The sequence below is a fragment of the Sarcophilus harrisii genome, chromosome 3, assembly GCF_902635505.1.
Source record: "Sarcophilus harrisii chromosome 3, mSarHar1.11, whole genome shotgun sequence".
In the NCBI taxonomy this organism is placed as follows: Eukaryota; Metazoa; Chordata; class Mammalia; order Dasyuromorphia; family Dasyuridae; genus Sarcophilus; species Sarcophilus harrisii.
In genome coordinates this window covers 552,936,542-553,008,630 of record NC_045428.1, presented here as the reverse complement: position 1 = coordinate 553,008,630, position 72,089 = coordinate 552,936,542, and the positions used below count along the sequence as shown (strand labels likewise).

The 72,089-nt window shown below is 38.4% G+C and overlaps 1 pseudogene; it reads right to left on the bottom strand.

Moving 5' to 3' along the window:
• Positions 1-13,567: 13,567 nt before the first annotated feature.
• On the bottom strand, positions 13,568-39,663 carry LOC100922463 (annotated as a pseudogene).
• Positions 39,664-72,089: the final 32,426 nt, after the last annotated feature.

The window sequence follows — 72,089 nt, the reverse complement described above, 5'->3', positions numbered from 1 at the left end:
TCTGATGCCGTATCATGTTATCTTCCATAACTCGAGCTTAATAGCTATAAAATTGAATACTGTCTTCTAGCGCTTTCATTAGTAATGTTGCTCTTGTTTCTCCAACTAGATTTTTCAAGGGCCAAGTCTTAGCTTTTCTTATGTGCCTGGAGGTTCCAGGGCAGAGCTAGACTCCTAATGGGTGCTCAATAAATATAGGCTCTATTTGAACTATTTAGAAATCTATGGGAGGCAGAACCTTCAGGCAGAGAAAGTTCTAGAGACCAAGATGGAAGAGCTGCCTTGGAATCATAGTGCTGGTGAGTAGATCCAAATGGTGAGGGAATGATCTTCAGCAAGTTTCTGAGCTGAGGTGTCTTCACTAGTGAAAATCAGAAATGTAATAATACCTTCCTTTATAAGGTGCTTTTTGAGGATCAAAGGAGCTAGTTTGTAGAAAATACTTTGTAACCCTTTAAGAGCTACATAAATGCAAGGTACACTCCTGGTTTTTCTTTGAGTCTTCTTGTACCAATTAAGTTCAATTTTCTCCTTCTTTGCCTTTGAGCAGTCTGGCTTCCATGCCTAGAATGTAATTTATTTTTTCACTTCTGTCTCCTGGAGAGACCCTCACATTCTTCAAGATGCAGCTCAGATTAAGCTGATTTCAGAAAAGTTAGAAAGACCTATATGAACTGATGCTGAGTGAAGTGAGCAGAAACAAGAGAACACTCTACAAAGTAACAACACAATTCTGTGCCGATCAACTGTGATAGACTCATCTCATCTATGATCCAAGACAATTCCAATAGACTTGGGATAGAAATGCCATCAGCATTCAGAGAGAGAACTATGGAGACTGAGTGTGGATCAAAGGATAGTATTTTCACTTTTTGTTTGTTTGCTTGTGTTTTCTTTCTCATGGATTTTCCCTTTTGGTCTGATTTTTCTTGTACCATGTGACAAACATGGAAATATGTTTAAAAGTATTGTAGATGTATAACTTAGATCAGATTGCTTGCTGTCTTGGGGAGGAGGAGAGGAGGAAGAGAGGAAACTTTTGGAATCTTACAAAAAGGAACATCGAAAACTATCTTTATATGTATTTGGTAAAATAAAATACTATTGAGAAAAAGATACAGCTCCTATGCTGTCTCCTATAAGAAGTTTTCTTGCTCCAGCTGTTTGCAAATATTCTTCATCTCCAAAGAAAGGATAGTCTGCATCTCTTTATTATATGTTTTAGCTTTTTATCAATAGCTTTGTTATTTCTTGCAGCAGAATAAAAACTCCTTGAGGGCGGGAATTCTTTGTCTACTTGGAAGCTAGCATAGTGTTCCAAATGCAGTAGGAACTTAAGAACTCTTGCTGAATTGAATTGTATTGAATTGCCCTGCCTGTCTCACAAGGATCCATGAGGATCAAAAGAAATAATAGATGGGAAGTACCATAGAAATGATGGCTGTTTTTCTTATTACTGTGCTCAAAGGGGCAAACTATATCAGTCAAAGTCCATTTAGATGCCACTTTAGACTCGTTTAAAAAACCCAAAACCAAAACACTATTATTTTTAGTGGCTTATATTGGCATATATTTTAATGTTTCATGAATGAAAAAAAATTTCCTGGGGCTCTTGTACATGCAGAGAATAAAGTGAGGAAATAAATGATGACAATTTAGCTGGCCACCTAGAGTTATAGTTATTTAGCCTCTAAGACCATTGGATTGGAGAACAGCAGAGGTCCAAGAGAGCCTCCTCCTCCTCCATGAAGGAATGTCCTGACTCATGGAACTGCTGATGGTGATCTAGCCTTTCCTTAGACAGTGCTTGGCCTTTGGGGAAATATATATTTTTAAAACTGATTTTCAGGGGCAGCTAGGTAGCACAGTGGATGGAGATCTGGAGTCAATAGAACTGAATTCAAATGAGACTTCGGACTTTTAACACTTGCTAGTTGTGGCCCTGGGCAAATTACTTAAACCTGATTGCCTCACCAAAAAAGAAAAAAAAGTAAAAAGACTGATTCTCTTTATGCTGCTCAGGCTGACAGTTCAGGGGTCACTTACCTGTACTGTCTCACTCTGATTGACATGGGAACTTAATCCTCCTCTGGTTTTGATGTGGATGGCTTGAGGTATCTCTCACCTCCTTTCCAGGGTGACCTGGTGGCTTGCTGCCATCTTAATATTATGCTTGCTAGTGAACATCTAATTAACTTAGCTTACTATAGCACAGAACACTTGAGCTCAAGACATCTGCTTGCCTTGGCTTCCAGGTACATGGTATTAAACGGGTCTACACCTCTATTGCTTGAAGCATTTTCACAAACATTAGCTTTCTTATTCCAAGGATCAACAACCTCAATGTTGATGAGAGAGAGTAGGTGTTATTCTTTCCATGTTATAGATTAGGATACAGAAGCAAAAGGACAACAGGGAATGACTGACAAGCAGCAGGATATGGTGGAAAGAGCATTGGATTTGAAATCAGAGGACCTGGACTGAAATCCTGACTTTGTCATCTCTTGGGTGAACTTGGAGAGGTGACTTTGCCTCTCTTTTTCTCACTTGCAAAATAAAGAGGTTAGATGAGGCAACTTCTCCAGTATCATCTATTTCTAAATCTGGGATGCTATGGTCTAAGGTCCTAGACTCTACAACTAGAAACCTGGTCTGTTGCTTCCTACTGGAGTACTGATTCCATTTCACTTGGCTGCCCCAATTTCCCCCAAAGCTTCTTTCCCTACCCCCAGAGCAATGCCAAAGCAAAGGCATGCTGATCTTTTTGGGGGGAGCACCCTTCTTCTACATATCACTGACAAGATTTCTCATGTACCTCTAGTGCATGAGTCCTACCACTATTACCACTACTGCCAACACTGCCACCAGTACAGGAGAGCTATAGATGGAGAAGGAAGAATGCTGCTAATATAAATTCTCTTTTCTCATGCCCCTAACTGGAAAGAGAGGGGATGCTAAGTTCTTGCACATGGTTAATAGCTACCCAGGGAACAGTCTCCCCCAAGGATTCCTTTTTATATGGGGCAGGAAAGTTATAGTAACATTATATATTTGGAACTGGCAGATACTTTGGAGAAAAAGTTCAATCACCAAACTTTATAGGTGAGAAAATTGAACCCTAGGGAGATTAAGTAGTAATAATAATTGTTAGAATTTATATGGCACTTTAAAGTTCACAAAACATTTTACATATATTATCTCATTTAAGTTTCACAACCATCCTGTAAAGTAGGCATTATTATTACAAATGAGGAAACTGAGGCAGTCAAACATTAGTGTTACACAGCTAATAAAGTATCTGAAATAAAATTTGAAGCCAGATCTTCTCAGCTCCCAAGTCCAGACATCTATGTATTCATCACACTCCTTTTTTTTGTGATTGTTTTTTTTTAAGCATTTGGAGGAAACTTTGAAAAAACTTCGCCATCTATCTAGCTTTCCTCCCCAAACTAGCCATTAGGCAATGTGCAGACAACAGCTGGGTAATTGACTGAATATTTTCTGTCTCTTTTCAGATGTTTAGTGCCACACTGATTTAGCCTCTGTGCTGGGTTGGTAAACAGCTGCTAGAGTTCTGTGCTGTCAGGGAATCCCCTCAGAAATTGCCCCAATTCTTCCCCTTTTACTCTGGGTTCCAAGTTGCATTCATGTTCAGAAAAGTTTGCAGAGGGTCAGGAATAGCTCCTGCTCTGAAAGAGTGGACAGGAGCTTCCCTATTTGGTATTACTGTTATGCTTAGAAATTGGCAGGAATAACAGCTGCCATTTACATATGGCTTTAACATTTTCAAAACATTTTATACATGTGATTACATTTGAGCCTCAGAGCCACCTTGTGAAGTAAGAATTACAGGTGTTATTTTCCCGTGTGTGTGTGTGTGTGTGTGTGTGTGTGTAAATTGGAATATTCCCCATAGAACTGGGTATGTGCATTGTGTGCACCGGTTCCATGGGGAGGGTGATGTTCTCTGGCCTTTTGCCAAAGGGCATGTACGACATGTCTCTTCATATGGAAACAGCATGGTACCTGGCAGATAGTAGGCATTTGGTAAATATTTATTGACTGATTGGCTATGGAGCCAAAGTTCACATGCTCAGGATTCCATGAGTAGTGTTCCAATTCATTCCTGATTTTGATACATATGGGTGGAGAAACTGAAAGTCAGGGAGCTTAAGTGATCTGTCCCTGGGCAAGGGTGAGATTTGAAACCGGTTCTCACAATTCTTGACCCATCATTCTCTAATCATGACATCATGTTGCCTTTAACAAAAAAAAAAAAAATCAGCTAGATGGCTCAGTGGATAGAGAACTGGCTCTGAAGTCAGGAGGACCTGAGTTCAAATCCAGCCTCACACACTTAATAGTTACTAGCTGTGTGACCCTGGGCAAGTCACTTAACCCCAATTGCCTCAGCAAAAAAGAAATCAGCATCAGTGACTTGACTGTCAGAAACAAAGTCAGGTTAGTTTGGTGTGGAAAAGAACACAGACTTGGAGTGCCAAGCCAATGATGGATTATATCCAAAGGAAGGTAACAGGATGGTGAGAAGACTTGAAACTGTGTTATAGGATGATTAGTTACTGGAATTAGGATTATTTAGCCATGGGTAAGCTAGGTGGTACACTAGATGGAGTGCTCTGCTGCAGTCAGGATGCTTCCTTTCCCCAAGTTCTTATCTGGCCTCAAACAATAATAATTATGTGATCCTAGGATATTCACTTAATCCTAGTTGACTCAGTTTCCCCATCTGTAAAATAAGCTAAACAAGGAAATGGCAAATCATTCCAGTATGTTTGCCAAGAAAATCCCAAATGGGTCATGAGGAATTAGACATGATTGAACAACAACAAAAAGTCAGATATGAAGATATTTTGAGGGAAATTGGCGTTCTGGCTTTGAATACTCAAAAGTCTCTTTGGGAAGAAGAATTAGATTTTTTGGGGGATGGTCTCTGTGTTAAAATGATATCTTTCTAGGCTGTTCCTGAGTACTCTCCTCTTTCTTTTCTTCTAATCAGTATAGTAAGTTATAGTCAATAGAAAGGGTAATAGGAGGAAATAAGAGAAAAGGGCAACCTGGAAGTCATGTACACATCATTTGAAAGACCCAAAGAGAAAATTTACAAATTTTATCACATATTAACCCAAATCCACATCCTGGTAGCATGTGCTGAATCAGTAGAATCTCTCTAGGTAGGCACTGCTGTCAGGATTCTGGTTCTAAGAGGTGTAAGTTCCAAATGTGTTCCAGAGATTCACAGTTCTAAACCAGCAGGACATCAAATGGTACAGATAACTTTGAGATGATGTAGATATGTTGAACACAAAATTTTACCAATAATTTTAAGATGATTTAGACCTATTAATGAATTCAAATGAACATTTGGATATATTAATGGGGTTCCAAGATAGCACAGTTTGGATTTGGTCTGTTTTCCCCCTAAACTCCATGAAAATGAGACTTTAAAATCCTGCCCCTTCCTCACCCAGTATTCTTACATCTCCATTGGGCCCATGCTGCCAAGTGCTCCCAATTCTTTTTTTGTTTGTTTGTTTATTTTGCTTTTTGCTGAGACAATTGGGGTTAAGTGACTTGCCCAGGATCACACAGCTAGAAAATGTTAAGTGTCTGAGTCCAGGTCCTCTTAACTTCAGGGTTGGTGCTCTATCCACTGTGCTACCTAGCTGCCCCTGCTCCCAATTCTGATCCATGTTTGCATGAGCAAAACTCTGTCTCTCTCCCATTCTCATCCACTTCCCCATGTCACTTGCTTTCCCCACCCCCTTTCCTGTTTTCAGTACTGCCATTTATATCCCTCCCCACTTTTTGATCGTCTCTTTTTTTAATACTGTGTGCCCTGATGCCCTTTGTGTTTGTTAGAGAGAGATTACTGCTTTCCATTGCCAATAGACATCTTTTCAGGCAAAAGAATTGAGTGTGCCTGTCCCCATTTAATAATTTCATAAATTAGTTATCAATTCAGACTGCCTTGGGGCTTAGTAGCTCTACTCTTTTGGAGATTTTCAATTCAATTTAAGAAACATTTGTCATGGGGCAGCTGGTTGGTGCAGTGGATAGAGCACTAGCCCTGAAGTCAGGAGGACTGGAGTTCAAATCTGGTCTCAGACACTTAATATTTTCTGGCTGTGTGATCCTGGGTAAGTCACTTAACCCCAATTGCCTCAGCAAAAAAAGCAAAAAAAAAAAAAAAAAAAAGTAAATAAGAAACATTTGTCACATGCCCACTGTATCCCAGGCACTGGGGATAGAAAGACTAACTGAAACAATACCTGACCTCGGGGAGCTTACCTTCTGTTGAGCCGGGTAGACTGGATGAGTCATTGGTTGGATATTTGTAGAGGAGATTTTGGTACTGGTTAGAGTTGATGCCCTCTGAGACCCCTTCACATCTCTTGGAGTCTTTGGTTCATTTCTCCTCTGGAGAAAGCAACAGAAGGGAATGGAAAGTGAACTGGGTTTGGACTCTGAAGGCTTGGGTTTGAATGTCAACATAGCACCCATAAGATGTCACCTCACTGGGCCTCATCTGTAAAATGAGGGACATGTGGGGTGGGCAAAGTAAGCTGTAAGGTTTCTTCTAGCCAGAAATCTATGATTCAGTGAAAGCTGCAGTCAGGAAATCCTGCTTCAAGTCAGAGACAAGCACCGGAGAGCCGAGTCCTGCACCTCCTTAATTACTTCTTTCCTTGCAGGCCAGCTCATTTGCTTTCTGGGGCAGATCTTTCTGGGATGTTGTCTCCCACTGTTTTATGTCATCCTGCTTGGCTGAGGTCAGGAGAAATCTGATGAATAAGAAGTGAGCTGCTGCTTTGGAGTTGGAGGAGAAAGGGGATAGGACCCATTTGTGGTTGTTGCAAGGTTGTGAGCTTAGTGAAGGGTGTCCTGGTGTTCTGGAGCTTCCTATGCTCCCTGGTCCCTCTAGCAATTCTTTATGGCCCAGTCCTGGTACTCAATCCTTTCTGCCTAATCATGTACTAGCCACTTAAACACTAGCATGACTTGGATTCTTAGAACTGAGAACAGAGAATGTCCGAGCTGGAAGGACAGAGGTGGGAGAGGACTTAGATCAGAGAATATCAGAGCTTGGAGGGGACTTAGAACACAGAATAGGCTGGGAGGACCTTTTGAACGGAGTTTCAGAGCTGGGAAGGTCTTTAGAAATAGAGAATGTCAGAGCTGGAAGGACTTTAGAGCACAGAATATCAGAACTGGAAAGGGCCTTAGAACTGAAAGAGTGTCTTAGCTGGAAAGGGACTTCGAAAGGAAAAGTCAGAGCTGGGAAGGGACTTGGAACAGAGAATGTCAGAGTTGGAAGAATCTTACAACAGGGAATGTCAGAGCTAGGAGGGGCCTTAATACACAGAATATAAAAGACCTTGATATAAAGGATATTTGCAATGTAAGAGCCTTAGAAAAGAGGATATTAAAACTAGAAGGAATCTTAGAACAGAGACTGTCTGAATTGGGAAGGATTTTAGACTTAGAAAGAATCATGGAGCACAAAATGGTATAGCTGGAAGGATCTTAGGACAGAATATCAGAGTTAGGAGGGCCCTTAGGATATAGTCAGAACTAGAAAAGACTTTAGAACAAAGAATGCCAGAGGAAAAACTTAGCACAAAAAAGGTCAGAGCTGGGAGGGGCTTTAGAATATAGGATTTTATAGAAAATAGAATAGAATTGCAAAACAATTTAGAATGTTAGAGCTATAAGAGATATCAGGGCACAGCATCTCAGAACTGAACATAGAATATGTTAGAATATAGAATGTCAGAGAAGGACGACAACTTAGAACATAGAATATTAGAGCTACAAGAAACTTCAGGATCATCTAATTTGACCCCTCCTTTTAAGAGATTTGACTTGAAATGACTTGCACAGGGTCACATAGCAAGTTAGTGTTGGAGTTCTTTCCCTGGGGTTTCAGTTCCAGTCTTTCTTTCCTTTATAATTCCCTTCCTGAGGAAGGGAAATCTTCAGTTCTCTGCCCATTTTTCTGTGTTCCTGGGTGATGTCATTTAGGTTCTAGGGAAATGTCCATTTTGAGCTTCTTTCCATTGTAGCCAGCATACATACATTGCATAGATTGTAATAACCGTACACAACAATTTCTATTGATGGCAAAGGAAGGGTCATTTCATCTGCAGGAGCAGAGGTTGTGAACAAATATTTTAGGACAGCTCTTTGTGTAAACACATCTGGCCCCAAGAGCAGAAGAAAGGAAAAAGAAATCTTGGGTAAATGCAGATGAATTCCCGACAAGTTTTCTTCTTTATAGAGGGCACATGCATGGAATGCTGAGTGAGTCTTTGCTAGCCAGACTTGAGGAGAATTAATTTCTCTACTCCTGGGCTTACATTTCAGGATCTTGTGAAGCAAGCCGGGAGACAGATAAACAGAGCAGTGGCGGGCATGGGGGAGGGATTAAGGCGGTGTCAAATCTGTGGGTTCTTTCTCCAGATCTTCCTACTCTCCTGTGCTGCCCAACTGACCAGTTTCCTTTCCTCTCCTCTCCTCTCCTCTCCTCTCCTCTCCTCTCCTCTCCTCTCCTCTCCTCTCCTCTCTTTTCTTCTCTTCACTCTCTCTTTTTCTCTTTTCTTCCCTTCCCTCTGCCCAGATAGGGTATCATACCCTTACCTGTGGGTACTCTTCTCAAAGGAATACAAATTTTGATCACTTATGAGAATCTCATAAGAAATCTTGGAGTTAATGGGCTAGATTTCATTAAGCTCATTGACTGGTCAACATTAGGTCCCAGGCCAAATCTCACTTGGTCATTGTTTGGCCTTGATAATCCAGTTACCTCATTTCATACCTAGCCTTAATCACTTTTAAAAATGTTAGATTTGGGGCAGCTAATTGGTGCCGTGGAGAGAGTACCCAGCTCCGAAGTCAGGAGAACCTGAGTTCAAATCTGGCCTCAGATACTTAACACTTCCTAGCTGTGTGAGTCTGGGCAAGGTCACTTAACCCTAATTGCCTCACAAACAAAATAAAACAAAACACATACACACTCAAAACATGTTAGCTTAAAAAGGACAAGGTCTCCCACTGCATCCAGGGCCATCTGCAGTCCTCCTGATCTATATCTGGCCATTGGACCCAGATGGCTCTGAAGCAGAAAGTAAGGCAGGTGACCTTGAACGACCCTCCCTCACTTAAATCCAATTCACTTGCATGTCATGGCATGTACTTTTTGAGAATGAAGGACAAACAACAACATGCTTTTCCTATGGTTCCAAAAGGAGATTGGGGAAGGCTACCTGGGGAACTCTTGAGTGCCCAACTTTTTTGGATTAATTAGAGATGGTAGTCAATTAAGTGACTTTCTGCAGAGCCATACTAAACTTGAGGAGTGAAGGAGAGAGATTGGGCTGAGAATTAATTCAACTCAGTTCAATAAGTTTAGTATCATGGAATATCTGAATGAAGATCTAGCTCAGTATAACTGCCTTCTTTTTACAAATGACTAAACTGAGACCCAGAGAAGGAAAGTGAGTCACTTATGATCTCTTTTGACATTGTTTTATTGTTTCTTCATGTCTCAAGGAGTCATTCATTTACATTTGCTTAATTCTAATTTTTAAGGAATTATTTTCTTCAGTAAACTTTTGTGTCTTTTCCTGCATTTGGTCAATTCTCCTTTTTTAAGGGTTTTTTTTTTCTTCAGTGCCTCTTTTATCATTAGGCCAATTTTTTTTTTTAAAGGCATTTTCTTTAATATTTTTTCTGCCTCTTACCAAGTTGCTAATTTTCTTTTCATAATTTTCTGACATTGCTTTCATTTCTTTTCTCAATATTCTTTCTATTATTCTTATCTATTTTTTTTTAACTCTTTTAGGAATTCTTGTTAGGCTTAAGTCCAATTAGCATTTGTCTTTGAGGGTTTGTTTGTAGATGTTTTTACATTGTTTCTTCCAAATTAATGTCTTGGTCTTCCCTTACACTGAAGTAGCTTTTTATGGTCAAACTTTTTAAAGTTTTTGGTTGTTGTTTGCTCATTTTTCCAGTCTCTTTTTTTGACTTTGAACTTTATGTTAAAATTGGGCTCTGCTCACTTGGGGGTGGGAAGGCACTATCTCAAGCTTCAGGCTTTTTTGTGCTGTTATTTTCAGAGGTATCTCTGAGGGTTTGAAAATTTTTGGTGCTTCCAAGTATGATCCAGGGAAAGGTATACTTATTGCTCTCCTGGTTAGCGCTCTGGTCTTTACCCAGGGCTCCTGCTCCCCTGCAGCCATAAGTGATAGTGCTCCCCTTGGCACTGGAAGTGAGGTCAGACCTTCTCTCTTATGAGTGAACACAAGCACTCTTCTCCACATGGAGCTGTGAACCAGAACTATGTATAGACAATAGAGTTATCACTGAACTCCAGCTAAATCAGTGCCAGCAGAGGCACCTATAGTTGCTTTCTGACCAGTTGTCCAACCTCCCTCTTTCCAGTTTATGTACAGAATGTCCCCATAGCTGCCACTATCATTGTGGCCTCCAAGGCTCATAGCCCACAGCTGGTGTTGCTGTTGAGCTTTGGGTCAGCCTCCATCCTGGTGGCATAGACCTTTTCTGCTGATCTCCTAAATTATCTTAGGCTGGAAAAAATCTTACTCCAAACTTGTTGGCTTTGCCACTCCAAATTCAATTTGAGGAATTACTTTAAAGTTATTGGGAGGGGAATTCTGGGAGAGTTCAGCTGGATGGCTGCTTGTACTCCACCATCTTGACTCTGTCACCTAGATAGATGATTTCTAAAGTTGTTTCTAGCTTTGATGTTCTGTATTTTGAAGTCCCACTGAACCAGAGCTTCTTTGTGTCATGACCACCTTGGATAATCTGATGAGGGATTCAGAGATCCCTCCTCAGAATCATGTTTTTAAATGCATAAATGCATAAAATAAAATCTACAGGGTTATAGAGAAAGCCAACTATATAGGATCTTCCAAAAATTTTAGTACATTTTTTAAGTTCTAGTGATACGGCCATCAAAATATTTAATTAAAAAAAGTTTTCGGACCCAGATTACAATCAGATATTTTGTGTTCCGATTTCTTCCATCACTGACATTATTCTAATATTTTATGTTTTAAGGTGCCTCCCAGTTCTAGCATTCTGTGTTCTGGTGCTGCTTCCAGCTCTGACATTTCATGACTCGGTGAGCATAGTGAGTTTGGCTTTCCTCTCAGTAGTAAGCCTCTCAGTAGTAAGGCTCTCTTTGTTCAGATCTTCACATTACCCAACTCATCAAGCGGTTCAGCAAAATATGGCCAATTTTGGTCTCTTACGGTCTGATCGGCCCCTCTATCTGTGCAGTCTCGCCAAAGTCATATGTCATTGGGGACTCAGTATTTTCGAGTGCAATTTCTCTGGCAGGAAAACTGCAGCCAATCAATCCTATTCAGTGGCAGGAGTGGCGGGGATATTAGTGTAAGTGCAGCCCATCTCAAAATCACATTCTCTGTGCTCCTCAACTTCTGGCATTTAGACAAGGGGGAGGAAGTTGTTGACCTAGTGACAATGGAAAGACAAAATGAAGATTCATAGGTGCAGAAAATGTTGCAGCTGAAAGGGACCTGGAAACTATATAATCTAACTTTTTCATTTTACAACAGGAGAAACTGAGGTCCAGAGAGGAGAGGTAACTTGTCAGAGTTGATGGGTGAGTAATTCAGGGCTAAGACATTAGTGTCTTTGGAGAAGAATAAGGAATAATGGCTCAAAGAAAGAAACATGATGAAATCATTTCTTTCTCTTATATCTCCTCACTTGCTCAGTTCCAGGATTTTAAACTCTCTCTCTGGACTCTCCTGAATCAGAGAGCAACTTTCAAGTAAAGCATTTTTATAAATTTCTTCTATTTACAGGACACTGTTTTCAGAAAGGAGCAAACAAACAAAAATGAAAATGTTGCCTTCCCTCAAGGAGCTTACATTGTGAGCAAAGAGTATATGCACAAATCATAGACTCTTAAATATAGGGTTAGAATGGAATTTAAAGGTCATTTACTCCAACATCCTCAGGCTTTGAGAGGTTAAATGATTTGCCCAAGATTCTACAGGTAGCAGGTAGCAGGGCTGGAATTTGAACTTGAGACCTTTGGCTTGGAATCCAGAGCCCTCCCTACTACATCTCTCCAATAAAAGTCCCTAAGTCTCAGGAAGAAGAGACACAGAAGTTGTAGAACTCGCTAATCCAAGCACAATGTTGATCTTCATATAAAAGCTTTTAGAGAATATTTTCTCTAAGAGCCCAAGATGTGGGCACTTCTGCTTCCCCAATTAACTCAACTAGAAGAGAGACTATCGCTCCATGAATCTCCACATTTGGAATCAGTGTTTTTCAAATGGATGTTAAACATCACATTTATCAAAAACTGCTTATCAGTCATATGCCCCAAATTTAAGGTTCAGGTAAAACATTAAGCCTCCAAGGTCCCAATATTGATTCTGCCAGATTATCCCTTTCCTCCCAACAGGGCCCAGTTGGAGACTGTAGAGCTTTAAGTTTTGCAAAGTGATTTCCATAATTTTATCTCATTTGGGCTTCATGAGAACCATATGAGGGAGGTGCTATTGTTATCTCCATTTTGTAGATGGGGAAACCAATGCTAGGTGAAGTTAAATAATTTCTCTGGAGTCACACTGCTAATAAGTATCTGAGGAAGGATTTGAAATCAGGGCTTCCTGATCCCAAGTCCCCATATATTAGATTATATCCCCATACTACTTATCTGATCTAACAGAGTAGCTGAGAATTAGAAGGATGAAATTATTTAAAGTCACATAGTCCTAATTAAAATTTTATTTCTTTCAGGGAATAGCCTTCCTCTGCCAATTATGTCCTATTTATCTTTTATTTAGTTTGCTTTGTATATATTTCCATGTTGCTTCTCTCCTTAGATTGTGAACTTTTTTAGGGCAGGGCCTGTCTTTTGCAGCTTTTTGTATTTCTAGTGGCTAATACATAGTAGACACTTAAGAATTATTGATTAATAATTATTTATTTGTAATTACCAATTTGATTAAATTGGTCCCATTCTCTGTCCCATCCTTACATGCTCATCATAGTCACTTCCAGTCTAATGTACTACTAGGTTAATTATCCCAAACTCTTCTCATGGTCCTTCATCTATGTATGTTCTTCTCCATGTCCTCTCCTACCCAAAATGTATTATCCCCTCCTCCTATCTGGTCTGCCAGCTCTCTCAGAATGGCCTTACTCCTGGACTTCTCTTAGCTTAGAACATCTCCCTTCCTATAGCTCTTCCTGAAAATTCTCCCCCTACAAGTCCTTAGCCTGCCCTCCCTAATCTCCCTTCCTCTGTGACCCTCAGGAGCATCGTCCCCAAGACTTCCTAAGCCCTTTGCCACCCCGTGCTTGCTGCCCTGGCCACCAGATCATCTCCATTACTGGTGTTTTGTTTTGTTTGGCTTCAAGGGGCAGAACTTAGTCCAAAAGGCAGAACTGGCCACAAAAGTCATTTTATGTGAATTTTGACTGGCTGTAAGGAAAACCTTATTAGCAGAACCACCATCCATAAGTGGACTGGAAGGCTTCAGGAGGGAATGGATTGTGAGCTTACAGCAAAGGCTGGGGGACTATTGGATCTGTTACAGAGGGTATTTTCATTCACGTAGGAGTTGGAGCGGAGAGCCCCTGAGTTCCCTTCCCATTCTGGCATTCTGGTATTCTGTTCCTGTTCCTGGATCTCGGGCAGCCTGTCAAGATCTGGAGGCTCTGACAGCAGAGCATCTGACTTCCGTCCTTCTCCCAGAAAAGCCAGATCATCTTGCTGTCCCCAGGGCATCCCTGTTGTTCTCTATAGACATCCAAACACCGTCCCACAGCTTGGCACTGGCTGCTGCGTGGTAGGAAGGGCTTTAAAATTCAAGGAAGAGAGTAAGAGTTCATCAAGCATTCCCATTAAGACCAGTTTTCTTCTCTGCTATGGTTGTTTCCCTGCCAAGGAAAAGTGGATTGGAAAGACAGTGCTAATGTAATTTGCCAGTCTGAATAGAGATCAGACAGTAAAGAATGGTAATGAAGCCATGGGAACAAATCATTCACATCCTCTGCAACACAGGCCTCTTTACATCATGATTGCTTTCTCCACATTTGGAACTGATTAAGGCAGAATGATAGCAGTTAATTATCTTTTCTTTCTTGCTTGCAAAAGGCGTGCTTCCCTGGCTGGGCTGCAGGCACTGCGGGTGTTTGTAAATGGCCAAATTAAATTAAGGAAAGGGAAGATCAGGAACATTCGGTTACTCCCAGAGTAACCTGGGGAGAGAACGGAGAGAATGTGGCTACGGCATCAGATTACGCAGGGAGTGTGGTCATTTGATGCAGTGGAACTAAGTAGTCATTCATGGAGAACTTAAAATGGGGATGAGGCAAACGGAGCTGATGCCAGAGGCAAGAAAACCTGGGTTCAGGTCTGAGCTCTGCATGTGATGGATGTGTGACTGTGGGGAAGTCCTTTTGCCTGAGATCAAGGTTGTAGGTCTTATCTATACTGAAAGAAGGAGTTTCTTCACTATAGGGTAATCACAAATTCAATCCAAGGAACAAAACTGAGTAAGAGGCAGATTAATGTACTGGGTCATACCCTGAGCCGGGAACCAGGAAGATCTAAATTCCAGTTCGTCTTGTGAGTTATAATTGTTGGTAAGTGTGGGGAAAACCATTTGCCTTTTACGTATCTTAGACCACTCTTGGACTTATCAGTTGAGTCATAACTAGATTTTGATTGGCTTTTACATAGGGAGATCCTTAAGATGATGAGATTACAGACTTGCCTTCTATTCATTTATATGTGAGACACATTGACCTTATATAGAATATTTCTCAATGAATATGTGCTCATCAGTGTTACATAGGCAGGTTGTTCTTTCCTGTGTAGTGAGAGTTATGCTGGTTACTATACAAGGAATTATAGCTTTTTATTTTCAAAATATATACATGGACAATTTTTGACATTCACCCCTACAAATCCTTCTATACTAATTTTTTCCTCCCTTCCTCCCCAAGTTGGTAAGGGATTCAATATGTTAAATATATGCAATTCCTCTATACATATTTCCACAAATATCATGCTGCACAAGAAAAATCAGATTTAAAAGGGAAAATTGAGAAAGAAAACAAAATGCAAATAAACAACAACAAAAAGAGTGAAAATACTATATTGTGGTCCACATTCAGTTCCACTGTCCTCTCTGTGGTTGCAGATGGCTTTCTTCATCACAAGACCATTGGAACTGGTCTGAATCACTTCACTGTTGATGAGAGTCATGTCCATCAGAAATGATCATTATATAATCTTGCTGTTGCCATATACAATGATGTCCTGGTTCTGCTCATTTCATTTAGCATCAGTCTCTCCAGGCTTCTCTGAAATCATCCTGCTGCTCATTTCTTATAGAACAATAATGTTCCATAACATTCATATACCATAACTTGTTTAGCCATTTTTCACCTGATGGGCACCCACTCAGTTTCCAGTTTCTTGCCACTACAAAAAGGGCTGCCACAAATATTTTTTGCACATGTGGGTCTCTTTCCCTCCTTCACGATATCTTTGGGGTATAAGCCCAGTAGAAACACTGCTGGATCAAAGGGTATGTACAGTTTGAGAACCTTTTGAGCATAATTCCAAATTGCTCTCCAGAATGGTTGAATCAGTTCACAACTTCACCTACAATGTAGTAGTGTTTCAATTTTCCCACATCCCCACCAACATTTGTACATTGTCTTTTCCTGTCATCTTAGCCAATCTGAGAGGTGTGTAGTAGGACTACAGAGTTGTCTTAATTTGCATCTCTCTGATCAAAAATGATTTAGAGCATCTTTTCATATGACTAGAAATTTTTTTTTAATTTGGGAAGTGTACTTATTGACCTAACTTGGTGAACATGGTTATTACTGAGTAATAAATACTCCGTAATAAGAAAGCATTGATCAGTCATTTCATAGATGCTTTGTGACTCCTTGTTGAGTTTTTTTGAGGGAAGATGCTAAAGTGATTTGCCATTTTCTTCTCCAGTTCATTTTACAGATGAGGAAAACAAGGCAAACAGGCTTAAGGGACTTGTCTAAGAGTCACAAAGCCAGTAAGTATCTGAGTTTAGATTTGAAATCAGGAAGATAGGTCTTCCTGACTTAAGGTCCAGTTCTCTATCTACTGTACTGCTTAGTGCTGTAAATAAATAATAAGCACAAAATGCTAAGCACAAATGCTAATCTTAGTATCATGTACTAGCTAAGGGAGGAGAGCAATGTGTTAACTGATGTTCTTTTATGCTTTTAGTGAATGGGACATACAGTCTTATACTCGGACAATTGTAAAGAATCTCAATCATCTCATCAAATTTCTACACAAAGGGAGTCCCCACCATAATATACTTAGTCTTTTTTTGGGGGGAGGGTAGGCAATTTGGGTTAAGTGACATGCCTAGGGTCATATAACAAGGAAGTGTTAAATGTCTGAGGCCATATTTAAATTCAGGTCCTTCTGATTCCAGGACTGATGCTCTGTCCACTGTGCCATCTAGCTGCCCCACCCCATAATCTATTTGACAAGTGATGGTCCACTCTCTTCCTGACCACTCCTTAAGAAGTCTCATTCCTCTTTGGGACAGACCCAATTATTAGAAAGGTTTTCCCAACATCAAACTTTAATTTGTCTCTTGGCAACTGCTCTACCTGCAGTTCTTGCTTTTGCTTTTGGGGGCCAAAAAGACCAAGACTAATCCCTTCTCCACATGACATCCCAACAAGCACTCAAATATAGCTATCAAGTTCAGCCCCCTGCTCTCTAAGTGAAATGTTCCTAGTTCCTTCAATTCATCTCCAAGTGGCAGGCACTCAAGGCCCTTCATCCTTGGCTTCTGCTGGTTGTTTTCAAGGCTTCTCAGAATTCTTCTTAACCTGTAAAACCCAAATGAAGTCGATCTGATAGGGACATAATGCTGAGAGTCTTAGTGCATTAGACTCTGGCATCTCCTGAATAGAAAGACAGAGATACAAAGAAGGCCTTGGAATGAACAAACCTGAAAATTCTCTGGCTATATAAAGAGCCTTAAGTCATTCCTTTGATGTTCCAGATTCAGGCTATTTAGAGTAGCAGTACAAACTCTGATCCCTGAGTTCTGGACGAAGGATAGAAGAGGGTTTCATTAATACAGACTATGTGAGGGCTGAGAATGTGCATTGTTGAATCAGGGTACATAAGGTAAGAGTTGAGGTGCAGCCCATGTTCAGTCCAGCATTTTGGGAGTTACTAAAGGAGAAGCTTTGCTCCTGGATTTCAGGAGCATAGGGAGAGTTCACTGGGGCTAGTCAAAATCTCAGCATTCTCATGGAACTTTATGTCATGATATAGAATCTCCATTGGGTTCTGAAGCCCTTACATCTAGTGTTGTCAACATTTGGAGAGCAGAGAGGAGACATATTGGCAGAATCAATCAAATCAATGTACCAAGTATTTATTGAGGGCCTACTATGGTTCAGGTACTGTGCTTAATACTGTGGATATCAAGATAAACATTTAATGTCCTCAGGAGGCTTGCATTCTATCAAGGAAACTATATATTAAGAATATATTCAATGTTATCAAAATAAAGAAATCCAAGGGATGACAGGAATAGGAAAGGCAGAAGTCAGGCAAAGCACCATGTTGGTATCATAAAAAGAGTATTGAAGGAAATAAGAGATGTGGTATCCAGGCACTGGGGAAAAGGGATGCAAAGGCATGAAAGTGGGAGATGTCATGGGTGAGGAAGGAGAAGCTCCGTTTGTCTGGAAGCATCCATGCAGAGGGATGGATTCTAAGTTTGGAAAGGGAAGTGTGAGATGTATCCCACAAAATGTATTGCACAAAGATCCCAGGAATGTATCTTTCATAAAGGGATCTATGTATGTAGAATGAGTATGTAGAATGAGTTGGGTCAGACTGTGAAGGGTGTTAGAAATGAGTCATAGGAGTTTCTATTTGATCATAGAAGTCATTGGAGCTTATTGAGCAGGGGAGTGATGTGGTCAGAGCTACACTTTAGGAAAATCTGCTTTGGTAGTTGGTGGAGAGTGGATTGCAGTGGAGACAGCCTTGAGACAGGTCTCTGAGAAAGAGACTATCTTAGGTGACTTGGTCTTGAGCAGAGAAAGAAGCCAAGTGACCCAGTGTCTGGAAAACTTGTCTGTGGTATTGGACTGAGGAAAGCATATTCACCAGTATACACCGGAAGCCTGTGCACTGGTATCCTGTGAGGGGGTGTTTGCTTACCAGTGAGCAATGGTTCTGTTTATCCGGATGCTGCCTGGTGAGTGTGCCCATTGAAGCCCACGGGGACGATACTCCCCTGTGCATTTTGGGAGTATACTCATTAATGTAAAATGGTAATGGCGAGTGTGTTCATTAGCATCTGCAGGCCCATGCTCATTGATCTCTAGAGGAGGATTGTGCTTCTCATCAGGAAAACAAAAAAGCACAGAATCCACAATGCTGGCTATTTTGCTTTCCTCTGGGCCCAGATACTGAGGGATCCTAAACCTGCTTGAGATTCCAGGGGAGAAGGGGGGGAGCATCTGTTATCTCCAAAGGCTCTTCGTGACCTGGGACTTTAGATCCAGAGAGCTGAGGGATCACTTTGTGGGGCCCAGAAAGCAATTTGTAAGCAACAAAAGGATGCGTTCGAGAGAGAGATGAGCAGGCTGAGCAAGTGGGGATTGGGGCTGAGGAAAGAAAGGGAAAGGAACCACAGTGAATGGAGAGCAATTTCCAAAGCAAACCAGTTCTGCAGAGAAATTGGGCTTCAGTCTGGGGCCAATGATCTCCATTCAAGTGAAGGAATGATTAGAGATGTATGTGGGTTTTGACGGCCTGGCAAAATTGCTGTCCAAAGCGGGATGCCCGAGGCTGACAATGAGACTCCTACATGATCAACCTCCTGCTTCTTTCCCACTCCTGGAGCAGAGTTGAGGAGGCCTAAGAAAACCATGTGGGAGTGAACATGGCAGATTCCCTTGACGAAAGTCCTTCCAGCTCGGGGACTCTGATGCTTTAATAGCCACTTAGATTCCCGAATTTAGGTCTGTTGGTATTTTGGAAGGTCATTTAGTCCATCTCCCTGCCTGAGGCAGGCTCAGTGTGCCCAACCTTGATCTTTCCCTGCACTTTTTATGTAGCCCCTTCAACTTCTCTCCTTTCTTCTCCTCCCTCTCTGCCCAGTACTTAGGACAGCGCTGTGCACAGAACTGGTGTTTAATAAATGCTCGTTGAATTAAATAGATTTAAAGGGCCTGTTTCTCCCTGGCTACCCACACCTTCTTGTCACACTGAGATATTGCTTTTATGGGATGGGTTGGGCCTGAGCTTGTTTTGTAAAAATGGATTTTTTATAGATATGAAAATTGGCAATTGGCCCTGGGAGTTTCACAGAAAATAATATTCTATTCTGTGTGATTAATGATGAGAGCAAACACAGGACAGTATTGCTTCTTCCCCGCCTCCCCCCATTAAGGCATCAGGATCCCCATACTTGATAGAAACACCAATCACCAGCAGATACCGAGTCTTCTTCCTTGACTCTGGCTTGAGAGGCTTTGCTATGTGGGTGGGGGGCTTAACAGACTTTGGGGGAGCCTTTCCTGATTCCTCCTCCTCCCCCTTCCTCATGCTCAATGCTTTCCCCTTTCCTCAACACTCATCTATCTTGTATGCAACATGGAAAATATGAGAATTTGTTTTGCTTAACTATGCATCTTTTTACCAGGGTATTATTTGTCTCTTTTTCTTTTCCCTCTTAAACGGGGCAGGATGGGGTTGGAAGAAAACAAAACAAATACATCTTAATTAAAAAATAAAATGAAAGAAAAATACTTCGTGTCTAGTTATTTACACGCTCTCTTCCCCATTAGAATGACAGTTTCTGGAGAACATGGATGCTGTTTTCGGTCATCCCATCATGTAGCAAGGTGTTAGGCACCATAGTCAATGCTTAATGAATGTTTATTGACTGACCAACTGATGGCTAAGTTCAAATCTTACCCCATGACTTTGGGGCAAGACTCTTTGAGTAGAATCTCTTTGAGAATCAGGTTCCACATTGGTAAAATGTAAATGAATGAATTCTTATCAAATGAAGAATTCTTCAGGTGGGAAAGATAATGGAGATTGTAATTCCCATTTTATAGGTGTGGAAATTGAATGTCCAAGAGGGGAATTGGAACATAGTATATGTCTGTTATGTGTACAAAAACAAACATACTTGTACACACGTACACACATATGACACACAATACACCCACATTTACATACCCCTGTACATATACACATACACATACAGACACATGTGTGTGCATGCATACATGTATGCATATATACACATATGTGTATGTATGTAAAACCAGTGTCATTGGCTGCTAGATATAGACAGGACCTTAGTTATTATTTGTTCCAGTTAATTTTCTTATTTGCTAGAGGAGGGAATGAGGCCCTGGAACTGCCGAATGATTCCCAAGGCCATGGTAAGTTAACAATAGATCTGGAACTTGAATCCAAGTTTTTGACTCCTGCTTTGGTATTCTTTCCATTACATCACTGCCTGCAATGTGTCACCTTGACTGATGACAAATGGAAAGACTAGACAAAAAAAGGAAAAGGGGTCCACAGCCTAACCATAGTAATAATAGCATTTAATGTTTGTAAAACAGTTTACACATATTCTCTTATTTGCTTTTTGAAAAATAAACTTTGTGAGGTAGGTACTGTTATTATTCTCATTTTACAAATCAGGAAACTGAGGCTGGGAAAATTCAAATGACTTGCCCACGATCACCCAGCGAGGAAGTATCTGAAGCAGGATTTGAACTCATGCACATTCCGACTTCAGGGCCCTGTCCATTGTACTACCACACCAAATGTGACTAAGAATACTGTTATTCTTTGTGCATGAATGCACAAGTCTCAAGCCCACTCAGCTTTCTGGAGCAACTTCTTGTTTCAAAGTTGTCTTGTAAATTTGAATATTTTGTTGTTGTCAAGTTGTTTAATTGGGTTCAACTCTTTGTGACCCTCTGGTCCATAGCACACAAATGCCATTCATAGGATTTTCTTGGCAAAGGTTCTGGAGTGTTTTCTCATTTCTTTTTCCAGTTCATTTGACAGGTGAAGGAACTGAGGAATATAAGATTAAGTGATTTGTCCATAGTCATGCTAGTAAAAGGGTGAGACTGGATTTGAACTCTGGTTTTCCTGACTTCAAGCCCAGTGCTCCATCCATTTAATCACCTAGCTGCCAAATTTAAATGTACTTTTATTGTAAAACTGATGAAACAATTACTAACCTTGTGACCTCAAGTAAGAACCCTATAACTCTGTGAGCTATAGTCTCTTCATTTCTAACATGGCAAAATAGCAACGTCATCCATACCCTTCCTAGGAGCTTTAGGATTGGTGTAAGGACCAAATGAGACAATATATAAATATATAGCTAAGTATAAGTAATTATAGAATTATTTAATGTAAATATACATTCTATTTTACCTTATACCTATTGATAATATTTTGTTTATCTTATATTACTAATAATTATTAGTATATAATATTTTATATTTACATTGTTAAATATAATGCTATATTATATACACATAATATAGTAATGATAGCAGGTGTTCATTTAAATCTAGCACAATCTTGTGAAGTAAGTACTATATTGATAATTCCCATTTAAGAATCAGATGAGTAAACTGAGGCTCAGAGAAGATAATTGACTTGCCATTGAATTATATAACTAGAATGAATCACAGACAGAATTTGAACCTTGGTCTTGCTGACTTCACACTGCTTCTTAGCTAAAGAACTTTGTAACTATAGACTCATGAATATTGAGTTCTGTTCCCAGTGAAAGTTTCCGGGCCAAGTGCCAATTTCCACATGGACCAAAAAAAAAAAATCCACTTCTCAGTCCCAGCCCAGCCTATCCAAGCCATATTTCAGCATGACAAGAAGGTGTGAGTGACTAGGGACACAGACTACTGCCCTTTCCCTTCTTAATGAGTAGGGCTTTATGAGTTACTATGGCTGACATCAGCTGGTGATTCGAAACAGGTGAGAAGCTCCTTAGTATTTTCCAGGCTGGACTTGGTTAGTAGGCACATAATCTCCTAGTTAGGTCTTTCCAGCATGTTTCATCTGTTCCCACATCAGGTGATCACAGAATACAGACCAGGAAGGGATGTCAGAGGTCATTGAATCCAAACTTCTCATTTCCCAGGTAAAGAAATAGAAGGTCAGAGAAATAAAGTGATTTGCTTGAGGTCACACTAGTAGAAATCAGTGGCAGAGTGGACTTTGGATGAGAGCCTTCTGACTGTAGATTTGAAAGTAATTAAAAATCTGAAATGCACTCCCCAAATAAAGATCAATAATAACTCCCAGAAGCTACAGTTGGTTCTGAAAGACTAGGCTGGGCTGATTGGTGATGGAAGTGTCAATCTCACACATTGCCTCTGGAACTCTAGGTTTGATTGACAGATATACAATCTCTCACAGTGCTGTATCCAATGAATCTTTTCTCCTCTGTGTCTGCTATTTCAGATGAGCTGTCTGCATTTGGTACAGAAGGCTGATTCCCTCCTTCCAGGTTAGACTCCAGGTTTCCCCTAGGGATTGCTTGAGGGTATTGACTTTTGTATAGCAACAAACTTGTTGACACTTAAATCTCTGGACTTTCCTCCTAGAAGGATGACTCACAACTCATAGTCTCAGAAAGTTGTTGGAGGCCTGGAGAGGTTAACATTTTGGGTAAGGGGCAGATGTGGGTCTTCAATCTAAACAAACTTCCTGACCCCAAGTCTAGCTCAATATCCACTAAATTCTATTCTTTGGATATTTCAGAAATTGCTTCAAAATACTCCATGTTCTTCTACTTTTTCCCTTTAATAATTTATTCACTTAATATTCTTTCACTCAGTTAAAATTTTCCACCCAAATGAAGTTATGGTAACTATGAGGAGTTTAAACTTGTCCAAACAATAAAAGAAACTGAGCAGAGTTCCGAGCCAATGGTACTTTATTAAAGGTTCCAAGGTTCCCTTTAATGAAGTGGATGTTAGATCTTCCTCAAAATCTGAGATGCTCTTAGTCCCTAGGACTTTATTTTTATAAGATTTGATGCCCAAATATGGAAAAAGATGCATGGTAAGATATAGAATCTCATTGGTTGATGGGCCTTGCTCTTGAGGGTCAAAAAGACACAGATTGGATGAAACGTGGGGCATCTCCACTGGCTAAGTAGTCATGAGGTGGTCACTTGTTCATGTTGGACAAGACAGAGTGTTCTGAAGTACAAAAATAAGATGGGGGAATTTCCATGTAATTGAGTCCACCATGCTGGGCTTGTTCACCATGACAAAGTACAAAAGAATGGAGGACCTTAAGCAAGTGAACTTTGAATCTTCAGTTCATAGCTTTGGATCAAATATGCAGAACTTATAATCACCATCCTTATGGAATCATGTCAAACTGATTAATACTAATTGGAATAAAGTTGGGGTCCTGATGAGTCATATCTTACAGCCATAGTAGCTACTATATGGGATTCCTTGGTCATTCTTCCTAATTTCTTAAGGTCATTTTCCACCTAATTTTTTAATTTCCACTTCTGATTCGACACTTTCTTCCCTTCTTAACTTCTGCCTTTATTTTGAAGAGTTTGGGAGTTAATATTGATGAAGCTGTTTATTCAAGTACCATAACTTCTCATATTTTCAGCTTGCTTACTTACATCTCATGACCTACTTCTTCATAAATTTTGGCCACAGATGGGAACCATCACAGACTCACATAAATGTTCCACTTCCCTAATTAAAAACTTGTAGCTTCCCCTGTTTGACATTCTATAATTCTAGCTTTCCCTAGATTTCACTCCTTCAACACATGTTCTTTGCTCTCATCAAGACCTTCTTTCCCTCTCCTTTTTAAGTACTTTCTCCAACTTAATTTTCCTTCCTTTCCAATCTCAACCCAAGAGTTAGCCATTTCATCTTCTCAGCCCTATCCCTTGTTCTGATAGAACTTTCTTGCCAAACTTCAGTCCAAAATTATTCTCACTTCCTTCCTTCTTCTCTCCTACGCACAGGCTTCTAAAAGTAGCTAGATGAATTTCATAACCATGATGCTTGGGTACATTACAAATTCTGATTTCAACCTCAACTCTTTGGCAAGGTCGTCTCTTTATTCCTCCCTTGGTGAGTCCTTACCTCAGGCTCTTCAAATGCTACTCTAAACTATCTATTATAAAGTGCTTTAAGATTTGCCAAATACCTTACACATATTATCTTCATTTATCCTCAACAACCCTGGGAAGCTAATAATCCTCTTATTAAACCTCAATTTACAGATGGAGAAAATGAGGTAGATAGGGGTTAAATGCCCAGGATCACACAGCTTCTATCAATATCTAAGGTTAGATTTGAACTTCAGATCTGGTATCCTAATCACTGGACCACCAAACTTCTTAAAAGCACTTGCTTACCAAGGTTGATATAAAGATCAAATGAAGTAATATATTTCAAATATTTTGTGAACCTTAAAGTGCCATGTAAAAGTTAATTCTCATTGGGGGCAGCTAGGTGGTGCAGTAGATAGAGCACCAGCCCTGAAGTCAGGAGGACCTGAGTTCAAATCTGGTTTCAGACACTTAATATTTCCTAGTTGTGTGACCCTGGGCAATTGACCCCAATTGCCCCAGGGGGAAGATTATCATCATCATTAACTATCATATTTATATCTTCCTTGGGCCCCAGTTTTCTTAGATGATTAACAAGGCAAAGATTGAACACAGCTAGGTGGTACAGCGAATAGTACTCTGGGCTTGGAGTCAGAAAATGTGAATTCAAATCCACCTTGCACTTAGTTGCATGACTGTGCAAGATTTAAATCTGGCAGCCTCAATTTTCTCATCTGCAAAATGGAGATAATAATAGGCTCTATCTCCCAGGTAGGTATGAAGGAACAAATGAGACGATGTATATAGAGCATTTTGCAAACCTTGAGGTATGATATAAATGTTATTTATTGTTGTTATACTGTTCCCTTGGGCCTCAGTTTCCCCATGTGAAAAATGAGAGTATTGGGCTAGCTGACATTTGAAGCTCTTTGCAGCTCCAAATTTATGATTCCATGTGAGAGATTGTTGGGGGAAAATAAATACTATTGATGCAAGAATAGGATTTCACCATATTCTTCTCTTTATTGGAATCTCTCTTGTTCATTCTTCCATCCAGTAGCAAAACCATAAAGGGCCATGAATCTAGGAAATTCATGAACTCCTGGAAAGTTATAGCTCTTTTTTTTTTCTCTTAAGAAAAAAAGGATTCATTTGCAGTATGTGAAATGGCTTGGTGTGTGTGTAAACCTAACCCATTTTATGGGGCCATTATGGTGCAGGTTGGAATTCTATTGCCATATATCTGCCTGTAATTACATGCTCTTAACTGGCTCTCAAACCTTCTGTTTTGAGCAGTAAACCCGGGAGGATGCTGTCAGGGTGTGCCTGGTCCCTGACCCCATCCTCTGTGCCCTAAGCTCCCTATATGTTTTGCCTCGGGGACAAACGGGGGATGCTTTCTGGTGCAAACCTGCAGCGAAACCATTTTATGTGTCTCTCTCACTGTGTTTTTAAAGCCTTTTTATGTTTTGTTTAAATGTGTTTTTTAAAATGTTATGTTCTGGAAAGGGATATAGTCCCTTTAACAGAGGTCAGGCTGTAAAAAGTTGTTGGGGAGTTGCAGTTAGTGGTTAATGAGGAAAGTAGCTTCCAAGGACTTAAGACTTCCTTTCTCTTCCTTCAGATGGGAAGGACTAACCTTCCTGGACTAACCAGCAAATAGAACTATCTTCTCTGACATCCAAAAATTGCCAGAGGCCAGCAGCTGGTGATGGACCTGGGAGACAACTTTTAAAAACAACATTCATTTGGGATAAAAGGGAAAAGACCATGAATAGAGGGCTGTGGGGGGAGGAATCCCAAGACAATGCTGTGGGAAGATGAGGAAGGAGATACAGATCTGAGGGCATTCACTCCTTGGAAGGGAATTCACTCCTTGGAAAGTTGTCATGGGACTGTCTTGGGGAGGGGGGTGGGAGGAAGAGGTTCACGCCACCTGGTAGATTCTCATTTTAACTCATTATTCCTGCTAATCAGAAGCTAAAATCAATGGTTTTTGAGATGGTAACTCAAAAGAATAAGTTATTTTAATGATCTCTATGTTTCTGGGCCTTGAGAAAAAGCTCTGGTTACCCCACCTCAGTTATGGCTCCTTCTTAGAAAGTCAAGATAGGCATGCCTCTGTATATAGCTTTCCCACAGTCTCAGACAAGTATAGACCACTGACTCCCAAGAGCAAGGATGGTCCACGTTGTAGAGTTATTGCAAAGTCCTTGAAATTTATATTTACTCCAAACATTGTTATTTTGCCCACTGAACAAGTGGCACATAGATGTTTTGCTACGTTTTCAAATGTATATAGAGGTTGTTGTGACTCATTAAATAGAAATTTATTTAAATATTGGAGCATTCTTAGAAGTTTTTGGTCATTGTCTGTTTTCTTAACTAATAGCTACAAAAATAGTAGATGGATCTGTGAAATATTTGGACCCAAGAGTCTCAGCTTAAATCCCACATTTCACAGAAAATCTTTCCCAGTTCTCCTTAAACCTAGTGCCTTCCCTCTGAGATTTTCTCCAGTTTAAACTATGTTCATACACTGTTGTTTGAATGTTTTTTTTCTCTCCCATTATACTTTGAGGTTCTTGAGAACAAGGATTTCTTTTACTTTTCCCCCTGTATTCTCATGGATACAAAGTATAGTGGGTATATTATAGTATAGTATAGTATATAGTAGGCTTATAGTAGGTAATTAATAAGTGCTTATTTTTAATTTTATTTATAATAAATGCTTATTGACTTGTAGAGTTAAGTCTAAGGCTGATTCACAGAATCCAAGAATCAGAAAAGTTTCATTCTGGAATAGAGATCAGAGGCTGTATAACCTTTCCCATATTTAGGAAGGAATCCCTCCTCAACTTCCCTGACAAATCCCTCTTTTATAATGCCGGAGAAATTGAGCAAGATAGAAATTAGAGAGCATTTAATAATTTATTAAATGGAGAGATATACTGGGATCAAATGGATCCATGTTTGGTCCCAGGGCTGAAGGAGACTATCGGCTCCAAGAATCCAGCAAACAATCAGCGTTCTCAATGACTCAAACACACATGGCTCAGACACAGAGGGTAGACTGAGGCAGGGGCAGAGTCAGGGTGCTGAGAGTGGGACTCTGACAGGGGGAGGCACCCGGACATGGGGAGAGGCATCTTGATAAGATTGTATCTGACATTCTTTTGATGCGGGAAAGATTCCAATCTTTGATTCCCAACCCCCCTAGTTAATGTAAATTACCCTTTAACTCACAAATCCTGGCCCCTTTGAATTCCAATAGAAGATCTGGACCAGTCCCAACCCCACCCGGATCTGAGCCAACTTTGGGGCTATACCCCAAAGCCCTCCAGCTAAGTCTGTGACTTAAAAGGGCCACGCTGGGAACCCCTCTTTGCAGAGATTCCAAACATGGTAGCCATGTGACGACCCTCTGTCCACTGGACCCTCTGTTCAGTGCCCTCCTTGTTTCTACCTTCACCTATCTCCTACTTCTAAACTCATTAATAAACCTCTTTTATCAATCTATCTCTCCAGGCCAATAAATGCTTTTATTGGGAATTCCGCACCGCTACTAGACCTCAAATACCGCTGTATCCTTGCGCCGAATCCAAGGAGGTTGCAGGGGAAATCTGTTTGACTCCCTGTACCCCAAACCTGCCACTAGACCATAACTAAACCCTAATTTCATTTAGGTACCCCAAATCTAGGCATTTATTCACACCTCAACATTATAACTTGGGATTGGGAGAGGCATTCTGATATTCTAAAACATAAGATCTTTTATCCTTATCAAGTATTCTGATAAAGAGGGAGGGGAGGTTTTGCAGAACTGAGAAGCAGGGAAACCGAGGCAGGACTGAGTCAGGATAATTAGGGAAACTGAGTCAGGACAATAAAAGAGAACTGTGGCATAACACTTTCTCCTCCCTCCCCTCAGTCTTCCTTTGAACAATTCCAGGGACCTCCTAAAAAGAGGCAAATTAGTACAGTGGAGAGAGCAAGTCAAGAGAGCCTGATTCAAATCACTTTCTTTTTTAGTTACCTGTATGATCCTAAGCAAATTCCTTCATCTCTCTGGTACCCGGTTTCTCCATCTATAAAGAGAGAAATTGGACTAGACATCCTCTAAGATCTAAATCTAGAATCTCTTCCTTCTTTTGGACAGCTCTAAGTGTTAGGAAGTCTTCTATTAGATTGAGATAAAAATCTTTCTGTCTGTAATTTCCACCTATTGTTCTGATTTTTGTCCTCTGGAGTCAAAGAAAAGAATTTTAAATCCTTTCCCATACAAGTATGCTTTGAATATTTGGAGAGAGGAAATATAGTTCCTTTAAATTTTTCTCCTCTAAGCTAAAAAACCCAGGTCTTTTGATCAAACTTTGGAGGGTGTAGTTTTTTCCAATCTTTTAGCTATTCTGATTATCCATTGTAGGGGCCATGAAGTTATTCTAAACTGTTTATGTAAGTATTCTTTCTATAATTATCCCCTTCCACAACATGACTAGCAGTTTCAATATATTGTTCAGGTTGGCAGAAGAAATTAAATGGGGATTTTTTGAGAGATTTGTGTAAGTCACAGATGATATATGAAAGCCAGTAAAATAAACAGAAGAAGTTTAGAAACTCAGAAATGCATCATTTTTCTGGTCCCTTTTTGCTATTTACAAACAGACACAGACTATCAGGTTCTTCACTTAAGGGATCCTGTTCTAGATATAGAAGACAGGACACAGTTCCATAATCTAAGTTCTTACAGGATTAATCCTGATGGAGGCACATGGATGCAGCCAGTGGGAAAGTAGGATGTTAGAACTCAGTAATATGTTCTTCATTTATTCGTTAATTCATTCGTGGTAAAAATCAATAGGCCTATGAGTCAAGAAGCATTTATTAGGTACATGCTATATGCTAGGTACTGTGCTAAACACTGAGGATACAAATAAGTAAATACATTCCCTGCTTTCAAGGATCTTACATTCTTTTTTTATTTTAATTTATTTTTTATTATTATAGCTTTTTATTTACAGGACATATGCATGGGTAATTTTTCAGCATTGACCCTTAGCAAAGCCTTCTGTTCCAACTTTTCCTCTCCTTCCCTCCACCCTCTCCCCTAGATGGGATCTTACATTCTAATGGGAGTTGTTGTTGATTGTCTTTCATTCTTTTTTCAATTATTTTTTAAAATTAAAGCTTTGTATTTACAAATTATATGCATGGGTAATTTTTCCAACATTAACCCTTGCAAAACCTTTTGTTCCAAATTTTCCTCTCTTTCCCCCCACCCCCTCCCCTAACTGGCAGGTAATCCAATACATGTTAAATATGTTGAAATACATGTCAAATCCAATGTATGTATACATATTTATACAGTTATTTTGTTGTACAAGAAAAATCAGATCAAGAAGGAAGAAAAAGAAAAACTGAGAAAGAAAACAAAATGCAAGCAAATAATAACACAAAGAGTGAGGATGCTATATTGTGTTCCATACTCTGGGTGTAGATGGCTCTCTTCATCACTGCACAAGTGGAACTGGTTTGAATCCTTTCAATGTTAAAGAGAGCCATGTCCATCAGAATTAATCATCATATAGTCTTGTTGTTGTCACATATAATGATCTCCTGATTCTTCTCATTTCACTTAGCATCAGTTCATGTAAGTCTCTACAATCATCCTGCTGGTCATTTCTTACAACAATATTCCATAGCATTCATATATACCATAATTTATTCAGCCATTCCCCAATTGATGGGCATCCATTCAGTTTCCAGTTTCTTGCCATTACAAAGAGAGCTGACACAAACATTTTTGCACATGTGGGTCCCTTTCCCTCCTTTATGATCTCTTTGGGATATAAGCCCAGTAGAAATACTGCTGAATCAAAGGGTATGCACAGTTTGATAACTTTTTGAGCATAGTTCCAACTTGCTCTTCAAAATGGTTGGATCCGTTCACAGTTCCACCAACAATGTATCAGTGTCCCAGTTTTCCCATATCCCCTCCAACATTTGTCACTATCTTTTCCTGTCATCTTAGTTAATCTGAATTGTCTTTCATTCTTGAAGACATCAGGAGAGTGATATCTTAACTTGTAAATAAGATTTAGTTAATTAATTTAAGATGGAAATGGGGATGAGTTTTAGCCTCAGTTGATTTGGTCAGTATTGAATTTGGTCCACACTGTTTGGTCCATGATGGGCACAGATGCAGACACAGATCCTAGTTTGTTACACAAATATTTCTATTCTCATCATTTTGTAAAAAAGTTGCCAAATATATTTCCAGGTATGGGTTTTCTCCTATAGGAAGTGGTTTGGGCTGTGCCATAATTATAGGAGGCTCTCCATAATAGGATCTGAGGTCAAACTGCAAAAAATAATATTTTAAAGTGTTATTTAGTTCCATGATAGCAGCCTGGTTCCCATAATAATAGCAGTAATTGGGTGAACTGAAAATGGTAGCCATGTTCTAATTATGACTCTGGTTCTTCCCTTCCATCACAAGTTGGTGAGCACAGGAAACCAGTGTGAGGCCATTGCTATGCTTAACTGTTTCACAAACATTTCTTTCCATGTGTAATCAGTCCCTCATGGAGAAATGCCCCATCTACAATGATCATTCAGGATTTGACCATAACAGGTCACAATTGGGCCCTCATGGGGAACTTTTTGCAGATGATCCAGGGCTAGGATGGGATCTAGTTTATTGATGGATGGAGAAAAGCCACCATGGAGGCAAAATATCTATCTACTAAAGCTGTGTGTGGGAGATGATCAAAAAGAGAAGTGAAGTATTTCTAAACATTGACATTGCCATACTTTTCAGGCATTCATCATAAAAGTCATACACTTATATAATTTGTTGACTCTAGTGGTTTCCCTTCAATATTGTGATTTGCTCTGGATATTACACCTTTAATGATACAAGAAGAGTTACAATCTCCACTGAGTAATAGCCTCTATCCACATAGTTACCCATAAAAAGATAGTGTGTATCTGGTGACTTTTCACTAATTATAAAGAGTCCAATCAAATTATGGAATTGGAAAGTACATCATCACAGACAGTGAAGGGACAGGAACCTCTTATATGTTAGATTATTTTATGAGGATTTCTTTAGCCTTCTTGCAGAGCATGTACACTTGAAGAGGACCAATGATATTATAGAATAATATCTTGATTTTCTGAGTGGAATGGATTTAAGTGAGGCAGATTTGCAGAGTCATTACTCTCACTCTTTCAGAGTCATCAAAGTCTAGTGACAGAAAAAAAATAAAAATGACAAGATATCTTTGATGTTGGACCATAGCACTTGGTTCAGTCAACAACAGATTTAGGCCTGTTGGTTGCCCTCTTGCTTTGGTAGAGAAAGTCTATGGAGTCAGGATTAGATAAAATAAAGAGTATGGTAAAGTATATCCTTAGTTATAAACTTTATAAAATTTTATTTTATCTATAAAATTTATAAATTATTTGCAAATAATTTATAAATTATACAATTTATAAGATTAAGGCTTTGGACTAGAAGATTTCTAAGGTTCCTTTCAGCAAGAGAAGGAAAAATAAAGAGAACATGGGAGTATATCCTCAGTTTCCTCATTTGTAAAATTAGGGGTTTGGATTAGAAGCTTTCTGAGGTTCCTTTCAGCAAGGGAAGGGAAAGGACATTGTCTTTGAGGATTTATTTTTCCAAATGTTCTCATTTGAAGGAGTTATCTTTGAAGGACTGTCAGGGGAAGAGGGCTTTGGCTTGTTCTGCTTGGTTCCAGAGGAAAGAATCAAGAACAAAGGGTGGGAGTTGAAAGGAAAGTAATTTGGGCTTGAAATATGGGGGAACTTGCTTAACAAGTTAATAACCAAAAGTGAAATAGGCTGTCTTGAGTGGTGATAGGTTACTCCTAAATGAGGGTCTTTAAGTAAAGAATCAGTCGCTTTTATTTCCTTTGTTCTGCAGTGGGAGTTCTCTTTTTTTAATCTATAAGTAGGGATAGATGGCTGCTGAGGTCCCCTGTACCTCCTGGGATTTCTTTTTCAAAATCTAAATTCCAACAGGTGTGAGTCTCAGCGTATCATGTCAGAGTCAGCAAGCCCGCATGCAGCAAGCATGGTCTGAATATAACCTCAGCGTCTGGGAAACACGAGAACAAGGGGATACCACAGACTGAAGATGAAAGCCTGGAATCTGCCAGACAAGAAAGCTACCTGAAAGAGGCAAGGTCAACAGGAAGCCCTATGGAGCAGGACAGGAGAAAGAAGTGACAGGAGGACACTGTGCATGGAATGAAAATCCACTCTGGGATTCTTTTGTGGCTTAGTGCCTCCCTGTATATCTGAGAACATAAGCGGAACTGATAGCAGGAGGGAAAACAGGAACCCCAGGGCATACAACCAGAGCCTTCGCTCCAGTCCACCAAGGGCTTGAGGGGCAGGGTGATGCAACAGATCCTGAGATCATAACAAGAAGGGCATGGAAGCCAGTTTCACTAAATTGTGTAATACATGGAGGGAAGAAAAGTATTGGATGAATGGAAAAATAGGAAGGAACCAAACTTTAAAACCCAAGCAGAATTTTATCTTCGATCCTAGAGCTAATAAGGAACTTCTTGAGTTTATGGAATAGAACTTGTGCTTTAGAAAAATCCAGTTGTTGACAGGGGAGAAGCTGGACTGAAATGGAGAGAGACTATGGCAGGGAGATCAACCAGTATGCTATTGAAAAAGGCCAGATGTGAGGTGATGCGATTCTGTATGATGTTAGGTATTAGAGGAGAGAAAGGGATGCATACAAGAGATGTGACGAAGATAGAATCAGTTTTGTTGTTCAGTCATGTCTGACTCTGTGACCCCATTTGAGGTTTTCTTGGCAAAGATATCAGAATAGTTTGTCATTTCCTTTTTTAGCTCATTTTACAGATGAGGAAACTGAGGTAAGTAGTGAAGTGACTTGCCTGGAGTCACACAGCTTATAAGTAAATGAAGCCAGATTTGAACTCAGAGAGATGAATCTTCCTGACTCCAGGTTCAGAGCTCCTAGATCCACTGTACTACCTAGCTGCTCTAGAATTAATAAGATTTGGCAACATATTGGCTAGGAAGGTAAGAGAGAGCAGTTAAAGATTTTGCCTAGATTAGGAAATCATTCTGGAAGGATGGTGGTCCCCTCCATAGTAAAGGGGAAGTTTGGAAGAGAGGAGACTTGAGGAGAAAGAAATTGAATCTAATTTTGGATGTACTGAGTTGAAGATGTTTGTGGGACATCCAGTTTGATATTCTGATAGACATTTGGAAATGCAAGATCAGGAAGAATTTTAGAGCTGGATAAATACATTTGAGAATGATCTGCTTTAAGATGATAATTGAATTCACAGATGCTGATGAGATCATGAAGTGAAAGAGTAGAGAGAAAGAAGAGAATCCAGGACAGAGCCTTGGGGGACACTCAACCATCGTGTGCGTGACATTGATGAAGATTGTTCAATTGATGAAGATGTTCAAAGAACAGTGTGCTAGGCAGGAGGAAAACTAGGAGAGATCAATGTCTTAAAACCCAGAGAGATAATAGACTATCGAGGAGGAGAGTGTGATTGACTATGTTCAAAAGCTTAGAAAGAGGTCAAGAAGGAGGTTGATGAATTGACCCACTGGTAGTGTTGGGGAGGGAAGTTTAAGTTGAATGATGAGGTTAGAAGTCAGACAGCAGAGAATTAAGAGTGAGAAGAAAAGAAGCACAAGGATCTCTTCTCAAGGAGTTGAGTTACAAAAAGAAGAGATATATAGAAAAGTTAGATCAAGTGAAAATTTAAAAATGAGGGATACCTGTATGCCTTTGTAAGTAATCATCCAATCAAAGGGAAGAGATTGAAGATTAACAACAGTGGGGATGTGCCTCAGTTTTCCAATCTGTAAAATAAAGTCCTTTCCAGCTATAATTTTCTATGTTTTAAGGTCAATTATATATTGAACATTCCAATAGGAAGTGGTATAGAAAAAAGAACATTGACTTTGGAGTCCCAGATGAGGTCCTTGGTTCAAAATCCTGCCTCTGTTGTCAAACTGAGCGATCTTGGGTAAAAGTCATTTAGTTTCCCTGGGCCTCAGTTTCCTTGTCTATAAAATGAGAGGGTAGAACCAGAACAAAGCTTCTTAAACTGTGGCTCATGATCCCATATGGGTTGTCAATGTGGGGGCTTTGAAATTTTATGATTTATGATCAGAAAACGTTTGATTTGTATACCCATTTTATATAATTATATACCTGAGGTTGTGTAAAAATTTCTCAGGTGAAAAAGAGTTGTGAGTTTTAAGTTTAAAAAGTCCTGTCCTAGGAGACCACTGAGGTCCCCTCTGTATTCTAAGGTCCTGTCTATTTGTGGCAGTCTATGTTCTAAGGCCACTTAGAAGACTTTCTCCTTCCCATTCCCATTATTATGGGGATGTATTCTGGCTCTTACACATTCAATTGATTCTTCCCTAGTCCAGGAGGGGAGAGTAGAGAAGAAGAAAGAGGCAACAGGGGAAGGCTTTCAGCACTGTATCACTTTTAATTTGCTCTGTGTTCAGAGACTATAACATTGAGGCAAGCAAGTGAGGTGATAGGGAAAGAGAGGAGGAGGGAAAACATTCTCTTTGTGTGTGTGTGTGTGTCTGTCTCTATCTAACTGTCTTTTTCTTTCTCTGTCTCTATGTGTCTCTATTTCTGTCTCTGTCTCTTTCTATTTTCCTCTCTGTCTTTCTCTCCCCTTCTCTCTCTTTGTCTCACTGTCTCTCTCTGTGTCTTGTGTCTTTTTCTTTTCCTCCCTCTCTCTCCCATTTCTCTGTCCCCCTCCCTCTTTCCCTCTCTCTCTCCTCTCTCACTCTCCTTCCCTTCTTTCTTAGCTAGATTCCATTGAGTTTAGCAGATTCCCAAAGGTAACTCACCTTCCCTTCCCTCCTTCCCTTATTCAATATGAGTTTCAGGGCTGTCTGGAGCAAGGGAAACTAAAAAAGAAAATATTCTCTATATCTGACCTTGGGTAGGATGGGGTGAGTTTGTGTCTTCTCTTTTCAAAGTAGAAGATTAATACTTTCTAATAACGAGGACTCCTAGTGGGCTCGGGTTCATCGCCCATGGTCTAACTCATGAGCTGATGCTACGGCACATGGAGGCCCATTGCTTTCTCAGTCTTGTTCACTGTGTGCATGCATGTGTGTGCATGTGTGTGGACATGTGTATATATATGTACACACGCATGTGCCTCATGCTCATTTCTGGGGAAGGGGAGACCTTGTGGAGCCTGTCTTCAGGTCCCTTCTATCCTCCTCTCCTGGCCTTCTTCTCTTGCAGACTGTCTCTAGGTAAGGTCCTTTGCCCAATGGGATGTATCCTCGTCCTGTTGCTGTTCCCTCTGGGAAGCATCTGTCTCCTAGGGTGCTTGTGAGAAACACCTGAGATATTGTAAGTAGAATGCTTGTAGAGGTACTCTTTTCTGGACTGTGCTCAGTCCCTCAAACTCACGTGGAAGCAACCCTACTTTGCCCCTCTGTTGCTACCCCTGATTCTCTGGGTCCACACCACTTTCACCTCTGTGTTCATGAGAACCCCCAGATTCTCAGAGTGAAGGAAGGAAGGAGTCTCCTGTAGCTTAAGCTGTCTCAAAGTTTTCCTTTGAGAAGGAAACTCAAATTCCTTCTCTATCATCTCTGAAAAACAGCCATGCAGCCTCTACTTGACAGTCTCTGTAACTAGAGAGATCATCTCCCCTGTTCAACTAACTTTTGAGCAGTTAGGTACAGTTGGGCCCAGAGTCAGGAAGACCAGATTTCAAATTGGCCTTATATACTTCTTAGCTATGTGAATTAACCTCTGTCTGCCTCAATTTCTTCATCTGTAAAATAGGGTAATAATAGCATCTATCTTCCAGGATTATTGTAAGGATCAAAGGAAATAAATCATTATAAAGTACTTAATACAGTGACTGGGGCACAGTAAGTCCTATATAAATGCTAGTTATTATTATTATTAATTGGGAATTTTTTCCTTATATCAAATTTAATTCTTTCTACTGCCTCTATTCATTGCTCTTCTGCCTTCTGGGGTCAAGCAGAATACAGAATAAGGATGCACAGAGAATCAAATGACTGGGCTCAAGTGGGACACAAATATAAAAATAGAGTCCCCATCCCTTCAAGGAGCTTATATTATAATAGAAATAGATTGCTCACACAAGGAAGTGGTTAGCTAGCAGGGAAAATTTGGTTCTGAAGGTTATTGGAGCAGTGAGTGGGGCAGTTGGGGAATAAGCTAACATGGAACAATGGTAGAATTGATTTGATTGACTTAGTTTCCTTAATTTCAGATTAGAATGAGGAGAAGGGCAAGAGGTTGGTGAATGGCTGAGAAGGACCTGGCCTGAGAAAAGGGAGTGAACTACCACACAGTTGAGACTTCCAGAAAAGATAGTCATTCATCATTCAGGAGAATGGGCCAGTGGGGCGATATGCTGTTGCTATTCAGGCATTTCAGCTGTACCCGACTCTGTAGTCTCATCTAGGGTTTTCTTGGACAAAACACCGGAGTAGTTTGCTGGGCAAACAGGTTTGATTGACTTGCCTAGGGTCCTACAACCATTTAAATCTATCCAGTGTTAATTTATCTGCTGACTTCCAGTCTCACATCTCTAATTGCCCATTGGACATCTCAAACTTGTTGTATCATAAATATCTTAAATTATATGGGTCTCAAACTGAACTCATTATCTTCCTATTGCTCCCCTTTCCCCAAATTTCCCCTTTTTCTATTACCCTCAAGAGTATCACCATTCTTCCAATCATTTGGGCTCACAATCTAGGTGCTGTCTACCACTAGTCTTCACTCTCTCTCAACCTCCATATTCAGTCTGTTGTCAAATCCTATAGATTTTACCTTCATAATATGTTTTATATATGCCACCCTCTCTCCCCTGACACAATCACCATTCTAGTGCAGTTCTATCACCTCTTGCCTAGATTATTGCAATAAATTGTTTGTGGGTCTTCCTGTCTCAATCCCCTCTCACTCCAGTTTATCCTCAATTCAACTGCCAAAGTGATCTCCTAAGTAAAAGCCATTTCTGTGTCACGGTACCCTGGCCTTTGATTTAATAAACTCCAATGACTCCTTTTCTAGAAACAAGAATAAACCCCCTTTTTTGGAATTCAAAACCCTTCATAATTAAACCTCTCATTCTCAATATACAGTAATTCAATGACACTGGCCTCTTTGCTCTTCCTTGTATATGACACTTAATCTCCTGACTCTAGTTGTTCATGTCTGGAATGCTCTCCCTCCTTATCTATACCTCCTGGCTTCCTTCAAGTTTTTACACAAATTTTACCTTCTACAGAAAAGGTTTTTTTGATCTCCCTCAATTCTAGTGTCTTTCAGTTTAATTAATAAATAAGAGATAAAGAGGATCATGGAAAGTACAATGAATAATTTTTATTATGTGAAATTAAAAAAGGTTTTGTACAAACAAAACTAATGCTGCCAAAATTAGAAGGAAAGTAGGAAACTTGGAAAATTGACAGCAAATTTATCTTACAAAGGGCTCAGTTCTTAGTTATGTAGGGAACTGAGTCAAATTTATAAATATATAAGCCATTCCCCCATTTAATAAATAGTCAAAAGATATGAATAGGCATTTTCAGAAGAAAAATCAAAACTCTCTATGGTCAAATGAAAAATTGTACTAAATTACTAAGGATTAGAGAAATACAAATTAAAACAGCTTCAAGGTGTCACCTTATGTGGTTAAAATGACAGAAAAGGAAAACAACAAATATTGGAGGGGATGTGGAAAAAATGGGTGCACTAATACACTGTTGGCAAATTTGTAAGCTGGTTAATCATTCTGTAGAACAGTTTGGAACTATGCCCAAACTATGTTACTCTTTGACTTAGTAATAACAGTACTAGATCTGTACCTCAAAGAGATCAAAGAAAGAAAGAAAATGATGTATGTGCACAAAAATATTTATAGCAGGCCTTTTTGTAGTGGAAAAGAATTGGAAATTGAGAGGAAATCAATCATTTGGGGAATGGATGAAGAAATTGTGACATATGACATTGAGGGAATATTATTGTATTATAAGAAATGATGAGGGAAGTGGTTTCAGAAAAATATGGGAAGATCTATATAAATTGATTCTGAGGGAATTGAACAGAACCAGGAGAACATTGTACACATTAGTAGCAATATTGCAAGGAGGATCTAACTGTGAAAGACTTAGCTATTCAGGTCAACATAATCATCCAAGACAAATCTAAATGACTCATGATACTATCCCTTTCCTGAGAAAGAACTGATGAACTGTGAATGAAAAATGGAAGTATACTTTGCTCATTTTTTTCTTTCCCCCTTTTTTGCAACATGACAAATAAGGAAATATGTTTTACACAATTTCACATATATAATTAATATTATACTTCTTGCTTTCCAATGGGTGGGAAAAAGACTGGAGAGAGAAAATTTGGAATTTAAAAATCAAACAACAACCTTGTTGAAATAAATAAATAATAAATAAACTCCCAAAATTCGAGTACCTTTCTTCTGTTGATTATTTACCAACTATGTGTTTGTACATAGTTGTTTATATTCGGTCTCTGCCATTAGACTATGAGTTCCTTGAGGGACTGTCTTTTTCCTTTCTTTGGATTCCTAGTGCTTAATACAATTCCTTGTATATGATATTTCATGTATTGACTCTAGGCATTTTCAGTTGTAGTTGTCCATGCCTAGAATGCTCTCTCTCCTCATTTATAGCACTTTGCTTCCTTCAAGCTCCTTCACAAATTTCATCTTTTACAGGAAGAGCTTTTTAAATATTTATTGACTGTCACTTAAAATGACTTGTGATCTCCTAACTACCAAATGTAATTGTCTTTTTTCAATTTTTAAACTTCTTGATCTCTACTGCACTTAATACTTTTTCTCGTGGATACTCTCTCATCTTTAGGTTCTTTGTCACTGTCCGTTCTTGATCCTTCTCCTTTCTGTCTGATCAATGTTTCTCAGTCTTCTTTATTGGTTCTTTATGCTTGTCACGCCCACTACTTATCTCTGTCCCTCCAAGCTCTGTCCTAAACCCCATTTTCTTTTTCCTTTATAAAAAGGAAACTTTTTCACATTTGGTCCTCTTATTAGCTTGCATTAATTCAATTATCATTTCTGTGCAGATCTAAACTAGCCTTATCTCTTTCTCTTGAGCTGCAATTGTATATTGGCAACTGCCTTTTGGACTTCTCACACTAGATGTTCTGGGCATCTCAAAACCAAACAGAACTTAATGTTTTTCTACCCAACCTTTGCTTCTTCCTAACTTTCCTATTAATTTTGAGATCATCAGCATTCTCCCAGTTACCCAGGTCTATAAATACAGTGTCACTCAACTTCTTACTCTCATTTAACTTAAATATCCAAATTCATTGTAATTTCTATTTTGATAGCATCCGTCTTATACAACCTCTTCTTTCTTCTGACACACTTTCTGTCTTGGTGTAAGCTTTTATCACTTCTCACCTGGACTCTTGTAATATCCCTCTGGTTCCTACTTCCTATTCATTCTTACTCTCTTTCTCCTTCATTTCTTAGTTACTTCAAAATACTTTCAAGATACCTCAAATCTTATTTTCTGCAAAAGATCTTTTGTGGTTTGCTCAGGTACTAATATTTTTCCCCTTTCAGATGGTTTTCATCTTATCTGTATATGTCATACTTTTTTTCTCATTATTTGCAAGTTGTCTACTCCATTAGACTGTGAGATCCTTTAGAATAGGGACTATTACTTGCCTTTCTTTGTATCACTAACACTTACCATGGTGCCTGACACATAATAAATGTTTAATAAATGCTTGTTGATTGACTGGCACAGTCATGCATCTGTACTCCAGGCCAAGCAATTCAAAGTTGTCATGAGACTTCAAGGACTAGGGATAATGGAAGACTTTGAACACTGTGTTAACTGCCTTTAACAGAAGAGATATTTTAATCTACTGTTATTCTGCCTGAATTCATTCTCCAGTAGTTGCCATACTTCAACTTTTTCTTACTCTGTATATCTCAATGATGTGGATCCTTAATTACCAAAGACAGATCTAATGATGTCAACTTGCCATCCCTCCCAACTTCTCAATGAATTCTAGTGACTCCCTATTACTTCTAGGAGCATAAACTCCTCTGTTTGATATGTAAAGCTCTCAAGAACTTAAACATATCTAGTCTTATACATTGCTTTATTTCACATACTCTGTGGTTTAGTCACACTGATCTATGTACATATTCTTCATATATTACACTTGTAAAAGATATTTTTTAATCATTTATGCTTTTTTACATTTGTTCACAATATTTTTTTATTATTATATCTTTTTATTTGCAAGATATATGCATGGGTAATTTTACAGCATTGACAATTGCCAAACCTTTTGTTCCAATTTTTCCCCTTTCCCCCTTCCCCCTCCGCCAGATGGCAGGTTGACCAATACATATTAAGTATGTTAAAGTATAAATTAAATACAACATAAGTATACATGTCCAAACAGTTATTTCGCTGTACAAAAAGAATCGGACTTTGTTCACAATATTTTTATTCCTTAATACATATATAAGTTCCATATGGTACTGAGAAATACATACTTTCTTTAGTAATCCCATTTAGAAAATGCCATAAATCTTTTAGCTCTAGTTTGAGCAACACTTTGTTCAAATCTATATTTTCCCTTTTGTTTATATTTGTTAGATTTCTCCAAAATTGTGCGAGGGACATTGAAATCTCCTGCTCCTTTTGTATTATTGTTTATGTATTCTTGTAGTTTATTTAAATTTTCCTTTATGAATTTAGATGCTAAGGACATCAGAGCACATAAATTTAAAGTTGATATTTGTTTATTGCTTATGATTCCTTTCAACATAATATAGTTTCCCTTGTTTATCCCTTTTTATGTTTTGAATGTCTGCCTTTTACTTTTCCTGATAGAATAATTTCAACTGATGCTTTTTCAGATTCACTTGATGCATTATAAACCTATTTTCCCCAATCCCTCATTTTTATTCTGTGTATGACTTAGTTTTTAAAAAATATGTATGAGATTTTTTTTGTAAACCAAAGATTATAGAGTTTTGTTTTCATATCCTGTCTATCACTTTTTTCATTTTATTGTATTGTTTAATTCATTTACATTTAAAGTTATAGGAATTAGATTTCTATTTTTCTTCATTTGTCTTTAATAATTTTTTGAAATTGGAATTTTTTTCTCTCTTCCTCTGTAAACCCCAATATTTTGTCTTTCCAGTTATTTTAATATATTTTATAGCAACCATATTCTGATTGGCTCTCTTTCCCTTACTCTCAAACTGCTCCCTCTTTTCTCATCCAGTATGCTACTCCTTTCCCTGTTTTTTGAAGGTTTGCTTAACATGTCAGTTCTTTTAGCTAGCTCCCTTCCTTTTATATAGATATCTGACTCTTCTGCCCCTTTTTCTCAGTTAAATAGTAAAATAAAATGTTCCTTTTCTCTTCTTTCAAAAGTTTTGTTCAATAGTGTTTTAAATTTCATTCTCTGTGCCTTTTTCTAAAAAGGATTTCTTTCTTTTTCTTCATTATTTATCTCCCCTTTCTGTCTATTCTAAACCTTTATTTTTTTGATTCATGGCCCTTATATTTATTTAGTCTTTCTTTAGTGTCTGTATTCCTCATAGAATTAAAGCTTCTAAGGAACCAATTTTGGGTTCTCTCTTATAAACAATTTTTATTCATAACCCTGTAGATCTTGGTTCTTAATCCCCCTTTTATCTGTTATGCCTCATTCTTTTTTAATAATAGCTTTTTATTTTCAAAATACATGCAAAGATAGTTTTCAACATTCACCCTTGCAAAATCTTGTCTTCCTATTTTTTTTCTCCCTTCCTCCCACTCCTCTCCCCAAGATAGCAAGTAATCCAATATAGGTTAAACATGTTATACCTCATCCTTTTTTTCTTAAATAATACCTTTTTATTTTCAAAATATATATAGATAGTTTTTTTATTAAAGCTTTTTATTTTCAAAACATATGCATATTTTCTAATTGATAAGGTCAAAGGATATGAATAGACAATTTTCAGATGATGAAATTGAAACTATTTATACCCATATGAAAAGGTGTTCCAGATCATTATTGATCAGAGAAATATAAATTAAGACAACTCTGAGACACCACTACACATCTCTTAGATTGGCTAAGATGACAGGAAAAGATAATGATGAATGTTGGAGGGGATGTGGGGAAACTGGGATACTGATGCATTGTTGGTGGAGTTGTGAACAGATCCAACCATTCTGGAGAGCAATTTGGAACTATACTGAAAAAGTTACCAAACTGTGCATACCCTTTGATCCAACAATGTTACTACTGGGCTTATATCCCAAAGAAATATCAAAGAAGGGAAAGGGACCTGTATGTGCAATAATATTTGTGCCAGCCTTTTTTGTAGGGGCTAGAAACTGGAAATGAGTGGATGCCCATCAATTGGAAAATGTCTTAGTAAATTGTGGTATATGAATGTTATGGAATATTATTGTTCTGTAAGAAATGACCAGCAGGATGAATACAGAGATGCTTGGAGAGACTTACATGAACTGATGCTAAGTGAAATTAGCAGAACCAGGAAATCATTATATAGTTCAACAACAATATTATATGAGTATCAAATCTGATGAAAGTGGCTATATTCAGCAATGAGAGGATCCAAGTTCCAATTGATCAGTGATGAACAGAACCAGCTACACCCAGCAAAAGAACACTGGGAAATGAGTGTGGACTACAACATAGCATTTACATTCTTTCTGTTATTGTTTGCCTGCATTTTTGTTTTTCTTCCCAGGTTATTTTTATCTTCTTTTTAAATCCGATTTTTCTTGTGTAGCAAGATAACTGTATAAATATGTATGCATATATTGTATTTAACATCTACTTTAACATATTTAACATGTATGGGACTACCTGCCCTCTAGAGGAGGGGGGGGAAGGAAGGAGGGGAAAAGTTGGAACAGAAGTTTTTGCAAGGGTCAATGTTGAAAAAATTACCCATGCATATGTTTTGTCAATAAAAAGCTATAATAACCCCCCCAAAAAAAAAACATATGCATGGATAATTTTTCACCATTGACCCTTTCAAAACCTTGTGTTCCAAATTTTCTTCCCCTTCCCTCCATCCCCTTCCTAGACGGCAAATAATCCAAAATATGTTAAATATGTTAAAATATATGTTAAATCCAATACATGTATACATATTTATACAATTATCTTGCTGCACAAGAAACATCAGATCAAAAAGGAAAAAAATGAGAAAGACAGCAAAATGCAAGCAAACCGCAACAAAAAGGGTGAAAATGCTATCTTGTGATCCACACTCAGTTCTCACAATCTTCTCTCTGCATTATACCTCATTCTTACAAAAAAAAATTTCTACTGTTGATAGAGAGGCTATTGCCCCATGATAAAAAATCGTTCATTATTTACCTTTGACTTCTCCTTGGTCTTTTCTCTCCTCCTCTCCCATTTGCCATGAAATCTCCTCACTGTGTCCATGCATTTCCTGGACTCTTCTGGATGTCAGTAGCTTCCAAGAGTTTGGATTCCTTCCTCCTGATTTAGGATGAATAGTCTCTGTATGATCAAACTCCTGCAGATTATTATAAGGCTCCCATCTTCCTTTATATAATATCTCTCTTCTTTTATGGGAGCATTCATCAGTCATATCATCTTCCATCACTGAAACAAGATTTCCCCCTTTTCTTTTCCCATTTCAATCCCTCTCTTTGTGTCCTCATTCTTTTTTCTCTAGGATCTCTCCCTGATAGAGACTTCAAGAGATAGCTTCATTTGTGTTTATCTTTGATTTGATTAGGACACATCAGAGTCCTCCCCACCTTCCTTCTCTCCTCTTTCTTTTTATGTACTCCACCATTCTATAATCTGGTCCCACAAAAGCACTGTTTTACTTGTAGGCTGTGTGTTGAGATGTTTAATCAGGTCTGTTTTCCCACCTTCACTTCTATTTATCTTCTCTGGCGCCTTGTGTACTTTTAGAGAGAAATCTCTTAATTGGTCTCTCTATTGTTATTTTTGGTGGTGGTGTTCTTGGCAGCTGTATTTGTTTACCTTTCTTGCATTTCTATTGTCTGGGTACTCACACTCGATTCTCATCTACTGTCTCCATGCTTTTTGCTGGCTGTTGAACATACTAATAACTCTCTTTCTTTTCCCCTGTCTTCCTTCAAGACTCAGCTCTGGACTTTTCCTGTCTTTCCTTACCTCACCCCACCTCTCCCTAGCTCCCAGAACTGTCTCCTCAAAAATGTCTTCCATTTATTCAGGATACAGTTGAATTTGGAGTCTGCAGATCTGGATTTGATGGTAGTTCTGTCACTTGGTAGCTGTGTGACTTTGGGATGTCTCCTTCACTCAGGGAGTCTCAATTTCCTACTCTTTAAAATAAAGGGCTATAAGACCTTTAAAGCCCTTTCTAGTTCTAAATTCTAGGGGCTTGTGACAGCAGTTAGTGCACAAGAGGATGGGATGTCACCTTCTCTCAGGGAGTCTTAATTTCCTTCTCTTTAAAATAAGGGGGTTGAGCTATCAGACCTTTAAGGCCCTTTCCAGTTCTAAATTCTAGGGGCTTATGACAGCAGTTAGTTCACAGGGAGATGGGGGCCTCTGATATGGTGTATACCCAGAATTCAAGGATGGTTTCCCCTCAAACCCACTCTGGGATGTTTGCAAATGCCCAGTTGCTAAGTCCAGAGTGCTTTTCAAATCTAATCAAGGTCTCTGCATGCATGATTAGGGGTATTACAAATCAAATCAAGGAGATGGTGGACCCCTGAATTACAACAGGGAACAAAAAGTGGAGCTAATGTGAGATAAGGAAAGACATAATTAATTGTGGCACGTCCTTGGAAATGAAGTCATAATGGAGGCAGTGTGGGCGGCAGTCTGCAGGGAAGATGGAGGAAGAGGAGCTCAAGAGTCAGATTTTGTCGGTGTCTCCTGACCCTGTCTGGGGCACAGCATGCCCCGACCAGCTGGCAGGAGTTTTCGTTTGGCCCATTGGTTTTGTTCCTCACTGGAAGAGACTATCTCAGCAAAAGGGATTATCAATTGGTCAGTCTCCTGGGAGTCTGGCCACTGTGACTCAACTCTCTAGAGCCTGACCACTGAGACCACACGAGAGAGCTTAAAGTCTTGGTTTTGTAGAGCTGAGGAGCAGACACTGGGCCCAGGCAACTCCAGTTAAAGCCAGACAACTTGTGGGCCCAGCCCAGGCAGCTTCTATGCTCCAGGTCTCTGTTACTATCTTTCTCTGTCTTTGGATTTCTTTTGGTTTCTCTCTCTCTTTTTACCTGTCTTGCTCTCTCCTCTCTCCTGTTCTTCTCACTTTTTCTTCTTCCCTTCCTCATTCTTTCTTTTTCTTCCTCATCCTCTTATTTCTCTCTCCTCCCTTCCTTTTTACCATCCCTCCTTCCATCCCTTACTCCTTTCCTTTTTCCCCCTCTCTCTTCCTTCCTCTCTTCTCTCCTTCCTCCCTTTCTTCCTTTTCCTCCTCTTTTCTCTTCTCCCTTCCTTCCTTTTCCTTTTTTCCTTCCTTCCTTCCTTCCTTCCTTCCTTCCTTCCTTCCTTCCTTCCTTCCTTCCTTCCTTCCTTTCTTCCTTCTTCCCTCCCTCCCTTCTTCCCTCCTTCCCTTCTTCCCTCCTTCCCTTCCTCCCTCTCCTTCCTTTCTCCCTCTCTTTCTCCCCCTTCTCTCATTCCTTCCTTCTCTCTCTCCCTTCCTCTTCCTTCCTCTCTCCTTCTTTTTCTCTTTTCCCATCCTTCCCTTCCCCTCTTTCCCACCTTAATTTCTTCTTTTTCTTCCTCTCTCTATCTCTCTTGTTCTTTCCTTTACTTTTTCCTTCCCCCTTCCTTCCCTCTCTCTGCTTCTGAACAGACATGGTAGACAGAAAAGGAGAAATCAAGGTTCAAAACTCATTTCTTTTCTCTTACTTGCAACATGATTATGGGCAAATCATTTCACTTCTCTGAGCTTCAATTTCCTCATCAACAAGATGGGGATAATAATATTTGTAGCAGCATTGTGAGAATCAAATGAAATCCTGTTTGTGAACCCTAAAACACAACAGAAATGTTGGTTATGATCCTTCCTCCTTTGGTTGCCCTCGCTACAACTCTCTGAATTTCAGCCACCATATAAACACAGCTTTCACAGCCCTTCCCCTCCTTGATGTGGGCAGGCGTGCTCCCGCACCTCCTTCCCAGCACTGCTCCACTGGGATGTTAGGGGGGATATGGCCAACAAGATCGGCTCTTGTAGCTTGGCAGGAGCGTGCTTTCTGCCTTCAGAGATAAGGGCTTCCTGGAAGTCCAGGCTATCCGTTATTCTGCTGATAATGGGAGACAGGTTGAGATTACAATTTCTGCTTCATTGTCAGCCATCAGGGATGGATGGGGTGGAGGCAGTGCCTAGAAGCACCCACCTGCAGGCTTCTCTTAAAATCCTAGAATGGCAGAGCCTGAAAGCATCTTTGCATTTGTCTAGTCTAGTCCCTCAATTCACAGAGGAAAAAACAAAACAAAACAAAACCTGAGGTTCAAAGTGGGACAATCATTTTTCCAAGGTCAACAAATGAGTCAATGGCAGAACCAGGACTATAATCCAAATTTCTTACTTAATTCTAGTACCTTCCTTCTCTTCATTAATTCCTATTTATCCTGTTTATAGCTTGCTAAGTACTTGGGGCATGTTTTATTCCCCATTCGATTGCCCTCCTTGAAGACAGGGACTGTCTTTTCTCTCTCTCTCTTTGTTTCCCTAATGGTTTAGGATAGTGCCTGGTACATAGTAAATGTTCAATAAATGTTTATTGATTGATTGATAGATTTCCATTGCAGCAGCTTGGCATGGGACAGGAGAAAAGACAGGACACCTATGGGAGTGAATTATTAGCCCAGGGGAAGCCCACATTGAATATTCAGATCTGATCCAAATTCCTTGAGCCTCCCTGTTCCTCTTTCCTTTGCTCCCCGCAAAATTTAATGCCCCGAGCTTCTTCTCAAGGAAACTCCACACTTATATCCCTATCCCCTAAATAGGAAGAAATGTCCCAGAAAAGTGTTTGATTCTCCTTATGTGGCAAATCATTTCACTTGATTTAGTTAGTCAGTTGACAAACACTGAGGGAGCAATTCGCTTTGGTGATAACCTAAATCTGATTATATCATTCCCCCCTCTACCTTCCGTTCAACCAATTGCTGTCGCTCCCTATTACTTTCAGAATTAAATATAGCACCTTTTATTGGGCTGTTTTTGAAGGCAAGGCAATTGGGATTACATGACTTGTCCAGGTCCCACAGCTAGTAAGTGTTAAATTTCTGAGGTTGCATTTTTTCCGGCCATATCCTATTCCTGGAATGCTTTCCCTTCTCATTTCCACCCTCTGGCTTTCTCAGCTTCTTCCAAGTCCCAGTCAACATCCCATCTTCTACAGGAAGCCTTTTATAGGCATCCTTAATGTTAGTAGCTTTCCTCTAAGAAGGGAAAAGATTTATTCCATATATATCTTATATGTATAATTACTGTTTGCTTGCCATCTCTCTCCTTAGACTGTGAGTTCCTTGAGGTCAGGAATTGGTTTTTGCTTTTCTTTGTATTTTCATAATTTATCATGTGATTTCCAGCACACAGTAGTTGCTTAATCAATACATTGACTATTGCTTGACTAATAAAATGTTTTATTAGAATCTTCATGATACAATGCAATCAAAACTATATGTGCAGTCTGTTTTCAAGATCTCATAGCCTATATTACAGTGGGCAAGCCATTGCTCTGAGCCTCAATTTTTTTTTTCTGTGTGAAATAAAGGAGATGGATAAGGTCCCTTCCAACCTCTGAATCCTATGACGTTGATTTTATGAATGGTCACAGAGCTTCTAATTACAGTTCATTCTGCCTGTGTGTGGGTGTGTGTGTGTGTGTGAAAGAGAGAGACAGAGAGACAGAGAGAAAGAGAGAGAGAGACAGAAACAGAGAGACAGAGATACAGAGACAGAGATAAAGAGAGAGGGAGAGGGAAAGAGACAGAGACATAGAGAGACAGAAAGGCAGAGAAAGAGAGAGAAAAAGAGAGACAGAGAGACAGATTCAGAGAGAGAGAGAGAGAGAAAGAGAGAGAGAGAGAGAGAGAGAGAGAGAGAGAGAGAGAGAGAGAGAGAGAGAGAGAGAGAGAGAGAGACAGAGACAGAGAGAGGAGGGAGAGAGAAGGGGGAAGAGAGAGAGAGAGAGAGAGGGAGGAGGGAGAGAGAGAGAGGGAGGAGGGAGAGAGAGACAGAGACAGAGACAGAGACAGAGACAGAGACAAGACAGAGACAGAGGCAGGGGAGGGAGGGGTCCTATTCTGTCCTAGTGATTTCACTCCCGCTTTTCTCCTGCTAAGCCCAGAGCACATCACCACGGCACCAAGGCACTTTCCTCCCTCTCTCCCACACTTGTTCTTTCCCTCTCTTGCCAATCCCAAGCATTCGACTGCTGCAAACCATCTCAACACAAACACCTCTCCTACTCACTTCCTCGTCTCACGCGAACACACAAACACAACATGCTCCCTCTGCAGCCTCCTTCCGCACTGCTGACTCCCCGCTCTCAGTCCCATCTCTGCAGCCCCTGGAGGCAGCTTCCAGGAGCTTCCCAACACCCCCCGTGCAATTGTAAACACCGCCACCCCCTGTAGCTGCTCCCTGAAGTGCTGGGAGACTCGAGTGGGAAGGGAATCTTTTTTGACAAGGCACATCTGCGCAGCACTTTCCCCTCCCCAGTCAAGTGGCAGCCTGAGTCCCTGATGAATCTGAATAATAACAGAAACTTGGAAAACATTTCAAAGAGTGCAAAATGCTTTCAAACTGGGACTTCTGTTGGTTCTCCCAGTAGTAGAGATGTTACAGATATTATCTCCATTTATCAGATGGAGAAACTGAGGCACAGAGAGGTTAAATGGACTGACCAGTTATGCAATAAGTATATACAGTAGAAATACATGTATGTATGTATATGTAGATATCTACATACATGATACACACATACACACATGCATACACACATTGATGTTTTTCAGACATTCAGTTATATTTGATTCTTGGTAATCCTGTGGACAAGAGATGGCCACTGTTGTCCATGGGTTTCTTAATACTGATAGAGTTTGCCATTTCTTTCTCAAGTGGATTAAAGCAAGCAGAACTGAGTCATTTGTACAGGGTCATTCAGTTAGCAAATGTCTATCTTTATCTATAGATGTATGAATGTATGTATCTACATATATTTATATATGTATGTATCTTTCTACCTCTGTCTATCTATCTGTATGTATATGTACATGTACACACATAGATGTATATGTGTATATATAGGTCTAGGTTAAATTTCCCTTAAACTTTTATTCAGACTGGAAACAGATCTGGAAAAACAAAAAGAGGCTCCAATGTGGGCCTTAAGACCCAGGACAATCAAAAGCCCTTTGCCCCATCCCTTTGCACACCCCGCTTCCAGCATCCTGGAGTTGGGGTGGGGAGGTCGTGTTAAGGCTCCATCAATGAACTTAAGGCTGCCTGGACAAGGAGGCTCCATAGGTTGAATTCGCTAAGTCATATTTTTCTTTTAAAAAAGGAAACAGCTTGGGTGTTCAGTGTTGATGCAGAAACTTTGGCACTTGTCTTGGTGAAATTGTTCATTTTCCCTGCAGGGTGTTAAGAAGGCTACCTCAGGGACCCAGGCTGCTCATCAGCATAATAATAGGGTCTAGCACATTCTACGGGCCTTTCCCTAACTGGGCTGCAGACTTGCTGATTTGCTACCCAATTATCATTCTGCAGCTGTTAAGTAAAAATAAAAAGTTCAAAATGACCAACTCCTGGCTTTCAGAGACACTAATCTACATTATTAGGTCTGATATTTATTTTTACTATTTTAAGTCAACTACCTTGTGATTTAGCAACTGTACTCATTTCTAGAGGAAGCTGGTGGAGAGAAGGGCCGAGGCAGGCTGAGAGATGGGCAGGACTCTACAGACCTGGATTCAAGACCCAATCTGCAACTAAGTGTGATATTCAGTTGTTGAGTATCAATCCAGCAAGCTGCTTCCCTTCTTTGTACCTCAGTTTCTAAAAATGATGGTATTGGATGAGATGGCTTTTAAGGGCCCTCCTAGCACTGACATCCTGGGTTCTAAGGGCCCTCCCAGCTCTACCATCCTGGGTTCTAAGGACCCTCCCAGCTCTGACATCCTGGGTTCTAAGGGCCCTCCTAGCTCTGACATCCTGGGTTCTAAGGGCCCTCCCAGCTCTGACCTCCTGGGTTTTAAGGCCTCTCTCAGTTCTAGCATTCTATAACTTTAGCTCCTTCATTCTATGCTCCCAGATCTTTTCTGTCAGTTGTGTAGTTATACTTAGGTGCAACAAAGCGAATGTACTTCAGATACAAGAAATGTGTCTAATCCAATTGGGAGGATTGAGATGGTAATTACAAATAGAATTTATAATCCAAACTCCATCAGTACAAGGTTGCTGGTGATTAGCCTGGCCTCCAGGTCAGAGAATTTCCTTTTTGCTTTTGTCCCAGGCTACCCAGCAAAATGACAGGTATACACAGAATATTCAATGAATATTGCATTGTATTGAATAAATGAGTGAATGAAAGAAGAATAGAAGTCATATACTGAAAGACATAGGAATAAAAACTGGCTTAGATTTATAGTGTCCTGTAGCGCATGGTGGGATAAATGAGTATTCTAATCCTATTGGGTAAGGTTCTGTGGATCTGGTTCCACAGCAGTTGGAAACTCAGGGATAAGTCTCGGGTTTGTAGGTCTCTGGGAGTGAATAGGCTTTGGGAGCTGCACTATCTGAGGCTGTGGGGAAGCGTAGAGTGGAGATTAGAGAATAATTCATTACTGGGCAAATGTTAGTGATGAAAGAATGGTCCTTTGGGTTTGGCACTGAGACATTTCCAGGGCATAGGGGGTCAAGTGCAATCAAGGACTCCAGCTCTCCTGGCACCTTTTCGGCTCCCCCAGAATTCCATTCTTCTCTTTTATGTCTCTTTTTTCCCCCATGGGATAGTTTTCTGGTTCTTCTCTAGAGCATAAGAACTGTCAAATGTAAATGGTTTTCATGGGGGAGGCTTTCACACAGAGATTTCTCTTGTTTTCTCTGATAATTCAAGGATTTGTGATTAGGGCTAGTGATGGCAAACACTCAATCTAGGTGGCCACAACACTCCTGATGTAGCCAGATTCTATTAGAAATAGGAAATATGTAACAAAGCAGATATTTGATAAAAATAAACAAGATATTAAGAAATAACAAAGTAAATAAAAATTTAACAAATATTGAGCAAAATGTTTGAGAAGAAATAAAGTGAATATGTAACAAAATAAAAAAAATAACAGATTACACAAATATTTGACAACATGAAATATTTAAGAAAAGAAATATCAAATTAAATAAATATTTAACAAAAATAAGCAAAATGTTTAACAAAATATAACATAGCATGAATAATATTCAGTTGATGGTGCAATAGATCTAGAACTAGTTGTATAATAAGACCAATGTGAATTTAAATTTAGCATTACTTACTTACTACCTGTAGTTCCCTACACAAACCACATAAACTCTATTTGTTTCAGTTTTCTCATCTTCAAAATGATAATAATAATAGCATCTACCTCCTGGGGTAGTTGTAAGAATCAAAGGAGAAAACATAAATAAAAGACCTGGCACATGGTGGGTGCCATATAAATGTTTATTCCTCCTTTCATACATCCCAATTTCTAGTCAGACTAAACTTTCTGTTGCTCTCTATATATCATACTTTAAATTTCCTACCTCTCTGTCTTTGCACAGGCTATTCCTTCCATATCAGGAATGTACTCTCTCTCATAAGAGGCTATCTTTAATTCCCTTCATTAACAGTGTTGCTCCAATCTAATAATAACATTGTGTTTATTTTTATTTATCTGTATACTTGTTGTTTACTCCCAGGAAATGGAAGCTCCTTGAAGGTAGGAATTATTTTATTTTTGTCTTTCGAACCCTAGTACTGACCATAGTGTCTGGTACATAGTAGGCACTTTGAAAATACTTATTAAATGTCCTTCCTTCAAAGTATTTGTGAGGAAACTGAGGCACAAACAGAAGTAACTTGCTTCAGATTGTACTCAAAGTCATTGATTGGAACTCACACCTCATGGTAATGATACTTGAGTCTCTAATATTAATTCTGTAACATTTTCCATCCTGTCAAATAGACCTGTAGTATAGCTAAGGGAGTGATTGCTATCCCATTTTACAGGAGAATGTGAAGACCAGGGAAAGTCACAGAGCATCACTGACAGGCCAAAGTCAGCACCCATAGCCCATGGTCCCAGGCCAGGATTCTTCCCTGAGAAGAGGCAGGAGGAGGGGAGTTGGAGGATGGAGCTGTAACAGGAAGGAGATGCTGCTGCTGACCTCTTTGTTCTTTCTATTTCTTAAATGGTGAAGGAAAATGAGAGCGAAAAGGGAGAGGCAGCATAAAACATCCCTGGCAGCTTGGTGGCCCTGGGTTATGGGAAAGGGGAATCGCCTTTATGTGGTCATAAAGACTTTTATTAGAGATCTACATTAGCCAATGACAGAACAATTAGGACTTCGGCTTATTGGAAACCTCCATTCCAATGAAATGGACTCAGTGAACTGGCTGGCTGAGGTGATGTTCAGCCCACGACATCTTTTGCTCTTTCTACCTAGTTCAGGCTGCAGACAGCTTTGTGCTCTTTTCATTCATTTTTTTTTTAAAGCAAGAATTTATAAAAATACCTAATTTGTAATAGCTAATGGGGTAATTTGGTGGCTTAGTAGGTAGAGCATTGGTCTTGGAACTGGGAGGACTCATCTTTATGAGTTCAACTTTGTCTTCAAGATTGAGCTATGTGACTCTGTTTGCCTCAGTTTCCTTATCTGCAAAATGAGAAGGAAATGGCAAATGACTCCAGTAGCTCTGCCAAGAAAAACCTAAACAGGATCATCAAGAGTTAGACAGGACTGAAAACTATTAAACAACAATAAATATGGGCCAGGCAAGTAATAGGTCCTGGAGGGCCAGAGAGGGAAAAATGAAGCATTTTTTCCCTTCAAGAAGATTACATTCTGAAAAGGGTGGAGATTGAGTTAGATGGGAAAATGTTACTATAGCTATTGATCTATCTTGATATGTTTTGACATCTATTTATTCCTCTATCTATCTACTTACCTATCTATTTATCTATCTTTATTGATATAAATATATATCTATATTGATATGTTTAGATATTGATCTATCTATACTGATATGTTTACATCTATATGTTGATATGTTTATATATATATTATTTTTATATATTAGTATATTGATATGTCTAGAAAATCTATATATTTATATCCATATTGATACATCTATCTATATTGATATATTTAGATAGATATCTTTATGTCTATCTGTATAGATACATCTATAAGTTTATATATAGATATGTATATCTTTCTATGCATAATATAAAACTCATTTACTTATATACTGATATAGATGTATATATGAATATACACACAAAAACATACATGTGCGTATACATATACTCATATATATGTATATACATGCACTCACACATTTAGTGATATTTTCCCTTCTGACTCCCTCCTTCCCCTCCCCGGAATGTAAGCTTTTTGGAGGAAGGGAATGTTTCATTTTTATAGACAAATATATAGATACACACGTATATACATGTATATCTATGTGCATGTATACCCACACAATGAATATATGCCAATATGTAGATATGTATCATATGTTTAAGTATGTACATGTATACATGTGTACAAATTAAGGAAGGAGATACAAAGTATTTTGAACGTGGAATATTGTGTGACTAGGGGAGTTTTCTCCTTCTATTATCTCCTCTTTTGCCCCTTATCTCCACTGTGGCATCCTGTTCTAGGTAAACATCCCATACTCCAGACCCACCAAAGCTCAGGTTAGTGTACTTGCTCTGGTATTTATTATTGGCATTGCTTTAAACACATTAGACTCTCTGGGTCTCAATTCCTCTATTCGCAAAATGAGAGGAGTTCATTTTGGTGATTTCTAACGTCCCTTCCAGGTCTAGGTCTATGACCCTAAGGTCCACTTTCTCTGTGTTTCTCCCTTGATCATGTGGCCAGAGTAATCTCTCCTACATTTGGACCTTGATAATATCTCCTATATTCCTATACATACATATGTATACTGTACAAGGTAACTTCTGAGATACTTATATACCTCTATGATGCAAGTGAATATATAGTACATATAAATACATATATCTTTATGCATATGCATACATATGTATGTATATATTCAGTTGTATCATAGAGATGTGTGTATATATGTACATATATGTGAATATATAATATATACACACATATATGTATATGTATAAGGATATGTATATTTATATGTACTATATATTCATTTGCATCATAAAGGTACATATGTAAGTCATCTTATACAGTCTCCTTTTATAGATGAAGAAAACCTTCTTGACTTCCAGAAAAAAGAAATGATTTACATACTTACGGCACAAATTAATGATTAGAACAAAGTCTCCTCTTGTCTCTCATTCCAGGGTTTTGTTTACCATCCCATAATATTGCAAAAAATCATGCTTTAGCATCCTCCTGTGGCAATCAGCCTTAGACCTGAGCTCATATGGGAACACAGGAACTGACCTTGGCTAATCACTGCCCTCAGAGTTGTCAGCACCTTCTTAGAACTTATCTGCTAAATCATAGACAAATCCCATTTGTTAGTGGAGGGAATTTCTATCTGGAGTATTATTCCTTCATTGATAAAATCTCAGATCCCTCTTAGATGGGACTAAATGCTAAACTAATGGGACTAATGAGATTGGCTGTCTAGGCTATATTGAAAACTGAATAGATTGTTAAATCTGGAGAACAAAAAGGTTTAGTAGAGACAGCCCTCTTCAAATATTTGATGGGCTATTCTGTGGAAGTAGGGATCAAATGTGTTCTTTCTGGTCCCAGAGGATAGGACTAGGAGCAATGAGTGGAAATTGCAGAGAAGCAAACTTAAGTTTGAACTAAAAAAAATAAAAACAAAAACCTGTGAAGACCGAGTTAGCACCCTGAATACCTTAGAATCAGCCGGAGTCAGGATAAGCAAAAGTCCTTGGTCTTTATTCTTGGTCTTTAGGGGTAGAAGTGAAGGGAATGGACATAGGATCTCCACAACCTTCCTTTTCCACCTCCACTGCCAAAGTGACTCTGGCTTGTCTTACTTCATCCCCTGATCCTTCCCACAATTCTCTGTATACACCTGAACCAGAACAGAATAATGGGAAGGGCCATTTTCCAAGCAAATGCTAATAGAATATTGTCCAATTGGTAATTAGCCTTAAGTGCTCGGTTGTCTGATCTCAGTGCATCAACTCAGAGTTTCAGCCCTTTACAAAAACCAATCTCAAACTTCCTAATAGTAGACTGGATAGGGTAATCGATATTGATTTATGAAGACCTGGATTTAAACTCTGCCTTAAAAACTTTCTGGCTCTGTGACCCATAGCAAATAATTTACCTTCTTTGTATTTTAGTTTCCTTTTGTGTAAAATGAAGGGTTTGTGGCGTCCTTGAGGCCCTTCCAACTCTAGATGGCTGATGTTATGAATTAGAGCCACAGAAAAAAAGAAAGGCATGTCTTATGAGAGAGTGAATTCCCCTCCACCAGAGGTCTACACAAGCAAAGGCTGATTGAGTATTTATTGGAGTTGCTGGAGAGTATGCTCTTTGCCTCTGAAGTTCTTTTGAACTCTGATATTCCATGTTCTATTGAAAAAAAAATTACAAAATGTGAAAGGGAAAACACGGAAGTACTAGGTCTGTTGCTGTGTTGAGGAGGGTGAATGATATTGTATCAAGAAGGAAATGCAGAGACTACTATTCTTTTCTTCTTCATTGTCTTCTTCTACATCATCCTCTTTCTTTTTTTTCTTCTTCCTTTTCTTCTTTCTTCTTCTCCTTCTCCTTCTCCTTCTCCTTCTCCTTCTCCTTCTCCTTCTCCTTCTCCTTCTCCTTCTCCTTCTCCTTCTCCTTCTCCTTCTCCTTCTCCTTCTCCTTCTTCTTCTTCTTCTTCTTCTTCTTCTTCTTCTTCTTCTTCTTCTTCTTCTTCTTCATCAAGAAGATTAATCTTCCAAATGGGAAGGAAGAATTAACTTAATAGTTAATGGAATTAAAACCAAAAATAATGAAAAGATATTAAGAGACCATATCAGTGCTCTCAATGAATTCAAGTCAACGGGCCAAGATGAACCATATTCTAGTGTATGTAACAACAACAGCAACAAATTCAAACAATTCACAAGATGGCAAAGGTAAAATCAGTGATGTTTGAACAGTGGAGATGGTAAAAAAAAATTCTGGAAATGAGAGGATTTTTTAAAAAATGGAAGAAAGTACAGCCTTCAAATTCTAAAACAGCAAGCTTGACTTTGATATCTGACAAAACTCTAAAGTATATTTTTAAAAATAGATTTTATTTACATCTTTTGTTTTTACAGCTAGATTTTAGATTTTAGATTTTACATTAGATTTCCTTCCTCCTTCCCACTCCCAGAGAATTATCCCTTGGAACAAATAACACACACACACACAAAAGAAAGAAAACTGCTGTTATATGAGACTATTCCATATCGATGGACTCCCACATCTATAAAGGAGTTGAGGAGGCATATCCTCATATCTCTTTTTTTGAAGTCAATCTTTTTTGCAGCATACATTTTCACTGATTTTTGGTTATTCTTCCCAATTATGTAGTTTTAATTATATATATTCTTTTGGTTCTATTTATTTTACTTTGCATCAGTTCATATAAATCTTTCCATGTTTTCTGTGAATCCAGAAAATATTATTTGATGGATGCACTGTGAACATTTAGAAAGAGAAACAGTGATAGCCAAGAGCCAGCAAAGTTTCAAGAACAGGTCACACCTGGATAATATAATTTCCTTTTTTGACAAGATTTCTGGCCTGGAAGATCAGAGGAATATTGTAGACCTAATAGAATTGATTTCAGCAAGGCATCTGATAAAGTGTCTCAAGCCAGTTTTGTAGACAAGATGGAAATATGCAGGCTAAATGAGAGGACAATGAAGTAGATGCTGAATTAACCCAAGTCACTGGGAATGAAGAGTAATGGATTTATATCAACATGGAGAAAGGCTTCTGTGGAGTGCTCTGAGATCTACTTGTTGCCCTGTGCAGTTTCTTATTTTATCAAAGATATGGATGAAAATGTAGATGGTGGGTTTATTCAATTGATCCTCAGATATTAAAATTGGATAAATCACTTAACTCTTATTGTTCTCAAAAAACAAAAACAAAACAAAACTGGAGTTCTTAGTAGACTGAAAAATCATGTGTCCTCAGTATAGCATAGAAGCCCAAAATACTGACAAGATTATAGGTATCATTAAGAGAAGACTAGGGTCCATACTTTCAAGGAAGCTTATTATTCTATTGTACTATTCCTTGGGAGCACCATACCTGGAATTAGATGTTTGACCCTTTAGGAAGGAAATTGACAAATATATATATACTGGTTCTAGAGTAGAGTGATATGTATAATGAGAATCATGGAGACTGGGTCATATGAGAAATGAGTGAAGACTGAGCATGTTTATTCTAGAGGAAAGAATTTTTATGGAGACGCTATCATAATTTCCTTCAAATATTTGCCTGTGACAAGAGAAAATTTGATCAAAGATTTAGTGCCAGGAAGAACCTTAGACATAATTTAGTTCAAAAATAATTTTATAGGGGAGGGAACTGGTCTCAGAATTTAAGGGTGACTCATGGTCAATGGTACACCTAGGTTCTTTGTCTTTAAAGCCAGTCTACTTTCTTCTGCTCCATATTTGTTCCATTTACAATCTACCTGAACAATGAGTGAGTATTGCAAGGAAGAGGAATTTTGTTTGTCATGGGCATTTTCTAATGGTTAAAGTTATTCAGAAGTGGAATGAGCTGACTCATGAAGTAGGCTCTGCCTACCTAGATCTCTTAAGTAGATACAAAGGAATCATTATTCACGGATGTTGTAGAGGAGATTAAGCTAGTTGACCTCTAAGATACCATCTGACAGAGAGAATCCATGAACCCAGGGCTATGTGGTCATGGGTCTTGTTCTCAATACCATCGATGATTGGAGTCAGGGACTTCAGAAGAGAGGTCAGTCAGAAAAAGGAGCAGTTAGTGAAGAGGAAGGTATCTGAGAAAGACCTAGGTGACTTCCAAAGTTTCTCCCAGATCTAACTTTATGATCCTTATGGAATTTGGATTTTGATTAGCATAGGTAAAAATATATATCTGCCTGAAACAGGAGAACATTGTATGTGGTAACAATAACATTGTGTGATGATCACCTATGATAGACTTAGCTTGTCTCAACAATAAATAATCTGAGGCAATTCCAAAAGACTCATGATGGAAAATGCTATCCATATCCCAAGAAAAAATATGAAGTCTGAATGTAGATCAAAACATACTATTTTAACTTAAATTTTTTTAATTTTTTATTTCTTGGAGTTTTCCCCTTTTATTCTGATTTTTTTCACATGACTAATAGTAATATATTTAATATGTTATACATGTATCACCTGTATCAGACTGTTTGCTATCTTTGGGAGTGGCAAGGTAAAGCAGGGAGGGAGAAAAAAGTTAGAACACAAAATCTTACAAAAATCAATCTTGAAAACAATCTTTACATATAATTGGAAAGAATAAAATGCTATTAAGTGAATAAAGAAAATAAATGTTTGTTGAATAGAAATATTATATGTACATTTGGCTATAAACATAGTATTCAAATCTAAATAACTTTAATTTAGGACTGATAGAAACAAGTGGACCTCAGTTTCCTCAATTAAAAAATGATGAGATTGGCTCTTCAGGTCCTTTTCAGCTTTAGGTTTATGATCTATGATTCCCTGGGACCAAGACTGGTCATTGTGCAGCAATTGGCTTGTCTTTAGTGTTCTTATCATTTATACCACAATAATCATTGTGTATAACAGAAGTATAATCCAAACCAGCTTAAAATGTAATGAGAAAATATTAAACAAAATATGTAAAAATAAAATAGAAGATAGATAATGTTAATGTGGTTTTATAAGTCAATATATAGGCCATAAAGCTACATATATGCAGTTTATTGACTTCTGTTTCTATTTAAGTTTGATACCATTAGTATATGGTGTTCTTTTGGTTCTGCTTCTGCCTGCATCAGTTCATGCCTTCCCATTTTCTCTGAACTTTTCATGTATTGTTTCTTACAGTGAAATAAAATCTCTTCTATTTGTATTTGTTGTTTTTCAGTTGTGTCCAACTCTTTGCGTGTTTTCTTGGTAAAGATTTTGGAATGGTTTGCCAATTCCTTCTCTGCTAATTTTATATTTGGGGAAACTGAGGCAAACAGGAATAAGTGACTTCCCCAGGGTCACATAGCTAGTAAATAAATGTCTGAGGCTGGATGTGAGGATGAATCTTCCTGATTCCAATCTACTTCACTGCTTTGCTGCCATATATCTATATGCCACAGTTCATTCAGCTATTCCCCATTTGAAGAGTATTCACATTGCTTTTTCATTTTTGCTACTGCAAAAGTGCTGTGAATTTTTGTCATTTATAAAGACCTCTTTGGGGAATATACCCAGTAGTGGAAATTCTGAGTTAAATAAATTGAACAGTATGGTGAATTTTCTTGCATAATTCTAAATCGTTTTCTAGAATAGGAAGACCAATTCACAGTTCCACTAATAAAGTATTATTTTTCTTCTTTCTCACAATTCCTCCAACACTGACTATTTCTATCTTTTCTTCTCCTTGTCAATTTGTTTCATATAAGGTGAAAGTTTGATGTTTGAAAAATGTGTATTTCTCTTATGTTAATTGTTTAGAATAATCTTTCATGTAGTTGTTGATAGCTTTTAATTCTTTTAAAACTTTATATGTTTTGGGCTCATCCATTGGGAAATGATTCTTGGTATTATATATTTGTGCTATTTCCTACTTATTTTGAAAATCTGAGTTTAACAGATATTTGATACAAAGATTTTTCTAGTTAACACTTTCCTTACTTTGTTCATGAAAGAATTTTCTAATTTTCTTTACTTGAAATGGTCAGTTTACTCTTTTATGGTCTTTTTTATATCTACTTTGCAATTCTTAAAGGTATGTATAAATGAGAGTTATCATCATCATGATTACAATGGAAAGAGCACACAGATCTTGGATATAAAGATCTGTGCTTGAATTTCAGCTTTGATCTTAGAATGATTATTTAATCCTTCTAAATTTCAGTTTCCTTATTTGTCAACGTGCACTATCTACTCCCCAGGATTGTTATGAGGTAAGCCCTTTGCAGACCTTATAGCAAAATATATACAAGATATAAACAAAGGAGGGAGTGAGTTCCAGACATGGGAGAAATCCAGAAAAAATGTCTATAACCCAGTTAGAGTATCTTGTTCATGGAACAGCCAGGAAGCTAGTGTCACTGGACCAAAGAGAATCTGTTGGAAAGTCAGATCTAAGAAGACTAGAAAGTTAGGAAAGAGCTAGGCATGAAGGGATTTGAATGCCAAATAAAAAAAAAACTTGTATTTGATCCTAGAGGAAAGAGAATGAAACAATAGGACCAGAGTTTTAGGAAAATCACTTTAGTGACTGAAAGCAAGATGGATTGGATTGGGAAAAGAGTTGAGGTAGGCAGATCCAATGATATGCTATTGCAGTAATCAAAGTGTGATATGATAAGGGCTTGCACCAGGATAGTAGTAATGTCATAGAAGAAAAGGGGCTGTATTGAAGAGATATTACAAAGGTAAAATTAACACACCTTGGCAACAATTTGGATATGGGGGAGTTGAGATATAGTGAAAAGTCAAGAATGACTCCAATTTTATGAGCCTCAGGGTCTAGGAGGAGGATATTGCCTTCTATAGTACTAGAGGAGCTAGGAAGGGGATAAGGTTTAGGAGGAAAGATAAGTTCAGGTTTGGGCATATTGATTTTTTTGTTGTCTGCTGGACATCCAATTTAAGATATCTGAAAGGCAGTTGGAGATATGAGATTGGAGGTCAGCACAGAGATTGGAGCAGGAAAATAGATTTGAAAATCATCAGCATAGAAATGGTCATTAAGCCATCTCGATTAAACTATAATAACCATCCATAAGAGCTGATGAGACCAAAAGAACAGGGGGAAAAGATAAGAGGTCCCAGGACAGAACGCTTTAGGACATCCAAAGTTAGAGGGTGTGAGCTGGAGGAAGTTCCAGCAAAATAAGAGTCCTGAAAATGTAGAGAAAAGAGAGTCTCAAGGAGGAAAGAGTAATCAATGGTGCCCAAAATGGTTTAGATAATGAAGATTGAGAAAAGAACATTTGGTTTGGCAACTAAGAGATCATTGGTAAATTAGGAGAAAGCTATTTCAGGGAAATGATGAGATTGGAAGCCAAATTGTAAAAGGGTCAAGAAGAGAGTGAAAGAAGAGGAAGTGGGGGTACTTACTGAAGATGATCTTTTTAAAAATTCTTTTTTTATTATTATTAAAAATTCATTTTTAAATTTTTACTTTTCATAGTTACATGTAAAACAGCACATTTTTTGCTTATATATCCATTCATTTTTTTCATATTTCCATATGATCATGTTGAGAAAGAAAAATCAGAATAAAAGGAAAAACTATGAGAGAAAAAAAAATAAAAAAGTGACTACAGCATGTTGATTTACATTCAGTCTCCATATTTCTCTCTCTGGATGCAGATGATGTTTTCCATTCAAAGTTTATTGGGATTTCCTTGAATCACTGAAGCACTGAGAAAAACCAAGGCTATTATAATTGATCATTGTACTATCTTGCTATTGCTGTATACAATGTTTTCCTAATTCTGCTTGTTTCATTCAGCATTGACTCATATAAATTGTTCCGATCCTTTCTAAAATCATTTTATTCATCATTTTTACAAAACAATAATATTCCATTGCTTACATATACTGTAAGTTGTTAGCCATTTCTCAATTGATGGGCAGGTGATAGCTTTTTTGAAAAGATTAGCCTACGAAGGATAGAAAATTTCTAGAATGATTGTTCTCAGATATGGAAGAATCAAATGAAAGTTTTTTTTCTAGGATAGAGGAGACATGGGCAGGTTTATAGGAAATAGGGAAGGAAATTGTAGAAAGGGAAGATTGAAAATAAATGAGAGAATGGGGATGACAGAAGAGAGATGGGTTGGGGTTGGATCATTTGAACAAGTAGAGGCATGACCTTTGTTAAGGAATAAGACCACTTTATCATGTGTGAAGGAGGAGAAAGTGACAGAAGGCAAATTGTCCTTGTTATGGTGGCACCCCAATAATTGACAACATCCGTCAGCATCTGGAATTGTGAAGACAGGATAGGAGTGATAGATGAGGAAGAAGAGAGAAGAGCAAGTCACAATAAATGCCCTCAATTTTCTTTTCCTGTAAAGTATGAGTTAAGGTTCTCAAATGAGAGTGGTAGGAGAAGAGCCATGAGATTTCAAGGAGGGATATAAAGGTTTGGCTGTGCCCGGTGGGATAGTGAGTTAATGAGAGGTACAGTAGGATCACCTAGCATGAATGGGTTAATTGAACATAAATTTGTAATGGGTCCATTCAGAACATTGTATGATTTTTTTTCATTGTTATGCAGCAGCACATATATACAAGTGGGGATAACAAATGGTGGAAGTGATTCAAAGATGAGACTTGGCTTGGAGTTATCAACAACATGATAAATGGACAAGGAATTCAAGAGACAAGGACAGTGCAAAGTTGAATTGATTCACCAAGGAGTAAGGTGGGGAGGAGATAAGAGTGGCTAATACAAAGGAGATGGTCTGGGAGAAAACTAAAGGTTCAAGGACTTGGGAGTTTTGATGCAGATATATAAGAGAAAGCAGAAATAGAAATGAAAAGCTAATCTTTCACGACTATGACTAGGAGAAGAAAACTTAACTAAGGAATGGATGGAGAAGACCATGAAAGATAAATGAGACAATTCCAATTACACAAAATGGAAAAAACTTACATGAACAAAATTAACTCAGGTTAGGATAAGGATGGAAACTGTTGTTTAGGGGGAAAAAAGCTTTGTGTGAATTATCTTTGAGAAAGGTCTGACATCTATGATCTATATATAGGGAATTAATACAATGTGCAAGATGAAGAGCCATTCTAAAATAGGAAAGTATTCCAAGGATATGACCAAGCAGTTTTTTTAAAAGAAAGTTTCAAATCATGAACAACCATAAGAAAAATTGCTCTAAATCTCTAATGATATGAGAAATGCAAATGAAAATATCTCTGAGGTTTAACCTCACACCCAGAAAATTGGCAAAGATGACAAAATACAGGAATAGTTAATGTTGGAGAAGCTGAAGGAAGACAGGCACAATAATACAAGGTTGGTGGAGCTGTGAATAGATTTAATCATATTGGGGAGCAATTTGGAATTATGTAAGTGATGATGAATAAATCCAGCAGAACCAGGAAAACAGTATACACATTGACTTTAACAGTGTAAAGGACAAAAATGAAAAAGGACTCTATATAATTAGAATGTTCAATCGTGGCTCTGGAAAAGTGATGATGAAGTGCGCACCCCCACCTTTTTGTGCCTTCTAATACGATCCTTTCCTGCCTTTTCAGTCTTCTCACATTTTATTTCTCTCCATGTTTTCTGTGGCTCAGTGACACTGGAATCCTGATTGTTCCTTTCACATGACATATGTATGACACTGACTGTCCCCCATGGCTTCCTCTCCTCACTCCCAGCTTTTCTGGCTTCCTTTGAGTCTCATCTTCTACAAGAAGCTTTTCCCAGTCCTTTACCTTTCTTTCTTCTGAGACAACCCCTAATTTAGCTCCTCTCTACCATAGTTATTTGCCTATTGTCTCCCCCATTAGATTGTAAGCTCCTCGAGGGCAAGGATTGTCTTTTGCCTTTCTTTGTATTCCCAGCATTTAGCACAGTGTCTGACACATAGTAGTACCTTCATAAATGCTTGTGGACTCACTGATCTGAGAAGTGGGGAATTATGGGTATGGAAGGCTGCAGATGCTGTCTGTCAGATATAGTTAATATGTAGTATGACTTGCTCCTTCTCACCTGTAATAGGAAACTCAGCACTGGACCTAGATCTTCATCATGGCCATCCAGAATCCAGATTCTAGTTCTTAAGGATAAATTAGTCCACTCATCTTTGGATTTATGACTTAGGGCCCATATCAATTAATTGGCAATCAAGTATGCAAATTAGCTTTCTTAGCCTGCTATAGGTATTTACTGACCTTAGACAATAGGTTGTTTTTAGTTTTACATCCTTTCTTATGAAATCTAGGTCTTTGCTGCCAACTTGGGAATGACCAGTTGTGTAGTTTTTTATTATTTCAAATTCTTTTTTTAATTAAAGCTTTTTTATTTATAAAACATATGCATGAGTAATTTTTCAACTTTGACCCTTTCAAAACCTTCTGTTCCAAATTTTCCCCTCCTTCCTATTTCCTCCTCTAGGTGCCAGATAGTCCAATACATGTTAAATATGTTAAAATATATGTTAAATCCAATATAGGTATACATATTTATATAGTTATCTTGCTGCACAAGAAAAATCAGATCAAAAAGAAGAAAAAAAAACTGTGTAAAAAAAACCAAAATGCAAGCAAACAACAACAGAAAGAGTGAGAATGCTATGTTGTGGTCCACACTCAGTCCCCAAGATCCTCTCTCTGGGTATAGATGGCTCTTTTCATTACTGAATGACTGGAACTGGTTTGAGTCACCTCATTGTTGAAGAGAGCCACGTCCATCAGAATTGATCATCATATAGTGTTGTTGTTGCTGTGTATGATTCTGCTCATGTCATTCAGCATCAGTTCATGTAAGTCTCTCCAGGCCTCTTTGAAATCATCCTGCTTTCTGTTTCTTTTTTCTTTTTTTTTTAATAGCCTTTTATTTACAGGTTATATGTATGGATAACTTTACAGCATTGCCAAACCTCTTGTTCCAATTTTTCCCCTCCTTCCCCCCATCCCCACCCCCAGATGGCAGGATGACTAGTAGATGTTAAATATATTAAAATATAAATTAGATACACAATAAGTATACATGACCAAACCGTTATTTTTCTGTACAAAAAGAATCAGACTGAAATATTGTACAATTAGCCTGTGAAAGAAATCCAAAATGCAGGTGGGCAAAAATATAGGGATTAGGAATTCAATATAATGGTTTTTAGGCATCTTGCAGAATTCTTTTGCTGGGCGTAGCTGGTTCAGTTCATTACTGCTCCATTGGAACTGATTTGGTTCATCTCATTGCTGAGAATGGCCAGGTCCACCAGAATTGGTCATCATATAGTATTGTTGTTGAAGTATATAATGATCTCCTGGCCCTGCTCGTTTCACTCAGCATCAGTTCGTGGAAGTCTCTCCAGGTCTTTCTGAAATCATCTTGTTGGTCATTTCAGAGCAATAACATACCATAATTTATTTAGCCATTCTCCAATTGATGGACATCCATTCAATTTCCAGTTTTTTTGCCATGTAGGTTTTTTAGATGAAAAAAACCCAACAGTCCAGGCACTAGAAACATTGCTGTAGAGATAGCTGGTATTCAATTAGTTCTGGGCTTCCAGACACTACCGATGACATATCAGGAAGGTCCTTATAGATTTTGATTTCTTATTAAGTTCAAACTGCACTGAAGAATTGGGGAATTCCAACACAGAGGTTCTGAAGTGCTCCCAGATTCAGGAAGTGAAGAAGACATCTTAAGACTTCAGACTTAAACTTAGAATTAACCATACTAAAATTAATTTCTTGAAAAAAACATTGTCTTCACAATTTCAGATGTTGACTGCTGCTATCAGTTATTAGGTTGCTATCGAAACAAGGACAATTTTAACCTAAACAAACTCACCCTTCAGACTGATGACAAAAGTTATGTTCTGGTCATTGAATTCCAGAATTCAATAAACAAAAAAAGGAATTTATGTCACCAGGGTTATGTATGGAAAGATTCCTACTCCAGTCACAATCCCATTGATTTTTTTTTTGAATGAAAATTGGATTCCAAACTAGACTATGAAAACATACATGCAGTTGTCTTTACTAATCCAATGATCAGAAAAGTGGCTCTCACAGAAAATAGGAGTCATTTCCAAATAAAAAAAGGAAATGCAAATATTTGGCCAACTATCTTTCCTCTTAGAAGTTGTATACCAGCTTTAAATTTATGATCTTACATTATGTTCCAGCTCTCAGACTCTTATATTTCTTCCCTCTTCTGGTACTCACTTGAGATTCAGCCTTTTCCTGAAGATGTCACACCTCTTAGTATCCTCTACAAAGCTATCTATTCTTTTTCTTATATCCCCTGATTCTCTGAGTCAAGAAGAGTTGGTATTTGTGACACCAGTGTGCTCCTGGGTATACATTCTACTCCCCTTTGGTGCTGTCAGAATCTTACTCTATCACTATCATCCTCTCTTCTCCTCTCCCCTTTCCAAGCTCACTCTACTTTATCCAGAGTCATATTGTTGGACTCTATGGACTTCCACATTTGGCCTCTTCCCCAGTAACAGTAGCCAGCAATCGCAGAGCACTTCAAGGTTGACAAAGTGCTTTGCAAATATTCTAATCTTATCTTCACAACAATTCTAGGAGGATGGTGCTGTTATTACTGATATTGACAAATGAGAAAACTGGACTTGAAAGAAGCTAGAAGACTTGCCTAGGATTATACGATTTAAACTGAGATCTTTCTGATCTTGGCCCCAGCACTCTAACTACTGCTTTAATCATCTGCTTAATGTAAATTCTGTACATGGTTCAGTATTTCTTTCAATTCTTCTCCCCTTTAAACAAGCCTGCTTCCCATTTCCTTCATTTCCCCTACTCCCACTACCACTGTGTCCAATCCAATGTAGCCATGCTCTCTCCCTTCCTCCAGCTCCACTAAAAAAGTGGATTTCTAGTCACAGCTCTAGTGACATGGTCCTGTAAGAATAATACCAATGATACAAAAGTTTAGATCAAAGGAATTTTCAGAAGAAATGCAAAAAAACAATAAAAAAGAACCTTCCCCTCACATCTTTCTGTTTTTGAATGTGTACTGGGATGTGTTCAATAAGATGGCAGACTAGATATTTTCTTTAGTTGATACTAATTCTCAAAAACTATCCCCAAAGGGAAATTATATAGCAGATGTAGAGCAATTGTAACTTAATCCATAAAACAGGAAAGCAAGAAGCAGGATTATTAAGTAACCCCTAATTCCATTCCTAACACTCTTAACTCTTAATGAATTTACCCCTCCCTCATCAGTCCACTAGTGCCTGGGTTCTGCAATTGATACACAAACCAAGAGCTAGGTGGCATCATAACACATAGAATGCCAAAGCTGGAGTCAGGAAGACTGAATTCAGATGTGGCCTTGGACATTTACTGGCCGTGTGATCTGGGTAAGTCACTTTAATTTTATCATTCTTAGTATCTTTGACTACAAAGATGAGGAGGTTAGAAATAGTAGAATGTGAGGTTTCTTCTAGCTATAAGTCTATGTTCCATACTTTGAGTCTAGGACTCACATAGGAATTTACCTCCTAATACAAAGACTACCTTATCTTCTGCCCATCTTGTGTCCTTCTGAAACAAGAAGCAAATATTACTTCTGTCTTGCTATGGGGGGTAAGATAAGGGATGGGGAATCAGACTTCTTTCTGCCTGTCAAGTCTTCTAGGTTACAGAAACTCAAGAATATTCAGTCTTAATCCAGAATACCATTCCTACCCTTGTCCAACTCTGTAAAAAGTAATAGAAGCCAGAGATGAAAAGGTTAAGAGCCAGGGAAGGAAATGGGTCAGGGAGGTCAATGTGACCCATTGGTCACCCAGGTTCCAGAGGAAAACAGACTGAAATCTATCTGGAATCAATCCTGTCCTCCAGAGTTTACTTTGGGTTGGGACTGAGGCTAGTGGAAAGTCCATCCTTTATTTGGGAGAAGGTTGAAGCAGCTTTGCAGTGCAGATATTGGAGGATCCTCATCCTTAAATTAGGGAGGAGTTCAAAAGTGAGTAACAGAGGAATATTTTTTTTTAAAGCCTGAAATACCAAAGATTTCAAGAAGAAGAAAATCAATGTAAAATATAGAGCAAATATTAAGAGACATATGTCACTGAACCAAGGCTTGATGAAACATAGAATTCTATGGAATCCCAAGAGACCATTGTTGACAAAATTTTAAATGGCATCTGGAAAGGACTGGGAATTAAATAGACTAAAGATAAGTGTGTTGGGAATTGAGTAGAAGTTTAATTAATTAATTTCACAGTAAGGAAGCAATCTACAGACCTTTGAAGTTTTCCTGAGGAGGACTTGGTATGTTGGAATGAAGACACAATTTATATACATAAATCACAAGTGGGAAGGAAAGGGAAGGTGCATTACAATACAATCATTTCCAGAATCTGAGTATTTTCTCATTACAAGCCCATGAATGCAGAACAATATAGGTATTCTCAAATCTTCTGGGAAAGTCTTCAAGTTGATTGTTTCAAGTCTTGGGGGATTGTGATGGGAACAGGTTCTATAATCTTTAATTTACTTCACTTAATAGTTACAAGCACAGTACAACCATAGGAATGTCAAAGTGATTGATAATTCTAAGCTAGATCATGAGTCTCTGATTCCCATGCCAGAATGTGCTGATGAAATTCATAGCTCTGAAAAAAATCTAAATTATTTGTATATTCATTGCACACACACAAATTAATATGAAAAATATAATTTCCTCCACACCTTGAAATAATATCACCTTTCAAAGAAAGAACACCACCATCTCCAAAAGTGAAGTGAAAATAATAAAAGAAGTTGGAAGAGACAAATATCAGAACTTCTTTGTGATACAAATAATTATCACAATAGAAAAACTTGAATCCACAATATCAAATTTCTCCAAGATAGCATAAGAGAAAATAAGATTTGAAATAAAAAAAATACTGAAGGACAATCTGGAAGAAGAGAAACATTAAAGGAATAATAGTAAAAGAATAGATAATTTCTAAACAAGTGAATTTGTGTGATAATAAGTGAAATAAGATAAATAAGATAAATAAGTGAAAGTGTTGACCTCTAAGACAGAAAATGCCATGACATTTAAACCTCTGTGCTTCAAATTCCAAAATACATAGTAGTACAATTTAACAATTCCAAAGCTTAATGATGAATTGTGCAAGCAACTAGAATAAAGGAAATGCAAATGACACAAGACTATGTCACATCTACTAGAAACTGAAGAAAGGAGTGGAATAATACATTTTGGAAACCAAAGGAGCCCAAATGCAATCCCAACTGATACACTCTGAAAATATGAACCTAATTATCAATGAAAAAAAAAAGGACATTTAAGAAAAGAGAAGCATTAGCAGCACATCTACAAAAAAAAACAGGAGCAGAATATTTGACTTGTAAACACCCTCAAGCAAATAAAAAGTAAATAAGCATAAGAATCAAGGAAAGACTTAATAGTTAAATAAATGACCATAATTTTAGAGATTTATTTTTTAAGAGAAAAACTAACCTAAGGTTAAAAAAAAACTTGTTATTTTTGGCCAATATCAAAAAATAGAGAGGATTATTCCTCTGTATACTATATTCTAGTCTATGACAAGTAGCATGCAAATTTTTGTCTAATTTTGCTTGTTTTCTCTATTAAAGAGAATAATCTTTAGACCATTAGGGAGGCAACAATTGGAAGAATACTGGCACTGGAGTCAAAGGACCTGGGTTTGAATCCTGCCTTTGATGTGAATTAGCTGTGTGATATTGAATTAATCACTCAACCCTCTGTAGGCCTCATTTTCTTCAGCTGAAAAATGAAGTTAGACTAATCAGATTTGGAGGTCCCTTCCAACACTCAAAAACAGATTGAGATCATATGAAAGAACCCATATGATTAATTGAAAATTAAAGTCCAAGGTACAGGAGATCACGTCTGGCCCTCAATCTCAATATTCTCAACTCATTCAAGCCAGATGAAAAACATCTTAGGATGCTAGGAAAGAACTAGTTGCCCAGAGTCTACAAATATTGTCAGTGATCTTTAGAAAATTGTGTAGAATTGGTGAAATGCTAGAGACTGGAGATATACCAACATAGGCACTGTTTTTAAAACAAGGGAAGAGGGCAGACTTGCATTTCATCAAGATTGTGATGAAGTTTTGCATGATATTCTTGTGGACATGATGGCCAGGCAATAGGTTACATAATTGTACAGCTAGACAAATTTGGAAATGGTTATATGGTTGACTGGACTCAAAGAGCAGGGATTAATGTATCAAGGTCCACCTAGAGGCAAATTGATGCAAATCCAGAAGAGATAACAAGAATGGTGAGGCAAATGGATCCCAGGTTACAAAAGGATTTATTGCAAGAATTGTGGATATTTAGTTAGGAGAAGAGAAGACTCAGGGGATGGGATGATAGCAGTTTCAAGCATTTTAACCATTGTCATGTGAAAGGGGATTAGTCTTGTTTTTTCTCAATCCCAGAGAGCAGAATTTGTAGCAATAGGAAAAAAATGTGCAGAGAAAAAACAAAAGAACAAACTTTCAAGCAATTTTAAAGTGTAATGGCAGTCACTGAAAGAAGGGAAATTCCCATTGCTGCAATTCTTCAAGCAGAGGCTGGATGTTTCTTTCTGGAAATGTTCTGTTTAGGTTTAGCTAAATTAAGACAGTGGACAGAGTGCTGGACTTGGGATCAAGAAGACCTGAATTCAAATCCTGCCTCACAAAATTATTAGAAGTATGACTCTGTTGCAAAGCACCTCATGTCAGTTTATTCATCGGCAAAATGGGAATAGTAATAATGCTTATCTTAAAAGGTTATTTGAGGATCATGAAAGTGCTTTGTAAATGTTAAAATTCTATGTTAATATTGTGATTATTATAAATGACAATTTTTACTGTTATATATAGCTTCTGAGTCCTTTTCAACTCTGAGATTCTATGATCTCATGACTCTACATAGCTCACGGTTTCAGAGGCAGAGGACCTTACTCCTTGGGAAAGAGACTAGGTGAACAAAAAAACCTGAAAGAACTGGTAAAATGATGGACGCCCCTACGAGCCAAAAGAATGGTAGAGGTGTGTATGTGTGTGTGTGTGTGTGTGTGTGTGTGTTTGTGTGTGTGTGTGCACGTGTGTGTGTTGTGACAGAGACACAATGTGTGTCTCTATGTGTATGTTTTATGTGTGTGTGTGAGTATGAGTGTGTGTATGTCTCTGTGTATCTATGCATGATGTGTGTATCTGTGTGTCTGTGTATATCTCTATGTGAGTCTATTTAAATGTGTATATTTGTGTTCAGTGGGGTACAACTTATTTAGAATCATAGATTAGAACCAGAGGGAAACTTGCAATCCATTAGTAATAACTCCTTTATGTTATGGGTTAAGAGAATGGTCTAAGGTCACATGGGCAGTATATGATCAGTGTTGCTTAATCCGATGCAAAGCTGAGTAGCTTGTATATTCTTGAGTACAAAAAAATAATGATGATGATGATGATAACTGGCACTTAATAATTTTGTTGTTCAGTCATTTCAGTCATGGATGACTTTTCCTGACCCCATTTGGGATTTTCTTGGCAAACATATTA